This window comes from Myotis myotis, unplaced genomic scaffold (genome assembly GCF_014108235.1).
Source record: "Myotis myotis isolate mMyoMyo1 unplaced genomic scaffold, mMyoMyo1.p scaffold_m19_p_8, whole genome shotgun sequence".
Lineage (NCBI taxonomy): Eukaryota > Metazoa > Chordata > Mammalia > Chiroptera > Vespertilionidae > Myotis > Myotis myotis.
The window spans coordinates 63,909,623-63,981,711 of NW_023416390.1; the positions used below are offsets into that span (position 1 = coordinate 63,909,623).

Here is a 72,089-nt window from a genome sequence, read left to right on the forward strand (position 1 = left end):
ATATTACTAAGAATGCTATAAAATAATGAATAGAAGTAGTCTCTTACAGGAATTTCAAAAATACAACAGGGTAAATCTGGATTTCTCTCATAATTTATATTTAACTCAATACTTCTTAAGAAAAACTATTTGATTTTATCAACTGAATTTCTGAATCCATCAACAGGATCAATCATATATCTCTGAACTACCTCAAGGAAAGCTTCTAAGGATGATAGTAATGTAGTTAACAAAGTGAACTTTAGCAAAAGCAAGGCTTGGGTTTGAATTTGGATTTTGCCCCTTAGGGACTGACTGAATTACTTAACCCCACTTACCATAAATTCATCAGCAGCAAAAATACAATAATTATACCTGTTATATCTACGTCATAGACTTAGTATATGAATACATTTAACGTGTGTGTGCATAAGCCATATACATATATGGAAGCAAGAGACATTTGCATTCTGACAGAAGACCATGGAAGCAACTTGTTCATTGTTCCTGGTCAGTCCCTTCCCTTTTCCATCTTCTCTTTGTATTTCTATCTTAACTGACCTTCAGGTTCACATTAAATTAAGATTCCTAAACCCTGAAGAAGCCTGATAGAATGATTCAATTTGTTTTCTCTTTCTTTCTTTTTTTTTTTTTTTTTGGTTGAAAGTATATCAGGATATACATGGTTTAACATTACCAGCACATAAGTGTTTAACAAATGATCAGCTATTATCATTCCTTAAAAGTGTTGCTCCCCTTTGGCACCCCTTAAACTGCAACCATTCTACTCTCTTTTACACTATCCTAGTTTTCCCAAATTCTTTCTTTTAGCTTGGTGGAATGATGCAACTCATGGAATATCTAGCACAAGTATGAGTTATTTTCATATTTATACAACTTTATCTTTAAAAATCTCTGGATCATCGCCCATCTTTTTGTAGAAATAGAAAGTCTGTGGCTTGGCAAGAGGTTTTTAAAGGACATAAATGATATGAGAACAGAGATAGAGGTTCCAATGTTAGAGATATGCCTAAATTTGTATTCTCTGGGGTGGATACTCTGAGACACGGATTTGAGTGCAAATAGCTTTTTGGGAGAAATTCTGAGAGTAATGGTATGAAAACAAGGAAGGAATATAAAGAAGGTTGCCTTATCAATCTAACTACCACTGCAGGTGACTTGAGCTTAATTTCACTAAGGAAACTCTAGGAACCAGTGCTAAGCATACACTTTGAAATTATGACACCCAAGGGGCAAAAGAGTTGGGGTATCTAGTGGAGATCACTAGTGGAGGGCTGGTCCCAGGGGTTGTTAATTCCCTGGCATTTCTGGCCTATTGCTAATGGATCCCAGGCAGTGTTCTGTGGTGCTGGGGATGAAGAATCAGATACTGAGATGCAAATACTGGGAGGTGGAAGTGAGGATCACTGAGTGATCACAAGGATAGCAGGAAAGGAGCACTGATGGTGTGTGCTTCAGGGACCAACCACCATATCAAACCAAAACAGGAGCTAAAAACAAGTCATATCTTGTGACACGTTAAATCCCAGGAGTAAATATATTACACTGACAGAATCTGAAAAGAGGAAGCAAAAGGCTAAAATTTTTTGTGGGATGGAAATGCTGATGCCCCAAAACAGTGGTCGGCAAACTGCAGCTCGGCAAACCGCGGCTCACGAGCCACATGCGGCTCTTTGGCCCCTTGAGTGTGGCTCTTCCACAAAATACCGACTTCTGTGCATGGGCCACGAAGTTTCAATCGCACTGTACATGTGCGCCCGCACGTGGTATTTTGTGGAAGAGCCACACTCAAGGGGCCAAAGAGCCACATGTGGCTCACAAGCCGCAGTTTGCCGAGCACAGCCCCAAAAGATAGCTGTAAATTTCGGCTTTGTGAACGTGGTACACATCTTAGCCCAAATAATTTCATTTGGGTGTATCCTAGAAGAAACTCATTGTGCTGTAAGTTCTACTCCTGGCTACATCACACCTGGGTGTACCTTTTCTATCTGCATGGCTATTGCATAGAGCACATGCTACCTCTCAAACTTCACCCAGACATACTTTTCAGAGCTTTTGAAAGGGGAATCCATTTTGGAACTCCTTCTCAGGCCAAATCTTTCCTCTTTGCAGGAAATTCAGACATCTCTAGACTCTAGAAGTCCTTTGGTGTCTGAAACATAGCTCACCAGCATGGAATTTTCTGCATTTTCCAGGTCTGCTGCACAGAATTCATTAGGTGCTAAACTGATCTGCAGTGGAGATCCAGAGAGAAGCCCAGGCCTGTGTGCTGAGGCCCAGAGTCTAGGTCAGGGGTCGGCAAACTGCAGCCCCTTGAGTGTGGCTCTTCCACAAAATACCATGTGTGGGCGCGCACGTACAGTGCGATTGAAACTTCGTGGCCCATGCGCAGAAGTCGGTAGTTTGTGGAAGAGCCGGTATTTTGTGGAAGAGCCACACTCAAGGGACCAAAGAGCTGCATGTGGCTCTCGAGCCGCGGTTTGCCCACCACTGGTCTAGGTGGAAGTGGACCTAAAATTACAAGAATACCTGCAACCTCTGACCTCTCTTTCCCTGCAAACTTCTTCAGCAAACACTTATTAAGCACTTACTTTTCTTTCACTTATACCTCTGACAGAGCAAGCCAGGAGCTGACACCCCCTCTTATAAGGTCTATCAATTAGTCCATCTGTGATAAGGATGTATATCTTTTCCCCAGCAGGTCTGGCATGAGGATAAGAGAAACTCATTATACCATCTGTATTACTATGTCATGGTTTGTATAGTCATGTACCCAGTGTAGAAATGGCACAAGCAGAGACTTCTAGGCCTACTGTTTCTTGGGGCCCAAGACATCTTAAGTTGACAGAGTTAATAAAGATATATTCTAAGCATCATGAACATACCCATTATTTTTCTTGGAATAGCAGCCAAAACCAATAGAAAAAAAAATGACCCAGTGCTGCCAGGATAGCAGGCATTCTTTACTACATTTCGTGCCAATTATTTCTTTTTATATGACAAGCAGACATTAGTTTTCAACCCCTGACCTATATTTCAAATGTCTGGGTTGTAGACTAAAAGAAACACTAGCTATCATAAAAAACGCTACGACAGCCTGCCATGTGATGAGGAATCCCTTTAGGCTCCCAGCCAACAAGTTTGGCTTGAGTCTGCAAACTTTTATAGGGTAAAAATGCAAGGTAAGAGAAAAAGAGGACAATTGTCCTCCCTTCCTTAAGAGGTCTTATTTATCACAATATCTATCACATTCAGAGTGATAGAAAGAAATGGAAATCATAATCCAGTATTTACTTGTCTCCATAGTGTCTCCAGAGCCAGCAGACCATGCCCATGACTACATCCCCTCTTTCAAGCACATACTAGCTATTGTATGTAAAATATCAAAAATAAAACAAAAAAAAAAGATCTCCTGCCTTCCTGAAATATTTCAAAGATATGGGGCTGGAATACACAAAAACTTTATAATAGTGGGTGGCTTTTGTGAATGGATGTCATTACCAAAGGCACTTATAGTGGCTAATAGGTATTTGAGTGCGATGGTGGTATATGTCCATAAGAGCTTCCCCAGGGGCCCTAAAAAAGAAAAATCAATATCCAAAAGTGCCCAGTGTCTTCCCAAGAGGTGGCTTTTTCAGAGGGAGAATTTTAACTCTGTGAAGAATCACAATGTGTTAAAGGGAAAAAATGTCACAAAGATACACCCCCAGCCCTTTATAGCACACCCCAAATGTAGAGAAAGAACCAGATCACAAAACATTCTCAGAGTATATCAGAGTTCTTCATGACTATCAAGACCCAAAGAGATTAATTTAATTTTCTAGGGTAACAGTCAAGAGACAAGAGTTTTTAAAAAGCTTCCTTTTGCCTTACAGCCATACCAAGTACTTAAATAATAAGTCATTATCAAACTCCATTGTTTAAAAATATAATATTGTTTTTAGGCATAAGAAAGGGAACATGGGGAAAGGGAAGAGGAGGCATAATACATTGTTATTCAAAGTAGATCTTTAGTGTCTTTCTGTACTTCATTCATTTACTTCATTCAATAATTCATTCATTCACAAATATGTATTGAATAACTATTACATTCCAGGTACTGTGCAAATTGCTGGGGCTGAAATTGTGAACCAGATAGACAAAACTCCTGTCTTCATGAAGAAGCAGGAAAGAGAGGACAATTACAACTGCACTTGCAGCAACAGATATTGCCAAGCTGAGCCTAAGTCCAGGGCTCACACCTCCAACATACTTGGTCACAGAGGCCAACCTTTGTAGAAAGTAAGAATTCTAGTCTTGGTACTGGCACTAACTTAACACATCATCCCAAGCAAGTCATGGAAACTTTGGCCCCCAATTTGGCATCTGTGAAATGGAGAGTATGGTGCCTGTTTTAACACAATCCCTGGAGCAGAGACTCAAAGATGATATTAAAGTTTTACAAAGCACCCTATAAATAAGTATCAAATTACAAATATTAGAAAATACTGTTAAGAGTTACTGTTCTAGTTGTTACCTAATTCAAATCTAACAAGACTTACCTGGTGTCAAAGATGAGAGCCCAGAGAGAGAAGTACATGGTGGTTATAAATATTTACACAATGCATCCTGAAGAACATAAAATACAGAGTTCTGTACAAGGTCACAAACTAAAACATAAAACTATTTTGCACAGAATTGAATTAGAATTGTTCACAAACAATGTAAGAAAAAAATGCACATTTTTCTATTCAGTACCCTTCAGAATTAAAGAAAAATAAGAGAAAATGGTACAAACAGGCTTTTTATAGATGAGTAAAGTTTTCTTTAATAAACAAATAGGTTTAGTTCAATTAATATTCATTGAGTCTAGGGAAAGAAGTTAGAGGAATAGTCCATGGTGTTTTGGGGGGTTTTAGTGTGGGGGTTCCCCTTCTCTCACCCACCTCTCCACCAAAGGAAAGAAGCCAAGTATTGTGAGCTCAGTGTTTTGTTTTGTTTTTCATTCTCTCATAATTTAAACACTTTCTTCCAACTGAAGAAAATGGCAAGTAAGTCTTCAGCTATGATCCAGAATGATCACTTTCAGCTTCAGAGAGGATAATTGAAAGCAAATAAGCCCTGGTTGGTGTTCTCAGAAATTAGAGCATTTCTTCCTCCTCCTCCCCCAGCCCCAGAACCAAAGGGTCTCAGGTTCAATTCCCAGACAAGGCATGTACCTGGGTTGCAGATTTGATCCCCTGCCCTGGTTAGGGCTCATGTGGGAAGCAACCAATCAATGCATCTCTCTCACATTGACATTTCTCTCTCTCTCTCTCACCCCTCCACCTATCCCTTTTACTCTCTCTAAAAATCAATGGAAAAATATCCTGAGGTAAGGATTAAAAAAAAAAAAATTGGACATACAATTGTAGTCAAATAGAGAAATGTTTCCCTACGTCTAAAACAAAACAACAAAAAAATGAATCTAAGTTTTTTGAGTGGCTTTACCTCTAGGTAGAAAATATATATTTTTAATAGAGGTCATGTAAAATCCCTCATAGATGGGTCTGCTGGGTTCCTCGGGGACAATGGATTTAAATCGAAACCCACTGAGGATTCAGAAACTGCCATTGTGGGAGCTATCAGTCAGAAAGATGGTCACTGATTATTTTAGCACAAGAGGCATTGGGAATATTGCACAGCTCATCAGAACCAGTTTTCCAGCCTTCAGGTCCTGGCCCACATACAGGGTGGGACAAAAGTAGGTTAACAGTTGTTCCTATGGAAAAAGACACGCAGGTTATGGTTATAAAATACAAGAATAAACTCTGTTTTGCACACTCACAACTGTAAACTACTTTTGCCTACCCCTGTATATGGGACAGCTCTGAACCTTCTGCAAATGGACAACTTGACACCCATCCCCTCAACCTTGGTGTGATGGGGCCCACCTTGCCCAGTAGTAGTACACTAACCAGAGAGCAGAATATTAACCTGGCGGGAGATGATTTATCATCTAGTTATTGCAGGCATGGAGAGTAACTACAAGAAGTAAACATGCTATGTAGTCTCACTCCAGGAAAGCATAGACAAGGTAGAGAGGGCAAGTCTATTCTAAGTTTAAATACTTAATAACTTAGTGGAGTAAAGATTTAATACCAGCTCCTGGCCAGCAGAAGTAAGAGAGAGCAGAAAGAGTCCCAAAGAAGCGAAGGGAAAACCACACACAAATGGGAATTTTGTGAGCTAAAGAATGCAATTCTACACATTGGCAGAAAGCTGCAAAGGAATGTTTTCCATAAAGGTTGGCAAAAGTTCCAACTATCACTATAAAGATACTATAAAAACACAAGCAAGAGGAAGACACTAGGCCAGTGATGGCGAGCCTTTTGAGCTCGGCGTGTCAGCATTTTGAAAAACCCTAACTTAACTCTGATGCTGTGTCACATATAGAAATTTTTTGATATTTGCAACCATCATAAAACAAATACTTATATTTTTGATATTTATTTTATATATGTAAATGCCACTTAACAAAGAAAAACCAACCAAAAAAAATGAGTTCGCATGTCAGCTCTGACACACGTGTCATAGGCTTGCCATCACTGCACTAGGCAGTTAGATAGCCTCCAACTCACAGAAAATGTCTTATAGAAACATCAGCATGAAGAGAAACTGCATCTTAACCAAAACCATCTGATGGCTGAACTAAGACGCTTTGTAAACAGGATCGTTGCCTGTATTTTTCTCCCAGCAGCTGACTGCAATTTAGGTAGTTTAAATGAAAGCTAGAGTTTTTCTCTACAGATGAAGCCTATATATTTGGTGTTTACAATTCTGAAATCTTTCTTCACCCATATAAGGCTCTGGTGAATATGGATATAAGCAATACTACGCATACACACACAACATACTAGTATTTCAAGTCCCCATGTCTTAAGCTAACAAATAAAACCAGTGGGGTAAGAAGTAAATTCATTAATATTTAAAGAATACTTAAAAGATTGCCTAGCCCGATTAGGGTGGCTCAGTGGTTGAACATCGAACTATGACCCAAGAAATCACTGGTTCCATTCCCAGTCAGGGCACATGCCCAGGTTGCAGGCACAATCCCTAGTAACAGGTGTGCAGGAGGCAGCCAATCGATGTTTTTCTCTCATCGATGTTTCTCTCTATCACTCTCCCTTCCCTTCTTTCTAAAATCAACAAAAACATATTTAAAAAAAAAAAAGATTGCCTAAAAGTATTTTTCCTTCATCAATTTACCATTGGTGTGATCTGAAATCTCCACTACTGGTCTGCTTATTGGACTCAAAGAATTCAATGGCTCTGGTAAAAGGTAAATATGTTACAGGTAACATAACCTGAGTTTTCTTACGCCTTAACACAGGTGGATTAAAGTAAAGTTCTTTTTAAAAAGGAACAACTTAAATGTTTCCAGCTTGTATATCCATTTGTGTTAGGCCCCCAGGCCTTCAGTAACACCCATCTTACTGCTCCACCCCACCCCACCCCTTCTAAACTCTTTTCCAATGTTTCAAGGTCTTCAGAGGGTATCTCAGACCTGCTCCTAATAATCCTGCCCCTGCTGGCTCCTGCAGTGACCTTGGCTGGGCTTAGTCACCATTTCCACAAGTACCAAGTCCCTGGAAGAGCCTTCCAGAAATCAGATCTATGCAAGGGATTGTGTCACAGCACAGAGCATCTCACTCGCTTTTGATCAAGGACGAAGAGCCCTCTTTCAATCTGACCTCTCTCGCTAACTTCCCTTAAAATTTTAGTCTCTCTGCTTTCCACTTAGCTCAGATGTGTGTTGAGCAGTGCTGGGAGACAGCTCTAGGCGACCGAAGCCACGGTGCACACTGCCCCAGCCCAGCCCTTGACAGCTGAGGCTCTGTGTCCAGAGCTCAGCCAGCTTTTCCCAAGACATGTCTCTGAGCTTGTACAAGCATGCTCCTGGCAAACACAAGATAAAAGTTTGCCAGCTATGCCTGAATTTCATCTCAGCTGAGACCACATCCACATATGGAAAGATGAAGAGATAAATATTAACACAATATCATCCACAAACATCTTCATGAAAATTAGATTTGTTTATTCCAGCTTTATTGAGGTATGATTGACAATAAAAAATGTATGTATTCAAGGTGTACGACATGATGATTTAAAGTTCATATACAATGTGAACTCATTACCACAATCAAGTTAATTAGCACATCCATAACCTCACATACTATTTGTGTGTGTGATGAGAATACTTAAGATCTACTCTCAGCAAATTTCAAGTTCACAATACAATATTAACTCTAATCACCATGCTGTACATTAGATCTCCATAATTTATTCATCTTAAAACTGAAAGTTTGTAGCATTGGACCAACATCTCCCTGTTTCCCCCGCTCCCCATCCTCTGGCAACCACCATTCTATTATCCGCTTCTACTAGTTGGACTTTTGTATGGATTCCATATATAAGTAAGATAATACAGCATTTGTCTTTTTGTGTCTGGCTTACATCCTCCAAATTCTGGGACCACTTGGTCCCTCAACAGAGAGCAAATCTCTTAATGATACGACAAATGAGATTTGGTGGGGGAGGCGGGAGGGACATAAGCTGTAAGTTTGAAAAGCTGGAGGTCCTGCTCAGGGAGAAAAGTCCCAGAAGCCAGATGCCCTGGTGACAAATGAACACAGCAACCTGAGGATGCTAGATACATAGCAGGGGACATCTGAGTGCAAGGAGCTAAAATAGAAATAGAGAACCACCAGAGATAAACTAAATCCGGTCTTAGAAATAAATGATCTGTCCCAATCAAATTCCATGCAGAAGTTCATTTCATATATTTGTTACTGGTTTTTCCCTGTAACTGGCTCTGTTCCATCTTCAGCCAGTCATAACATCAGGGTACATGACAACCAGCATCCAGCCAATTCAGCCATAATCAAAACTCCAGTTAACCAGCCAGCTGTTTTCTGTACATAACGCCAAGCAATCAACTGGACTAACTTCATGCCTCAAATGATGGAAAAGAGCAGATGTTTGGGCATTATGTAAATGTTAAGTGCCAATTGAAAACAGGAGTGTTAGCTGTCACTTTACATACATTGTTTAAATGATCCGCCTTGTACTTTTCTCCTGGCTGGGAGAAACGCAACAAAGATACAAGATATGCATACACAAACATATGGACACACAGGCACTGAAAATGCTAGTGAGCGAGTGTGTGTGTTACAGAACATGTCAGGGGAGATATTATTTCACACAGTCTCCATTCTATAAACCTTACTAAATGTGCCCATTCCCTGCCTGCCTGTGCTTTTCCCTGCCTGCTCTGCTCTCCATCTTAGGGAACCACCCTTTCAGGCCTTTTGCCCTCTGGCATCAACCACTGGAAGATGAAGGGTGGGAAGAAGGGAATAACTAGGTAATTTTTTCCCTCCTTTCTGTCTCCAATGATGTCTCCAGAAGCTGCGGTCCTTGCCAGCTGGCTCTTCCTTCCATGGTTCTAGTTCCCACCGGAAAGCCCCATCTGGGGTCCCTCAAGCTCCCTCTGTATCATCTGTATAATCCGTGTTTTGGGGCTAAACTTTATCTACTGAGAGACCCAGAGTGACTTTTATTTTTCTGGCTAGACTTTGACTGATACATAGGGATTAAGTATCTTCTCATCCTGGGATTTCAAGCACAGCCTGAGGCCTATTAAATAGCAGCCCAGGTCCTGGCCTCTTCTCTTCCTTTTCCACTCCTCTGCCTGTCAAATGTTCCAAGTAGGAGAAAAAAATAAATAAATAAAAGTGATTTATCACAGGCCAGCCCCACTCAAAGCTTCCTCCAGTGATTGTTGCGAGACAGAACCCCCATATCAGATGTTTGCAATGCTTTCCAAAATCAACAAACAATGCTTTTTGCCAAACTTCACTCTCCATATGTCTGCAAATGGACTTCTTAACTATTTTATTGTCATAAGAACACTTATATGAGATTTACTTTGTTACGTTTTTAAGTGGACAATACGCAGTTATCAATTACAGGCACAATGTGGTACAGCAGGTCTCTAGAATGCATTCATCTTGCCCAATGATCAGCAGTTTGCAATTTCCCTTCCACCCAGCCCTGGTGCCCAATATTCCTCTCTTCTATTCTGTGATTTTGACTATTAGATGGATCACATAAGTCCTTGTCCTTCTATGACTGACTTATTTTACTTGGTGTCTTGTCCAACGCTCATCATGTTGTTGCCTATCGCAGAATTTCCTTCCTTTTAAAAGCTAATGTCCCATTGGATGTGTAGTCCATATTTGCTTTGCCCATTCTTGTATCATTGTTCTTTTAGGTTGTTTCTACAACATGACTACTGTGAATAGTGCTGCAATGAACATGGATGGGTGTGCTAATATCTCAATTTCCTGGTTTCAATTTGGATACATACACAGAAGTGAGATGGCTGGATTATGTGGTAATTCAGTTTTTAATTTTTTGAGGAACCTCTATACCAGTGATGGCGAACCTATGACATGCGTGTCAGAGGTGACACGAGAACTCATTTTTTGGTTGATTTTTCTTTGTTAAATGGCATTTAAATATATAAAATAAATATCAAAAATATGTCTTTGTTTTACTATGGTTGCAAACATCAAAAAATTTCTATATGTGACACAGCACCAGAGTTAAGTTAGGGTTTTTCAAAATGCTGACACGCCGAGCTCAAAAGCTTCGCCATCACTGCTCTATACTGTTTTGCATAGCAGCTGCACCATTTTGCATTCCCACACAGAGTGTATAAGGGTTTCAGTTTTTCCACATCTTCATCAACACTTGCTATATATATATATATATATATATATATATATATATATATATATTCCATCCTAACAGGTGTGAGGTGATATTGCATTGTGGTTTTTTGAGTTGCATTTCCTTGGTGATTAGTGACATGCAGCATCTTTCATATGCCTGCTGGCCATTTGTATATCTTCTTTGGAGAAATGTCTAGTTGAGTCTTTGGCTCATTTTTTAATCAGGTTATCAAAGGGGGTTTTGTTTGCTTTGCTTTTTGGCAATTGTAGAGCCTGAAGTGGCCCTGTGACTTGGTTCAGGCCCATCACAGCAGTGTGAGAGCAGTTCTGCCCACCTAGGGACCCAGCGGAAGAGAGACTCCTTGTGTCTCCAGAGGCAGGCCTGTTGATCTCAATCAGACTTCAGATACTGGAAGCAGTTTTGCTCCCAGACTGAGGTTGAGAGGGCCTGGAGCTGATCCTGTCTTAGGATTTGCTGACAGATCGAGATCAGGAGGCCTACCTCCACAGCTCTACCAGGTGTGACTCCTGGCAGGTCCCAGGGAGGGCAGGATGCTCCTGGACTGTGGCTGGACCCCAAAGTTCCCACAAAGGCATTTGTTTCCATGGATTGTTGTCAAATTATTGTTGCTGATGGGAGTTTGCCTATCCTACCATCTTACTGATGTCACTCTCAGAGGGAGATTTTTTAAATGAGGGAAAAGTCTAAAGAGACATGTTAAAAACAAACAACTAATATTAATACGCTCAAAAAAAAACAAAAAAAAATAAGAACAGGATATTGCAGAACATGTAATAGGAACATTCAGAAAATAAAACTAAGCTCTTGGAAATTAAAAGTGATAGTATATTTAAAACTTGATAGAGTAAGACAATTCAATAAGGAAAGAGTAGTTTTTTCAATAAATGATGCTGGCACAACTGTATATCTACATGAGAAATATTATGAAGTTGGACCCCTATACCCACCATATGCAAAAATGTACTCAAAATGAATCAGAAACATAAATGTAAGAGCTAAAACTATATACCTCTTAGAAGACATAGCAAATCTTTTGTGACCTTAGATTAGAAAATGGTTTCTTAGCTATGACATCAAAAGCAAAGTGACAAAAAATAGATATTAATTGTACAACATCAAATAAAAGCTTTTGTACATCAAAGGACACCATCAAAAAAGTGAAAAGACTGGCCAGTTTTTCTCAGTGGCTAGAGCATCAGCCTGTGGACTGTAGGATCCTGGGTTCTGTTCCCCAGCCCTGGTAGAAGCACATGCAGGAGGCAACCAGTAGATGTATCTCTTTCACATCACATTGATGTTTCACTGTCTCCCACTTCCCCTCTTCCCTCCCAACTACTCTTGTTAGAAAGCAATGGAGAAAATATCCTCAGGTGAGGATTAAAAAAAAAAAAAGTAAAAAGATAACCCAGAAGTAAATATATATATCTCATAAGGGGTTTATATCCAGAACATATGAAAAATCCTTACAACTCAACAATAAAAAGACAAATAACCCAATGGATAAAATTTAAATAAACATTTTTCCAAGGAAGATATACAAATGGTCAATAAGCACATAAAATGATGCTTAGCATTATTATTCATTAGAGAAATATATCAATACCACAATGAGATACCATTCACAGCCATTAAGATAACTATAAAAAAAGACAAATAATACCAAATGTTGTCGAGGGTGTGCAGAAATTAGAACCTTCATACATCACTGATGAGCACATAAAATTGTGCAGCCACTTTGGAAAAACAGTTTGGCAGCTCCTGAAAAAGTTAAGCATAGAGTAACCACATGACCAAGCAGTACCACTCATAGGTATACACCCAAGAGAAACAAAAATATATGCCCACACAAAAACATTCACATAAATATTTATAGCAGCACTATTCACAATAGCCAAAATGTGCAAACAGCACAAATGTCTATCAACTGTTAAACAGAAATACAAAATGTGGTGTATCCATACAATGGAATATTATTTGGCTATAAAAAACTAAATGTTAATACATGTTACAACATGAATGAATCTTGAAAATATTATGCTAAGTGAAAGAGGCAGATAACAAAAGGACCACATTATATGATCAATTTGTTTGAAGTGTCCAGGATAGGCAAATGCATAAAGATAAAAAGTAGATTAGTAGTTGCCATAAGTTATGGTGGAAGGAAAATAGGGTGTGCCAAGATGGCGGCCGGCAGCCAGGCAGCTTAAAGCGAACATGAGGCTTGCTTGCTTCAGTGATGGAGGACTCCAACGTTCCCCACCTGCTGCTGCCAGCCTCTGAGCTGCAACTCTAAGCAACTATGTTACAAATATAGACGCTAAACAAAACCCCAGAAACCTGCTTTAGTCCCAGGCTTCAGCCAGCAGGATCGCAACATTGTTTCAAATACAGAAGGTAAACAAAAGCCAGAAACCTGCTTTCAGCAGCGGAGGCCTAAGAGCTGGAGCCTCAGAGCTAAAGCTGGCCCAGGATAAAAAATAAAAAGAAAAAGAAAAAAAGGAGCGGTTGGGAGCTTCAGTCATCCTCCAGCCTGAAAACAGCCCTCAGCCCCTCACCCAGACTGGCCAGGCACCCCAGTGGGGACCCCCACCCTGAAGGGTGTGTGACCAGCTGCAAACAGCCATCATCCCCTCATCCAGGCTGGCCAGGCACCCCAGTGGGGACCCCCACCCTGATCCAGGACACCCTTCAGGGCAAACCAGCCGGCCCCCACTGGTGAACCAGGCCTCTAGCCTATATAGTAAAAGGGTAATATGCCTCCCGGCACCAGGATCAGCATGACAGGGGGCAGCGCCCAAACCCCCTGATCGCCATGCAGCTCTGTGTGTGACAGGGGGCGGGGCCACAACCTCCCTATCCGCCCTGCTCTATTCCTGACAGGGGAAGGCGCCCCAACCCCCTGATCAGCCTTGCTCTGTGCCTGATAGGGGTGAGCTCCCCAACCCCCTGATCGGCCCTGCTCTGTGTGTGACAGGGTGCAGTGCCCCAACCCCCACACCCCCACGGGCCCTGCTCTGTGTGTGACGGGGTAGAGCCATAACCTCCCCATCGGCCCTGCCCTGAGTGTGACAGGGTATGGCGCCCCAACCCCCTGGTCCGCCCTGCTCTGTGTGTAACAGGGGGTGGCGCCCCAACTCCCCTATTGGCCCTACTCTGTGAGTGACAGGGGGGAGCTCTCCAACCCCCTGATCGACCCTGCTCTGTGCGTGACAGGGTATGGAGCCCCAACCCCCCTGATGGGCCCTGCTCTGTGCGTGGCAGAGGGTGGCGCCACAACCTGCCCATCGACCCTGACTTGAGTGTCACAGGGGGTGGTGCCCCAACCCCCCAATTGGCCCTATCCTGAATGTGACTGAGGGTGGCATCGCAACCTCCCAATCCGCCCTGCTCTGTGCATGACAGGGGCGGCGCCCCAACTCCCCAATCAGCCCTACTCTGAGCCCAACCAGGGGCTGCACCTAGGGATTGGGCCTGCCCTCTGCCACCCAGGAGCAGGCCTAAGCCAGCAGGTCGTTATCTCCCCAGGGGTCCCAGACTGTGAGAGGGCACAGGCTGGGCTGAGGGACCCCCCTTCCCCCCGAGTGCATAAATTTTTGTGCACCGGGCCTCTAGTTTATGAATATTTGTTTTTGTTAAAACACACCAACATCTTCTCCTTTACCTATATTTAAGCCTAGAATCCAACAATTAATCACCAAGACCAGCTCAGGTCTGATGATTAGTGACTTTGAGCATTTTTTCATACATCTGTTGGCCATTTTTATGTCCTCTTGGAGAAGTGTCTATTTAGGTCTTTTGCCCATTTTTTTAATTGGATTGTTTGTCTTCCTTTTGTTAGGTTTTAAGAGCATACAATGGAGTAATCATGTTCTCTTCAATAAATGGTGTTAGGAAAACATTGCATGCAGGTACATGCAAAAAATGAAACTAAATCATCAACTTACATCATGCACAAAAATAAATTCAAAATGGATAAAAGACTTAAATGTCAGTCATGAAACCATAAAAATCCTAGAAGAAACCATAGGCAGCAAAATCTCAGACATCTCTTGTAGCAAATTGTTTGCAGATACATCTCCTAGGGCAAGGGAAACGAAGGAGAAAATAAACAAATGGCACAACATCAAAATAAAAAGCTTTTGCACAGCAGAAGAAAGCATCAACAAAATGAAAAGGGATCCCACTGTATGGGAGAAGATATTTGGCAATGATACATCTGATAAGGGATTAATTTCCAAAATATATAAAGAATTCTTATTCATTCATTTTTAAAACAAACCTGTAATTGGATCATTTGGTTTTAATAGCTCCTTTGATTTAGAGAGGCAGATTCATTATAATTGATATTTATAAATTCATGTCAAAGAGAAACTTATTAAGAATTATGGTTAAAATTTGCAATTAGCCAATATAAAATAATTTCTATTAATCCTGAGATTCTTTTGCAGAATGTTTTTTAAATTACTTAACAGTAAGATATTAAAGCTGGGGATTTGAACCATTTTTAAAAGATGGTTAAATTTGCCACAAAATAGGAAAATTTTCCCAATATATTATTCCATGTAACATTGAAACCATAACAGATTCAGAAGAAGCAAATAATTTACATATTATTCATGGAAAATATCTCTAAGTATACAATGATAGAGAGTAATTTTATTTGAAAATCCATAACAGTTTAAAAGAAACTAATTTTAAAAATATTAAAATTATATCACCCTCTATAGAGTTTGAAGCTATATTCATCTCCACACATTTATATCATTTCTGAATGGTATAACTATGCTCAGTAAAATGCATTACTATTTTTAATGGAGATTTAGATACTAAATTTTTCACTGAATTTTGGGGGAGTTAGGCCAAAGCTAAATCAACATACCAAAGCAAAATTATAAGAGGAGCTGTTTTTATACAAAATGAATGGGAAGGCAATAAAGTATCCAGTAGAAAGTTAAACATATAATCTTCTAATTTGAAGTCAGAACATTAAAGTTGCTTTTCTTTTACCTATACCAGTACATATACTTTTTAAGCATTTGGCATACTAGTGCACTTTGGTGCTCCCTGCCAACTGTCTGCCAGAAAGGAAGGTAATGACCTCTTTGGATTTCAGTTACTCCATTTAAAAGAATTCTATGACTGCAGAGATTGTAGAAGGAAAGGACTACATTTCATTGTATTTCCCACTATACCTGATGCACAGTTAAAATAACTTTCTAATTCAGAGGATCATTGTGATCCTTTTATTTTTCATTGCTTGGGAATCACTGGGTACTCATATATGCTCTGGTCTTATCATTAATTTACTGGCTATTCCTTTTATCATAAACTCTGAGATATTCATTTGGTCTTTAATAGCAGTAGGTTTGGAAGTAAAAACCACCTTCAAACTCCACCATTATATCCACAATTTTGCTTCAAGCCAAATGGAGTAAAAAAAGAGATGGAGTTAGCACCACCACCATCATTACCACTCCTGTTATAAACAGCTAGAAAATGAGACAAAATATAGAAAACAATGGCTTGGAAAAGAGGCATTAAAAGGTTGAGACCTCTGAGAGAAGAAAAACAGACAATGGGACCTCAAGTTCATCAGATTACTTCGTGGAGGCAGTTTTGGGGCAACAACACAGAGCCACGCAGTCTCCCTAAGTTGAAAAAGCAGAGATCATAATTCAGGTGACCCAAGAAAGATAGAATTTTTGTGGAGCCTAGTACCGCGAAGGAAGGAACTGTACAAAGAGAGAACTACTGAGATCTGCACTAGAGTGTGCTTGAGACTTTGGCTAGCTACTTACCTGTTCAAGCATGAAAGAAAGTGGCCCAAGGCTGTGGAAAGAACCGTCAGAAAGAACTAGTCAGAAAACACCTCTGGCTCACAAAAGGCTAGGAATAGTCTGTCTTCCCACCAGCCAAACTGGAGGGAAAATTCAGAGAACAAAATAGAATCCTCAGAAGCGTACTGTATGTCAAGGCACAACAAAATCAAATTGCTGAAAACTAACGATAAAAAGTTCACAGCCAAGGGTGAACCTTGATGACTACCAAGCTTTTTACATCAAATTCACCCCTGAGGAGGGGTGGTGAAGGATTGAAGAAAAGACAGACAAGAGAATACGGCTGGGGCTCAGTGGATCTCCCATGCCTGGATGAGGACACAAAAGACCCAGCCGGCAAAATGATGCTTTATTTTATAGTCTGATTAAAACAAGGGTAGGTTAACATGTATACAAATGTTCTTGTTTTGGCAACACTTGATGCACCTCCCACAGCCCATTAGCTACTTAGGGAGGGCTACAAGGTCAGGCTTAATTATGCTCAGAGAGCTCTGCCTTCCAGGCTGGGACTTGTTTGTGGCCCTGCCACAGGTCAGCCCAAGGCTTGACCCTAGAGCTTCTCCCTACAAAAAAAAAAAAAAAAAAAAAATCTTAAAATCATCCAGGAACATAAAACACATTGTGACATACATACAGAGCAACAAAGAAACGGGTGACAGCAGACTCTTCATAAGAAACTATGCAAACCAAATATATTGAAATATGAATTAAAAACTGTCTACCTACAGCTTTTTAACAAGGGAAAATATCTTTCAAAAATGATAAATACGCATTTTCAGGTGAACAAAACTAAATGAATCCATTGCACCCCAAAAATGTTAAAGGAAGTTTCTCAGAAATAGTTAAAATAGCAAGTTAAACCTTCACAGAGGATTGACGAAAGCCAGAAAAGATTAACATGTGGGGGAATGCTAAAGACAATTTTCTCACTTTTAAAAATTATTTTCAAAAGTATAACTGACCTTAAAGCAAAAATAATAACACTGTAGTTTGGGATTTACACCATGTGTGTAAGTAAAATACAGACAACAATAACACAAAGGATAAAGAGATGGAAGAAAACTGTTATAAGGTTTTTATACTACATATAAAAAAGTATAATATTATTTGAAGGCAGACTGTGATAAGTTAATGGTACATATCATCAATCCAATAGAAATTAAGAAAAAACAAAACAATATAAATAAAATGTAATTGTAAAAAATAGTCAATCTCAATCAAAGAAAAGGGAATAGGAAAAAGAAACAAAGAACAGTAGGTAGGACAGGCTCTATACATAGAAAACAACGAACAACTTATATTCACATCAGTAATAATAATAATTAACACTAACCAACCACTTATTATATGCCAATAAAAGTTTTAAGTACTTTATAGATATATCTAACGACATTTAATCACTAGTCAACCCCATTCTACAGATATAAACCTTAGGCACTTACTAGTACTCAATGGTAAGGGTAGATATGATAAGATAGTTTAGTAACTCTGTCTTACTAAATGAGGAGGAGAAATCAGGATTGTGGCTAGCCTAGGGAATTTGTCATGAAAGAGATAAGGCTTGAGCTAGCTCTTGCAAGGTCTATGCTTGATGACTACCAAGCTTTTTACATCAAATGTTACAATTTAATATAGGAGACCTAGTACTTCATCAGAGTAGTTTAAATAAATTCTTCAGCATTTTCAACAAGCGTTTATTGAACACCTACTATGTTTTAGACTCTGGGATCACAGAGCTGGACAATAAATGGATGTCTATTGAGTATGTATAAACAATGCACACCATACAGCTCGGTGACATTGAGGTGCAGTACTCATCCTCAAAAAGCTTATCTAGTCAGTTGTGCGTGTGTGTGTTTATGTGTGTGCGCACATGTGCATGTGTATAAACCTGAGTAATATTATGTAATGAGTTCAGGAAACAGGAGGTTAGTGTGAATTACCCAGAGATACCTTTATGAAGGACATGCCTTGCCGCTGAATTTTGAAAAAAACAGTAGCATGTCTACATAAGTAAAGAAGGGAGAAGAGGCACACCAGTTGGTGAGAACAGGATGAGAAGGACTCAGGTGGAAATAACCATAATCAGCTTAGCTAAAGGTAAGTAATGTTAGAAAAGAGCTGAAGATAAGGGGAAGGAGGAATACAAATTGGAGCGTGAAAATTAACTTGAATCCTAGATTTTTATTGAGAAAAAAGAATTGATGTTTCATCCCAAAATTCTAACTAAATCATTCTGTTTTACTTAGGCAGGAGAAAGGGCATAATTACAAAAACGAGTGCAGAAAATTCCCAAAACAATAGAGAAAAAGGTTTCAATGCTCATTTAACACGCAGGTAATTTCCTCAGAACTCAGTAATATCGATAAAAATTAAAATAGAGAAAAAATTTACTTCAGCTAAGAGTCTGTTGATTTTTCTAAGGACAAAAGCTTCTTTGAGCAATTAATAAGCATGCATGACTGATGCCAACCGAACATCACCAAACCATAGAGAAAACAGGAACCCAAACCAAAGGGTAAGCAGAATAATCACTGATACTCCCGGGGCTGGTGGAGTGCCTGCTCTGTTCGAATGACAGAACACCGGCCTCCAGCGTGTCCAGGCGATATTCCCACTGCATTTTGTCAGCAGATTAGCAAATGTTCCTAGTGGCAGGAGCACGGCCCAGGAATATAGCCTTACCTTCATTCACGGCTCAAATCACCTCAGGACAATGTCGCTTTCCTCTCCTGGCTCCTTCTAATGGCCTCAAATGCCAATTAAACAGCTTTTCCATCTCTGTATCTAAATTTGGACCTAGGTATCAAGTTTGGGTGCCTGATGAGACTAATTAAGTACTTTGAAGAAGTGTGGAGTCATCAGTCCTAGAATGGAAGAAAAAAAGGAATCCCCAGAGATGGATTTAACACGGTTCACGTCCCCATGGAAATTTCACAAGATCACAACTGAAAGAACCTTCTACCATAAATTGAAGGACTCTTAACAGCAGGAAACAAAAACTCATCTCACAACTCTCCCCCCACAAATTTAGTATCCATCACAAACTCTGAAATCGTTATATTACCTTATATCGCCACCTAGTGTCCACAGGCAGGTGTATGTTAACATTAGCTGAGCCCAAAGGTGACATTTTTTTTTGCAGTCACCCTTCAAGGGCTTCCTGTTAGATTTAGCTGTTCATTACATCAGGATTCCTAGCGCGATTCCTCCTTCCACTTCAGGGCATACCCAAGAAAGTGTAATTATGCACTTATTTCACTGTAGTTAAAACTCCCATTTTGCGGATTATCCTCAAGTACTTTAAAACTGCAAACTGTTTCCCAGGATAACTCTTTCTCAACATTTAGCACACATCTGGTGCCCACCTTCCCTTCTCGCTTCTCTTCACGCTTATTGGGTGTGAACTATCTCTATACATTTTAATAGCATTATTTGCTGCATGAAATATAAGTGGGAAGAGAGGGCTGTACCAGAAATGCATCAACATTGTTCATAACGCTAACATTTGAGTGGCTGTAGAGTTGCTTCCTTTTGTAGATTCACCCTTTTCTTCCTTCTAGTCTGGCAACCACACAGTGGGAGAAAGAGATGTTAATGAATAATAAAAATGAGCCGAATTACAAGAAATAACAGAAATAAAAAATAACTCCCAGGATTAGTTACCCAAGAGCCCCTATTTTTTTCCCAAGCAATCTTTAGAATATAAGTCCAAGCAAGCCTCTTCTAGACGGGAAGTATGAAATTTTTGAAGATGCAAGCTTTCAGATAGAAGCAATTCTATCAAAACATTTTTAGACCTACATTGCTGTCTTGGAGCCAAACTTTTTCCATACCAGGAAACACAGAAAATTTGAGCAGTCAGATGAGATTGGGATTTACAGACAGAAACATGGGACAGCTTTCTCAGTTTGCCTTGGAGTTGGCCAGATTGCCATGCAATATTTAGTACATCCTAGAAAACTACTCATTGTTTATGCAAAACTCAAATTTAACTGAGTGCCCTGTATTTTTCAGGGCAACTCTACTTGGAGTGGAATGAAAGACCTAGTTGGGGAAAATAACTAGGCTCCTAACAGAAAGGGAGTCATTTTTTATGGAAATGGTGCTTTGGTGGGGCTTGCAAAGACCAATATCAAAGCAAAGCCCAACACTATAAGCATTCAAATGCTACTTTGCATATATTTAATACTTTAAATTTTATAAATATTTTCACATATGTTATACAGGTCTGGGTTTACAGTTGTTTGTATGGAAACTAATACAATAATCAATAAATAATAATACAAGAATAAACTCTGTGTTTTTCGTACTCACAACTTTAAATCTACTTTTGCCCCACCCTGTATTAACTGGATCCTCCTCATTGCAACCCTTATCTGGGTATTTTTATGCCTGTTTCAAGGCTGACAGATGTTAAGAAAGTGTTGTGGGATAGGGAAGCCAGAACATGAATCCTTGTCTCAGCATGGTGCAGTGTTTACAAATAAAGAAAATGTCCATGTAGACATTGCACAAGACTTTCAATCCCGAACTACAAATGAAAAGTAAATATCTGGCAAACCCAGTATAAAACTAATATTGTTACATAAGGCCGGGAAAAATGAAAAAAAAAGATATTCTCAGAAAGAGCCGCTGAGCTGCCTCACATATTTTCAGACTGTAGAGTCCAGTTTGGTATTTTAAACAACAAAACAAGCAAACACAGTGAGGTATTATTCTTCTGATGTGAGTTCATTCACATATACCCAACATTTCTAAATCTCCATCCTCTACTCTTTGTAAGCCATTTATATGTCTTAGAGATCTTTAATAAAATCACAGGATAATTCACATCTGTTTAACTGTTCATTTCCCCTAGATCTTTACATTTCAATTTTAGAAAATGTTCTTGTAGTAATTCTTTTAGCTGCTAACTACCAGGGTCTTTTTAAATTGTAGAGTTGTGACACCTGACGTTCATACTGTGTATTGCACTTCTCCCCAGCACAATATACATACAGTTTACCTATAGTCCTCAAATTCAAGTATTCATAAAAATTCCCTGAAGAGTTTCTTAAAATGCAGCTTCTTAAGCCCCTCATAGATTCCAATCCTATATATCTGGGTTATTACATTATGCAAGCCCCAAAGCTACCATTTCTTTTCCACCTCCTGGTCAATCTCATTCAAGATAACTTTATTGTGCATATGAACTATAGGCATCTTGTTAAAATACAGATTCTGGGGGCAGTAGTTTGGTGATGGAGCCAGAGATTATGCATTTCTTCCAAGCTCTTGATAGCTTTAAACCCCCATTTAAAACCTAAACATTTTCACTTCTTTTTTAAAAAATATATTTTCATTGATTTGAGAGAGGAAGGGGGAGAGAGATAGAAACATCAATGATGAGAGAGAATCATTGATTGGCTTCCTCCTGCACGCCCCCCACTGGGGACCGAGCCCGCAACCCGGGCATGTGCCCTTGACTGGAATCGAAACTGGGACCCTTCAGTCCCCAGGCCAACGCTCTATCCACTGAGCAAACCAGCTAGGGCTTCACTTCTTTATGTAGCCAGATCATCACAGCTTGAATCCTGAGTTTGCAAAATGTGACTTATAGATGTTTCTCACTCAGTGTTTATACTGATTTTGTTTAAATCTTCTCCACACCCCTGCTCTTTGCTCTGTCTACAAGAGTTCTTCATCTCAAGTGAAGTTGCTGGGGACAAAGCAGGTGGACTTCTTGATGAAAGACCCACCTTAACCCATTTCTGTTCCTTTCTAAACCAAACCATTTCCTGGTGCCAAACAGGAAGGCCCAGGGCAGTATCACTCCCATAAGCACTGTGCATGCATATGGGAACCAAAGCTCCTTTACAGCATCATCACCTCCCTATAAGAATGGTGTTCAGCCCCAATGGTATGGCTTTCAGTAATGATTATGTTCATGATGATAATGAAGATGATGGCTAACATTTACTTTGTACTTGCTAAGTGCTGTGCATTGTGCTAAATTCTTTACATGGATTATTGTATACAATGAAGTAGATAATATCATTGTCTCCATTGCAATGATAAGGAGAGGGACACAGAGAAGAGCAGTGTCATATCTAATATCACAATTAAAGTCCAGTGGTAGACTTATGAGTCACAAACTGAAAACCAAAATATTACATTGAGGGCTCCTCTTTATGTTCCCTATATAATCTATACTTTTTAATAACATTAGTTGCTGTATAAAATACAGCTGGGAAGAGAGGGCTGTGTCAGAAATGCATTAAATTGTTTAGAACACCAACAATTGAGTGGCTTCAGAATTGTTTTACTTTAGAGATTCACCCTTGCCCTCCTTTTAGTCCCAAAACCACACAATGAGAGAGAGGAAAAGAGAGACATATAACCATTCACTCTCTATAACTTTCACAGGTTGTCATCTCGCAATGCATGGCTAGAACTTCAAAGGGCTTTCCAGAAACCCTTGAATTTTCTAGAAATGGCCAAAACATATGCCTATCTTAACATATAGAGCTATTGCAGCACTGATACAGGCAACTTAAAAAGATGTGTTCTCAATAGTTGAGTTCTGTGACCTAATCAAAGAACAAAAAACAAGTATTCACATACTTTTTCTTTTATCCATACTCTTTTAAAATGTCTATTATTACCTTTTTGTTAAATGCTATTTCTTGCAACCAGGTAATACTTCTATTCAATCTTTCTTATAATAACATAGAATATTCTCTCCAAACTTTTAATGTGCTTCAGATATGCTTGGTTGAGCAGAAAATATTCCCTCTTGTCTCTTTTGGTATTACAATCCTATTGTCTTTATTGAAAGAGCTAGTAGCAAGACAATAGTCATTGTGAGCACTGTGTGATGACTGTATATTCCATCTTTTGCTTAAATATTCATCCTTTGTTATTGAGAATTAGTGTTTTCTAGAATAAAAAGGAAGCCATATGTTTATCAAAAAGCATTAATGCAGACAGCTGTGAGAGTGAGATGAGAAAGAAAACCCCAAGGATTACATATTGGCCTCTGAATAATCTCATAATCTGGTACTTTGATCAATCTTTATAGTTCAGCACAGGCCCTGCTTTGTCTCTGAAAAATAAGAACAATCCAAGAGAGAGCGAAAGAAAGCAAATAGATAAGGAGACATTGGAATAACAGTTGAGACAGATATTCACCTCTCTCTCTTCTTCTTAGTTTTATTGTTGCGGAAGGAGTAGATATTTTGGAGCCAGATAAATCCAAGTTTGAATCTCAGTCATCACTACATGTAGTCATACGGCATCAGGCAGCTTACTTAGCATCTGTGAGTCTCAATGTAGACACTGCTACTTTCCCAGGCAAGCTATTGGGTTGACACACGTTAACCGACAGATGTTAACGTAAGTTTGGAGCCTGGCAGTAGAACAGCAAAAAGCAGCTTTTATTAATGGTAGCTTATTATGAACCATCACCACTTCTCCATCTGTTCAAACATTGATTTGCTGTTCCATTTATTTATGCATTTATTGGTTGATTCTTGATGTGCCCTGACCGGGGATCGAACCCACAACCTTGGGTATCAAGACGATGCTCTAACCAACTGAGCTACCCAGCCAGAGCCATCTGTTCAACTTTCAACAAATATTTATGGGTCACCTCTTTGTGGAAGGAATATAGTGAAGTCATAGGAATACAGTGAACAAACAGATAAAGTCTCTATCCTTAGGAGGTTTATGTTTCAGCCTTTAAATACCCACAGTAAAAAAAAAAAATCTGCCCTACCCCATTCCACTCCACTGAAACTCCTGTGGCAAAGACACCATTACCTTATTAATAAAATACACTTGGACTGTTTGGTGGTTCTCAATAAGACCTCTTTGTAGCATCTAATAACATTGAGCAATTATCATCTTGATGTCTAGAATACTTCTCTCTTTTCTGATTCCCTAAAATCCTTGGATTGGAATTTCTCAGTTTCCATTGTTAGTTTTTCTTCTAACAATGATGAGACCTCGGTTCATGTCTTCTTGAAAGAAAGATTTCAATCAAGAGACAAAGTGTAGAAGCAAGCAAGAATGTATTGACCACAACAAAAACATACTAAGGGCGGTGAAATAAGGAAGGGCATAGAAGAAGCAATAGGAGAGCCTAGGCTGGTTGCCTTGGCTCACTGGGAAGTCACAGAACAGAAGGCCTTGGAGACAGTCCCAGGGGTTTAGCCTGGGAAGAGCTGCTGCTGCCCATTGCCCCCCTGGTTGCAAGTCTCATGGGCTCCCTTAAAGGTTGGGGGATATGGAAGGGGGGAGTAAGGGGATTGAGAGGGAGGAGGGAATGTCTTGGGCATGCTCCCAGGAGGGAGAATCCCTTGGGACCTTCATTTTCAGGGGTTTTAAGGCTGGGCATTTAGGGGAGGTCTTAGGGGCAGATCAATAAAGTATTCATCAGCTTTATGCTGATGTACCAAAATGAGATTTATTCTCTTAATTTGTCTGAACTTGAGTGGGTTTGGCAAGTGGCACTTAACTGGATTTCTGTTATCTATCTCCCTAAGTAGGATAATTTAAACTATTTACCAGCTGTTTGGGGGAGAGAAGTGCAAACCATTTTTTCTTAAGCGTCTTTGGTTTAGGGAAGATAAGATTTAATAAGTGGCTGCAAACTGCTGTTTAATTATCTGTCTGTTTCCCCATTCTGCTTATCCTGGAATTTTCCTAAATTCTTATTATTCTACTAGGAGCCCAGTGCCCGATTTGAAATTGTGCGGCGTCACTGTGCCTTGACACCCAAACCTCTCAACGCAGAGCTCCAGTGCACCTGGTCCAGCCCCCAAACCCTCTGGCCTTTTCTGGCCACTTCAAGACCTGCCCTCAGTCCCTCAATCGCCTAGGGCTGGTCCCGCCTTCTCTGGGTGCCTCCCCACTTCCGCCTATCTCTGGAGCAACGCAGCAGCACCGCCTGGTCATGGTGCCAGAGGAGAGCATGGAAGCCTCCCACCTGCTGTGCTGTGCTCCTTCCCCTGGCAGGTGGGTCGCTGGGCACTCAGAGTGCAAGCAGTGGGTGGCAAAGGACTGGTGATGGGGGCGCTATGCCCTCTCACCACTGCCGTCCCCAGCAGGGGATGGTCCTGCCTCCTCTGGGTGCCTCCCCACTTTTGCCCCATCTCCGGAGCAACACCCCAGCTAATATGCTAATGATCTGGTCGTTATCGTTACAGCATGTTGACCATTAGCATATTAGCTCTTTATTAGTATAGGTAACACTTCTGTTATCCCTTTAACTAATATTCCCTAGTGCTCTGACTTTTACCCTTTCTCTTTTATACTCTACAGTAGTGTTTCTTGATCATTTTAGAGTCAAGAACTCCTTTAAGAATCGGAAGAAGCCCTGGCCAGGTGGCTCAGTTGGTTGGGGCATTGTCCATGCACCAAAAGGTTATGGGATAGATTTCTGGTCAGGGCCCATACCTAGGTTGCAGGTTCAATCCCTGGTCAGGGCGTAATTGGGAGGCAACTGATCGATGTCTCTCTCTCCCTCTATCTCCCCCCCCCCCCCGCCATTTCTCTCTCAAATCAATAAAAACATATTCTTGGGTGAGGATTAAAAAAAAAAATCTGAAGAAATCATGCACCCTCTCCCTAATAGGGAAAAATGGGTCTACTTTCAAATATACAAAAATTTGCATATATTTTAAGAAATTTCATGGGCCTTCTTCCCTTCCCACAAAGCCCATTGTTGAATTCCAGGTTAAGGTGTTCCTTGGTTTTAACTATTAGCTATATGTCAATGACCCTCAGATATGTCTGCCATATAAAGCACTTTCCTGAGCAATAGGGCTACTTTTGAATGACTTATTGACAACTCCACATCAATGCCCCTCAGGCACCTTAAAAATTAAGATATCTGAAACCAAACTCATTATCTTTATCCTAAAACATGTTCTCCTCCTAAGAGAGAGAACCTATGGGAAAAAGAACACTATTTTTAAAACTAATAGACCTAGATTTAAATCCAGCCCTGGAAACTTCAATAATATACTTAATTTCTTATATTTAACATGAGTATAATAATACTTCCATTTTCTGAATTATGATGAGAATTAAAATAGATAATGGGAAAATCCCTAGCCAAGTGTCACCATATAACATGCATTTCATAAATATTAATATTACTGGATTCCAAATTTCAGCCAAAGCAACTCCATTCACCAGTTATCTTAGGTCAAAAATATAGGGTCATCTTAAATTTGTCCCCTTTTCCTCATCAGCAGCCAATGGATAGCTATGCTGTGTTGATTCCTCAATGATCTTGTGCACTTAGTTCAGGCTCTCATGTTCTTTCTCATGGACACGGCAGTAGTTTCCTGTCCTGTTGATCTAATTCCTATCCCACACCCTCCCAACCTACCCTCTACACCTTGAGTGGGGAACCTTTTTTTCTGCCAAGGGCCATTTGAATATTTATAACATCATTCTCCAGCCATACAAAATTATCAACTTAAAAATTAGTCTGCTATATTTGGTCAGACATTTAATTAACTCACTCCTAATGCCTTGGTAGGACCAGACTAAATGATTTCAAGAGCCTTATACAACCCGCTGGCCAGATGTTCTCCACCCCTGCTCTACACTGAAGCCAGAGGATCTCCTGAAGACACGCATCTGATAATGCCATGACTCTGCTTAAGTCTGCCCAGTTGCTTCCTGTTGCTTTGGGGATTACATCTACCTTAGTATTGCACAGAAGGCTGACTATGATTGGCCCCTGTCAAACTCCAACTTAATCTCTTGATTACTTGTGGGTCTCCTCAACTGCCCATAGTGTTTTGGAGTCCATATCTCTATTCACACTGCTTCCTTTGCCTGGAATATCCTCACCCCTCTACATCTTTTCCTGGCATTCAGGCAAATACCTACTCACTCATCTTTCAAAACAGTCCAAGCATCACCTCTGCCATGAAGTTATTCCTAACAGCCTCCAGTCATACTGCTGCTCACTGACTCCTTTCATCTCCATGATGATTTTCTATCATGGCAAATATGAATGCACATAATTTCCGATTTCAAAAAGCTTACAATCATCATTGAACCAGAAATCTTGTTATATAATCTGGACCAGTAAGCCAAATTGAAAGAGAAATCATGAGGCATGAGAAAATAATGAGTTGTAAGCAACTTCAATACTGAGATCAATGGTTCTTCTCAGAGGCTCTGTGTGACTCCCCAGCACTAGGTTGTGTGTGTGTGTATACACACTAATACACAAGTAGTAGCTATATATTAACTGATTTAATATTCACAAACAGTCTATGAGGTGGGCACTATTATTCTACCTGCTTTAGAAGTAATGAGCCCAGCTGGCAAGGCTCAGAGGTTGAGCATCAACCTATGAACCAGGAGGTCATGGCTTGATTCCCCGTCAGAGCATATGCCCAGGTTTAGGGCTCCATCCCCAGAAGGGGGTGTGCAGGAAGCAGCTGATCAATGATTCTCTCTCATCATTCCTGTGTCTATCTCCCTCTTTCTTCCTCTCTGAAATCAATTAAAAAAAAATATTTTTTTTTTTATAAAAGTAAGGCAGCCCTGGCTGGTTTGGCTCAGTGGATGGAGCGTCTGCCTGCAGACTGAGGAGTCCCAGATTCGATTCTGGTCAAGGGCATATGCCTGGTTGAGGACTCCATGGGGGGGGGGGGGGGGGGGGGAGTTGCGTGCAGGAGGCAGCCAATCAATGACTCCCTCTCATCATTGATGATTCTATCTCTCTCTCCCTCTCCATTCCTCTCTGAATCAATAAAAATACATATTTTTTTTAAAAAGTAAGGAAACAAAAAGCATAGAGACTAACTTGTCCAATATGACCCAACAGAAATATCAGTATGAATAAAGTATGGATTTCGGGTAATTAAAAAATAACATAGATAAACAAAAATTAAATTGATAAATAAAAGTTCATCTTAATTGTAATTAACTAAAATATATTTTGAGCCTATTAAAAGCTGATAGGCAAAGAAAAACCTAAATGCCCTATGCTCAAAAACAGTGAGTCGTGAATAATAAAGTAGATACAAAGAACAGAAGACTGTATTTACCGGGGGCAGTAAGAAAATCCTGGGGTGAGGGCAATCTATGAACTGGATCAGTAAATTGATGAACAAAATGAAATGAACGCCTAACCCAGGTCGGGAGGGGGGGGGGGCGGGGCACTCCTGACCATTCCTCCACGTCACTCTCCCACCTTTCCCCTCCCACATTGTTGGCCCGGACTAGCCAATGGAAGGCCGGCTCTGCGTAAGCTTCCTGTGCGCGTGCGCAGTGTCGCGTCGACAAGCCTCTCCATCGATACACTCGGAAGCAACTTCCTCAGCCTAGGCACTGTCCGCGCAGGCGCAACCCAGCTGCCGTGGCCGCCGCCATCTTCGCGGCGGGAAGAGTCGGGGTCTGGGACAGCTGGAGGCGGCGGTGGTGACAGGTATGGGTGGTTTCCGCCCGCGGTAGCCCCTCCAAGTGCGCCCGTCTTCGGCCACAGCTCTGGGTATTGCTCCTATTCCCACCGGGCCACGTCTCTGTCCCCATTTTGTCTTGTCACTCTGGCTTCAGACTTTTTCGCCTCCTCACTCTTCCCGTTCAGCTCGAACCTTTGTTTGGAGCTGTTGGGTGGCCGCCCTGACCTGTGTTAAATGCCTGCTTCGACCCTCGGGACCAGTCCTGGGCGCAGGCTCCCCACTGCGGCCCGGGTCTGGCCCGAGTTGTTTACTGCGGGCGCACCCCGAGGGCCCCGAGCCGCGGGCCTCCCGGGCGGGGGGCGGGGGCGGGGGCTGGCGGGGGTCTGGGCCGGGCGGGCCGTGCCGAACCAATAGGTAGATAAAGTTACTCGGCCTCCTTGGATGGACCGAACCCTGACGTTGGCCCTGCGGTGATCCAGGGACACCCGGGAGGAGAGAGCGCCGTTTCGGAGTCTCTGTTAAAGCCGAATCCGTCACCGCCTGCCGTTCTGTCCTTTCCCAGGAGTAGCTGCACGGAAGGGAGGATCCTCTGCGTCTGCTCTCTCCGCCGGAAATGGCCAATGTGAGTAAACGAGCCTCGCAAGGGGCAGCTTCGTCCCGTGCTAGTGTGGGAGCCCGTTAGAAGGTGGAGGCCGGTTTGGGAGGGTGTCGGCGACATCCTGTGTTCCAGCCGGTAAATCCCTCCGGTGCCGCAGGGATTTTCAAGCGGGCGATCCCTGGCTAGCCGGGCACTGACCGCCTTCCCTTCAGCGGTTCTCAACCTGTGGGTCGCGACCCCTTTGGCGGTCGAACGACCCTTTCACAGGGGTCGTCTAAGACCAGCCTGCATATCAGATATTTACATTACGATCCATAATAGTAGCAACATTACAGTTATGAAGTAGCAACGAAAATGATTTTATGGTTGGGTCACAACATGAGGAACTGTATTGAAAGGGCCAGAAGGTTGAGAACGACTGCGAGATTGTCAGATCAAACATGACGGCAGCCAGCACGGCAGCCATTCGGTGGGAGGGAGTCAAACTTATATCTGTGTTTGTGGTCAGATCGGCAAAATACTGTGCGTGCGCGCTTCAGTATTTTGATTAGCTTTGTGTGTCGCCAGACAGAAACGGTAGGAAGTCGCCGATTCGTGTGTGGACAGTGCCCGGGAAGCCGGGGCGGGAAGCGCACGTTCTGCGCCGCCGCGGCAGCTGGAGCGCATCCTTTTCATCCTCGGGCACTAGTTCTTGCTCCTGCACACTCAGGTTTAGAAATACATGCAGGGCCAGCATCCTTTCACTATATATTTTTTAAATATATTATTTCAGTCAAACACTTCGAATCTGTTTTTAAGCTGTTTTTAAATTCTTTGTGAGCCAAACGGGATGTTTTGTTAGCAGTTTTCGTACAACAAGTAACCTTCCAAATTCAACAAAATGAAAGCAAGAGATAGTATTCACAGAGACCAGAGGTATTTATTGGCTGTCACCGCCCAGTTATAAATCGGACACGCCCTAGGTAAGGAGCTCATACAGTGGGGGGCGTGACATAGAAAGGAAAACAGCAGCAATAAAAGTGGGAAGTGATTTTTTTAAAGCTACACACAGGTCGGTGCAGTGTGGATTCAGCTTTGCGGAGTAGAGAAAGTGGGGACCTGGGATCACTTAGTCTGAGAAGCGTTTGAGTTTTGTGGAAGAATGGGACCCAGAGAATCTAAGGTTTAAGTGGGAAGAACAGGAGTACGTACATTCAAAGGCATTCCGCCTTTCAAAAATCAACAAGTTAGTTTTGCCTTCCTGAGTATAAGATAGGTAGATAAAGTTACTGGGAAATAAGTAGATTGTAGACTTCTGATCAAATAATAGAGAGCCTTGAATGCCAAACAGTAATTTAGACATCATATTTTAAATCATGCTGATTTAGAGTGGTGTGTGAGGGAGATTAGTATGGCAGCAGTTACCCAGGGTAGTGTTTCTGTAATCGAACCTGATGTATTAAGCGAGAGTCTAATGATGTGACTATAGGGACAGGTTATAGTCTTGGCCACGTAAGATGAATTTTTACCTCGCCATAACCACAGAAGGGGAACATTGTAAAGCAGCATGTGGTGGGCATTAATTAGAGTACAGTGGGGCCTTGACTGACCAGTTTAATTCATTCTGAGACCGAGCTCGTTAAGGCGCTCGTTAACTCAAATTACTCTGTCAACTCAATGCAAAAAATCGGCCAAGAGACAGCTGGTATCTCAAAAAACTCCTTAGTTGGGACACTTGTAAGTCAAGGCCCCACTGTAGAATGCTAGTATTTGACCTGGCTTTATAAATTAGTTCACTAGGGTAAATAATTTGAAAGCTACTTTGTAAATCCTCTTATTGCTAGAAAGAAGGTCATATAAAGTTAATTTTAATATTCATGTACTTTTTTTTAAATATTTTTTTGATTTTCCACAGAGAAGAAGGGAGAGGGACAGAGAGCTAGAAACATAGATGAGAGAGATCGATCAGCTGCCTCCTGCACGCCTCCCACTGGGGATGTGCCCGCAACCAAGGTACATGCCCTTGACTGGAATCGAACCTGGGACCCTTCAGTCCGCAGGCCGACGTTCTATCCACTGAGCCACACCGGTTCGGCTCAAATGTACTTTTTAAATTTGGTGTTTATATGCATTGTAAACACTGAATGGATGTTACTAATAAAATATGCAGATATGTGTGTCTTCAACCATGTCTTAGCATACATAGCAAGGATCAAAAATGCCCATGCTTCAGTAGGAAGACAGGTAAATTAAGAGGCATTGGTGGGGATTTTGACAAACTGAAATGTCTACTTCTGATATAAAGAGAGCAGCCTTCCTTAGCCACAGCATTTGTTGCTAACTATTGCCTTCTGGGAATCTGAATCCAGTGCTGCCAGATCTTCAAGAACAGCCAAAAATCTGCACCTTTTGTATGAAATCTCACAGTTTCTCAATGTTGATACTCAATTCAAATTTCTTGTGTAACACTGTGGACCACACAAAAATGTCTGTGGATGCATATGGGTATGTTTCATAGATGACCAGTTTTCAGTCTTTGGTATAGACCATTTTTCTCCTCACAGAACTTAGGCCTAAGAAGTGCCTAAAACAGGGGTCCTCAAACTACGGCCCGCGGGCCACATGCAAATACAAATATTGTATTTGTTCCCGTTTTGTTTTTTTACTTCAAAATAAGATACGTGCAGTGTGCATAGGAATTTGTTCATAGTTTTTTTTTAAACTATAGTCTGGCCCTCCAACGGTCTGAGGGACAGTGAACTGGCCCCCTGTTTAAAAAGTTTGAGGGAAAAAAAAAAAAAAGTTTGAGGACCCCTGGCCTAAAAGACTGTTTCTATTTATATGCTAAAAGGGTTTTAAACTTGAATCTTAATAGCTTGTCATCTTCCCAAGTTTAGAGTCCTGGGTTTGTTTGAATTTAGTCATGTATAAAATATATACTTATCCTCAAACTAAAATAAGCTGGCTATTCTAATTTGGGGGCTATTTTATTGGCTGCTACTTGTAATCATGTTCATTAGTTGACCCAATGTCATAAAATCTGTCAAATTCCCACAAAATATTTCACTTCAACAATAAAAGATTTGAAAGCCATATAGGTTAAAGGGAAAAATTTGAAACTAACTTAGTACTATCATCAGCTATCTGTTTCAGTGGACAAATTAAATGCTGGTTTATTTTGCAAATAAAATGAAACTTGGTGATTAGATTTTCTTAGAATAGGAACAAAACTCACATTTCATTATATAACTTTTGTTAAAAGTTTTACCATGAAGAAAAATCAAAATAGAGTCTAGTTGCCTTGGTACTAAGAGGCTAAAATAATTGTTAATAATATTAGGCAACTTCAGAAATAAGCTTCCTGAAATGAAATTGTTTGAAGCACTTAGCACAAGGACCTGGCCCAAAGTAACTAACACTATTTTTTTTTAATATATTTTATTGATTTTTTACAGAGAGGAAGGGAGAGGGATAGAGAGTTAGAAACATCAATGAGAGAGAAACATTGATCAGCTGCCTCCTGCACACTCCCCACTGGGGATGTGCCCACAACCAAGGTACATGCCCTTGACCGGAATCGAACCCGGGACCCTTGAGTCCGAAGGCCGATGCTCTATCCACTGAGCCAAACCGGTTAGGGCAACTAACACTATTGATTGCTATTTAATATTGCCTCTTTCAACTAATCTCTTATTAAGCTTCTTATTTTGAGTCTTTGCTCAAATATTTTTGATGTTTACATTTTTTAATTGCATTTTGGATTCTGAGGCATATTCAATCTGTTAAATGTCCTCAATTGTAAAGGTAAATTTAGAGTATTATAGAAGCACCCAGAAGTCTCTAGTTTTTCTAGTAGGTAAAAAAAACTTAATAATTACCACTTTTGCCTCTTTGGACAGATTGGATACAGGCACAAGGGAGTGCTTAAATTTTCAGGTGGACTGAATGTTTTGGAGACATGCCTTGCACTTAGGAGACTCAGAGAGAAGGTTGTATTCCAGGTCTTTAAGAGTTGGAATATTTAAGGCTTAGAATGTGAGGGAAAAGGACATTTTAGCATAAAAACTCTTTTGACAGTCTAAAAGAAGGCAGAGAAATACGGAAAATGTGAGGTAGATATTTTTATGTGACTAAAGAGTGAAGTAAGGGAAGAGAGGGTAAAATTAGTAATAAATGCTGTCAGAATAAGATCAGTTCTGATGTCTTGTACTTATGGTAAGAAATAAAGTCAGAAAGAACACATGGGTTGGATTTCAGAATACTAGGTGAAAGGGAAAAAGAACGAGTAAAGTGTCAAATGGCTAGACTATTTCATACCACCTCTCTAACCCCATCCAGTCCATTTTCTGTGCTGCCCTTAATGGTGCATACCTTAAGATATCCATATTTTTATCAGTTTACTCCATTCCCTGCCTACAGGATAAAATTCTGATTTATTATCTTGATATAACCGGCCCTTTACTGTCTGTGCCAAATACAGAGTCTTTTATAGTTGCCCACAAGTCAACTTTCAAGACTGTTTCTTACTGCACTCCCCTATATCCTCCCTCACTGAACTTGTCACTCTTTGAATATATCTTTTACAGCTTCATACCTTTGTTCCTGAAAGTCGCTCATTGAAATTCCACTTTCCCTAGCAAATTTCTACAAAACCTAATATACCCTCCCTGAAACTTTTTCTTCTCCTTCAAGGATTTCTTAATTATTCAAATATTTAAATAGAATTTTACAGATGACATATTTGTTTTTATTCTTTTCCACTAAACTAAGAGTTGGCAATTTTTTACTGTAAAGGGCTAGATAGTAAATATTTTAGGCTTTGTGGGCTATAAAGTGTCTGTGCAACTGTATTTAATTCTGCTATCGCGAAAGTAGCCGTATAAGTGGGTGTTACTGTTACAATAAAACTTGCTTTATCAAAACAAACAGCAGACTGTATTTGGCTATAGTTTCCCAACCCCTGCATTAAATTATTCTGAGTCAAGTATTTTACTAAAAGTTTATGCATTTACACAGTCATTCATTGTAACACCTCAGAGTCAAGGAAATGAACTTAGGATCAAAAAATGTACCACAAAAGTAAGTGCTAAAATGGGAGAAAGTGGACATTGCCATAAAACCAAGAGGAAAGATGGCATGGGAGATAATTGGCACAATTTATAGCAGTAAAAGAAGACAAAGGTTAGAAAATAAACAGGTTTTGATCTAAGGAAAGGTATTGAAAGTTCCATGTTTTGAGAATAGAAGACTCTTACTACTTGGAACTACTTGGGCTACCTTTTTAGTGCAATTTTTAGAGGTTCCATTCTCTCTAGTGTAGCACTCTTAACACATTTCGTACCGCTCAGGAGTTTTCTCGTGTTTCGCGCGCCATCTGTTAAGGACCGCTCACGAGTGTTCTCGTTTTTCACGCCCATGGAAAAAGGAGCGAATCTAGATACTTATGTAAATTTTGTTTGGTCCCTCTTCATAGAGGAAAATGTTTTACGCAGTACCATACGTTAAAAAAGTACTAGGAACTTTAATTGTTTTTGTAAATAAAAATGTTATAATTATTGAAAAACAACACCTAAAGTGCATTATGATGATTTAAATAACGTGCAGTTTGCCCAAAAACGTGAGGTCCCTGGCGTATGTCTTAGAGATTTCTATGCGGTACGCAATGTGTTAATTCTGGTCTTTATTGGAAAAGTAACTTACTACTTGTTTTAATATTTGTGTTTATTTTTAAAATTATAAATATACATAATGCTTTTCATATGAAAAGAATAAATGTAGGTTTTAAAAGATATATTGCAGTGTGATTTGCCAGAGGTTGTCAAAGTATAACATTTATATCCAGAAAAAAATAATTTAAAATTTTGTGTCATTTTTAGGTGCTCTGTAACAGAGCCAGACTGGTTTCCTATCTCCCAGGATTTTACTCTTTAATTAAAAGGGTTGTCAATCCCAAAGCCTTTTCAACTGCAGGATCCTCAGGTTCTGATGAGTCTCATGTGGCCACTGCACCTCCCGATATATGTAAGTAAACATTATTATTGTTTTCCTTATAATTGTTTCAAAACATTTTTAGTTGTGTTTCCTATAATATTTCTTCTTGAGGTTTTACAGATTTTCTAAAGTTAGCTTATACCACTGAATATAGACCCAAAGTTCTGCCTAAATATTTATATCCAAAAGCTACAACATTTAAAAAAAAAAAAAAGAATATTGGTTTCTAAAACTTCCTTTCTTAAACACTAGAGGCCTGGTGCATGAAATTTGTGCATGGGGGGTGGGGGGGGGGTCCCCCCCCCAGCCTGCACCCTCTCACAACCCGGGACCACTGTCTTCTAACTGCTCGTCTGCCTGCCTGGTCACCCTAACTGGTCACCCCGCCAGCTTGGTTGCCCCACGCAGCTCGCTGCTCAGTTGTTTGGTCATCCCTCACTAACCCCCCTGCCGGCCTGGTCACCCCACACAGCCTGTTCAGTCGTCCGTTCAGTTGTTTCTGTTGCGACGGTCGCTTAGGCTTTTATATATATAGATTAGTTTTTTGTTTGTTTGTTGTTGTTTTTTTTATAGATTAGTTTTTTTTCTCTCTTCAAAAACATACAGTCCTCTCTGAAACAAATCTTTTAATGCTATTACACTTACCACTTTTTACCATTCTTTGCTGAATTTTTTAAATAGCTGGGACTTTTTATATATGTGTTTATTGAATCAGTAACTTATCCTCTACAAATTCTGCTTCATCTAATCCATCTTGCACATTATTAATCATTCTAAAACATTTTAATTCTGTCAATTCCTTAATAAACCTTGGTTACCTGCCACTACTTTCAGTAGCAGTTCCAGTCCCCAACCTATGAAAACTTTTCTGGTTCTAAAAAAAATTTTTTTTTAATTTATGTGATTAGGTAAATTTCAGAAGTGTTCTATGCTACAGTCCTATATTGGAGACTTATAATGCACACTAAAATATTAAGGGAGGGCTCTTAGGAACTTAATGTAATGTATCCTAAAGGAATTGGGCATGGAATCCTTTTTCTCTTGCAACACATTACTTACTGTGTAATTTAAGTTTACTTGAGCATGCCCCAGGTTTTCTTGCCCCAGTTTTATACTCCATCTCTAATTACTCCAACTTATATCTTTGGAAGGCTAAACATGTATATGTCATAAATGAAAGATTTGACATTCAGGGGTTTGTATCCTGAATATATAAAAAAATATATTTCATAGACTAATAGGAAAAAGACAGTAGGAAACCAGACAATTTTTTTTCGCATGTTATGATATAAATTTTGTTTTTATTTTTACAGATTATAATCCAAATTCAGTGAAAATCCTATTATAATTTATTTATTTTAAATTTATCTTTATTATTTTTAATATACTTTTTATTGTTACTAGTATTACAGATAGCTCCCATTTTCCCTCTTTCCCCCCTTCTCCCAGCCCCTACCTACCCCTTCTCCGCCCCCCCCACCCCCCCGTGACTTCACTACCCTCTTGCCCGTGTCCATGGGCTATTCATTTAAGTAAATAAGTTCTTTGGTTGGTGGAATAAGAAGAGAGAAGCCAAACAATTTTTTAAAATGTATATGAACAGACTATTCCTGGAAGAAAAAACTAAATGACCAGTCAACATGAAATTATGCTCAAATCCACTATTAACATGGGATTTTTTTTTTTCAAGAGACTGTTAGATCTGAATAATCTTTAAAACCCATCTTATTAAAAAATAGCTGATAGGTTTTTGCTTTTGAACTGAATTCAGTTAATTATTAGTGTGTGTCAGCCTTATTACTCACGATGGTCTTCAGACTAATAGCATCAATATCATCTAGAAACTTGATAGAAATAAAGAATCTCGAGCCCCACTCCAGACTTAATAAATCAGAATCTACAGTTTTATAAGATCTCCGATGATTTTTTTGACATTTTTACCTTCTTTTTCCTTCACCTGAGGATATATTTTTATTGATTTTTAGAGAGAGAAACATCAATCAGCTGCCTCTTGTAAGCTCCCCAACCTGGGACTGAACCCACAACCTAGGTATGTGCCTTATTGAATGGATCCTAAAACCCTTTGGTGTATGGGACAATGCTCCAACCAACTGAGCCACCTGGCCAAGACTCTGATAATTCTTTTTTTTTTTTTTTTTTTAATATATTTGATTTTTTACAGAGAGAAAGGGAGAGGGATAGAGAGTCAGAAACATCAATGAGAGAGAAACATCGATCTGCTGCCTCCTGCACACTCCCCACTGGATATGTGCCCGCAACCAAGGTACATGCCCTTGACCGGAATCGAACCTGGGACCTTTGAGTCCGCAGGCCGACGCTCTATCCACTGAGCCAAACCGGTTAGGGCTCTGATAATTCTTAAATACTTCTTAAAAGTTTAAGGAATATTAGGCTAGAGTGTTTGGGGTTAAGAATTATGAGACATTGTCTAGATTCAAGAGGGAAGAGTTTTATGATTGATGGATGTTTGTCATAGTTCTAGAAGATGAATATGATGACACAATCTAATGATGCAGCAGTCATATTTCTTTGGCCATTTTAGTCACTCAGTTTGGACAGAGTATTAAAAAATGTTTTTATTGCCACCTGTTGTCTTTGGCAATCATCCCTTTCTGTAAACAAAACTCCTACTTGAGAATTTCTTTGTTTAGTTTTCTACTTTATTCTTTCCTGGATCTTTTTGAAATTTTCACAAGTTAGGATATTTTTAAAAAGTGAATGAAGCACTGTTTCTCTCCTTCTGTAAGTATTTAATCCATGTTAACTCATTCGGCTGGGTAAACAGCATTATGTCACATGGTTCATAAAAGATTTTTCCAGCTCATCATTAACAAAGCTTCATGCCCCTCCCCTAGGGTAACTCCTGTTATGTTCAGTACTAGAGGCCTGGTGCACGAAATTCATGCACTGGGGGGCAGGGGGGAGGGGAGGCTGTCTCTCAGCCCAGCCTGCACCCTCTCCAATCTGGGACCTCTCGGGGATGTCCAACTGCTGGTTTAGGCCCGATCCCTGCGGGAATGGGCCTAAACCAGCAGTCGGACATCCCTCTCACAATCTGGGACTGCTGGCTCCTAACCACTCGCCTGCCTGATTGCCCCTAACCGCTTCTGCCTACCAACCTAATCGCCCCCTAACCGTTCCCCTGCCAGCCTGATTGACGCCTAACTGCTCCCCTGCCAGCCCGATCGCCCCCCCATCTGCCCTCCTCTGCAGGCCTGGTCCCCCCAACTGCCCTCCCCTGCCAGCCATCTTGTGACAATGTGGGGGCAGCCATCTTGTGATGCAAGGGTGTGAGGGTCAATTTGCATATTACCTCTTTATAGGATAGGATGTTTCATTTTAGATCACCCCTCCCCCCCTTTTTAAAAACATAAAAGATTTTAAAATACTATTCTTTCACTTAGCTTTTTCTCTTAAAGGTAATGTATCTTGGACTTCGGTATCAGTAAAGATTTACTATATTTTTCATAATTATCAAGCATTAAATAATATGGATTACAGTACTTTTATTAAATTTCCTAATAATGGACTTGCTTGGGAGCTGACAACTGGTTGCTTTGATTAGCAATTTGGAAATAACACGAAACTATATTCACATAGGAAAGCAAATTTCAAAAGTCTTATCATTTAGGTAAAAAATACCCAATTCTAAAAAGAATTCATTCTTTCAGTCTCCTAGTATACTTCATCATTAAGGAGAAAATGAATCATTATGTTGTTTCTTTTCAGGCTCTCGAACAATATGGCCGGATGAAATAATGGGACCATTTGGGCCTCAGGACCAGAGATTTCAGCTTCCTGGGAACATAGGTTTTGATTGTCATCTCAATGGGACCGTGTTACAGAAGAAAAGCCAGGTTCATAAAACTTTGCCTGATGTTTTAGCAGAACCTTTATCAAGTGAAAGACATGAGTTTGTGATGGCACAATATGTGAATGAATTTCAGGTAAATTGTTAATATCATATATTCTGTTTTTATAATGCTATATTAATTTCCATAAACAGTACTTTTATTTGAAAAAGTAAAAGAAAAATACTTAATTCCAATATATACAAAAACAACATATATAGATTTTTGAAAGTTGGCATTGTCCTATGTATTTTACTTTAGATAATAGTCTTTTTAGGTAATTAAATCTTCAGAACTGTCTTTTGATAACTGCTTATTTCATCAAATAAAGATAATTTGATTATTTCTATATTACTGAAAATTTAGATTTCTGTTTTTCACTTTTATAAATTGTAATTATTTGTATATGGACTAAATTCCTGCTATAATCCTTTAGCTATTTAAAAACTTAAGAAAATTTTGAGATCTCTGAAATTCTTCAGATGCAGTAATCTAAAAAGGAAAACTTATAATGGGCTTGTGTTATTTTAAATACAAATTCTGAGCGTTCTTTTTAATGAATGTTTAAATTGCTATTGCATAAATGAATGTTTTTAAGTGAGTTTTTTTAAAAATATATTTTATTGATTTTTTACAGAGAGGAGGGAGAGGGATAGAGAGCTAGAAACATGGATGAGAGAGAAACATCGATCAGCTGCCTCCTGCACACTCCCCACTGGGGATGTGCCCACAACCAAGGTACATGCCTTTGACCAGAATCAAACCTGGGACCCTTCGGTCCGCAGGCCGACGCTCTATCCACTGAGCCAAACCAGTTAGGGCTTTAAGTGAGTTTTTAAACTAATATTGCTTCATTGCCAATCAAGTGGAAAGCTATGTGCTATTCAGAGTTTCTGTCAAACCCCTGATTCTTGTCATTTTTCACATTTCTACATAGTTTCAGGCTAGGTTCTTATTAATACCATGTTGTTAAAAGCAACAACCCCTTACAGTTATTATGGGTTATTGTGGGGGAGGGGTTTGTCCCTCAGCCCAGACTGCACCCTCTCCAATCTGGGACCCCTCAGGGGATGCCTGACTGCCTGTTTAGGCCTGATCCCTGTGGGACATCCCTCTCACAATCCGGGACTGCTGGCTCCTAACCGCTCACCGGCCTGCCTGCCTGCCTGATTTCCCCTAACAGCTTTTGCCTGCCAGCCTGATCACCCCTAACCACTCCCCTGCCGGCCCAATCGCCCAAACTGCCCTCTCCTGCAGGCCTGGTCGCCCCCAAGTGCCTTCCCCTGCAGGCCTGGTCGCCCACAACTGCCCTCCCCTGTTGGCCATCTTGTGACCACATGGGGGTGGCCGTCTTGTGTGAGGGCATGATGGTCTATTTGCATATTACCTCTTTATTATATAGGATAACCTAATATTGGGATACAGTTGAACTCCCCTGATTTTTTATCTCAAATAATTCCTTCTCAGTCCTCTTGGCTCCTCCTCTATCTACCAATCACATGATATTTCCCAGACATTTCTGTTCTTCATCTTTTCTTTTAAATTAATTCCTGGTCACTTATTCCCTTGGCTTCCTTTCTCAGGCGGTGTTTTTATAAATTCTAACTTAGTATTTCTACCATTTCTGAGTCTATATTTCTATCTGCCCATCAAACATCTTTGGATATCTCACAAGTCCCAGACTTTGCATGTCTAGTACTGAATTAGTTCTATTTTCTGTCAAAACCTGTTCTTTCATATTTCTGGAGTATAAATGACTTAGCTATCCTCATACTGTCCCAAGATAAAAATTATACTGCCAACCTTGACTCCTCTCTCCATCATACCTCCATAAATAGTAATGAAATCTCATTGCTTTTATCTCTTCAAGTAGCTTTTATATTATTTGTGCCCTTTGACTTTTTATTAATATTGCCAGAGTTCCAGGCTACCTTATCTTACCTAGATTCTTAGAGGCATATAATATGATGGACTATGGAGAAAGGATAAATCTAGGTTCAAAGGTTAGCTCTGTCATTTACTTAATGAGAAAATGACTTACCTTTCATAGCCTCTGTCTCTATTAAAATGGGGATAATAATCTCAGGCCAGGGCGGGGATGGGCTAGAAGAGGTCAAGGGTGGGGGGGAAAGGGACTTATGTAATATTTTCAACAATAAAGATTTTTAAGGTAATGATAATAATAATAATAATCTCAGGCCCAGAAAGTTATGAGGATTATATGTGAAAGTGTATGTAAAGCAGTAAGTGATTAATACGTTGGCTTTTACTAGGCTATACCTGCTTCTCAATACCATACATCTTCCAAAGTAATACTACCATTAGCTTTTTATCTTATCTGGTTATTCCTCATTTCTTACAAAGTCAGAATTTCGTAATGTGGTATAAATATGGCCTTCCACAATTTTGACCCTTATCATTCCCACCTTACCTCCCTCTACTTCCTACTTTCTCTGTACCTCAGTTACAGCGTGCTTTTAATTTTTTTAAATACACCATTCTTTTTGACCATTGAATGCCTTTAACACTATTATTACCTCTTGCTGGACTCTTTTCCTCCTGAATTTCTAACCTATATTGGCACCTATTTTTTTTAGCTATCAAACATGCACATCAATTAAAATTTAGCTCAAATATGATTTCATTTTTTTTCTAATTTCTCTCAGCAAAGCAAGTTTCTTCCCTATCTATAATGCTAGAAAACTTTCTTCATAACTGTAGCATTTTTCTTATTGGATTGCATTTATTTATTCATGCCATTTTTCTTCTACTACTTCTGATACACCTAATAGTAAAGACTGGACTTTTTACCTTTGTAGTGCCTGTGCTTGTCAGTGTCTTAATGTATAGTAGATGCCCAGTAAATTTCAGTTGAATAAAAGTCTCTAAGCTCTTTCTATAGGAGAGGCTGCATACTTAGTCATCTTATTTTGTAAGTTAGTGTTGTTATCCCCATTTTAAAGATAACAGAATGAAAGAAAAGATAATTAGATATCACTAAAATATAATGAGCACAATTACGGTATTTTAGTTAACTTCTTAGCCAACTTCTATTCATATCAAGTCTCATTATATCAGTATATTTATACATTCTTGGTTTTTTATTTCAGTTTTTTGTTTGTTTGTTTTAGATTTTTCAGATCCTGTATTCATCACAGAGAAAAGTTTGAGTGTATCAGAAAAAAACTACTACCCCACCAATAGTTAGATTAGGATTATAAAAAACTTTCTAGGGAAGACAGGTTCATAACAGGCAAGATATTTTATTTGAATTCTAGATTTTGTTTACTTATATTTCTTTTCCCCCTAGGGTAATGATGCACCTGTTGAACAAGAAGTTAACAATGCAGAAACATACTTTGAAAGTGCCAAAGTGGAGTGTGCAATCCAAACATGCCCAGAATTGCTACGAAGAGGTATGTTGTGCTTCTATGCATTTTTCACTAATGTATATTTGATAATGGTACTACTTTTTTAATGTATTGAATAATGTGCTCTGTAGGAATTGTAATATTTTGTTTTACTTAATATTTTACCATGTCTGGAAGAAAATGATTACATGTCCAAGATAGAGGCTTTCAGATGTACCCTGCCATCTGACCTCATGCCATTGGATAAGCATAGTAGAATCTTTAATAACTTTTCCCCTGTAGCTTTTCCCTAAAGTCATTTCACTCCTCTGTGATTATTACAGCTAGAGTTACATGAGCTGATACATAATCATAAGAAAAATCTTAATAACTTTTAAAAAAATTATAAGACCATAATATGTAACCCTTCAGAATTGTTGTCATTAATATTTCAGTTCATCCAACCAGAGCAGAAGTGAAACAAAATCAAGTTTGTCATCCTTTTAAAAGATAATATGCATTTATAAACCTGAGTTGGTACCACAATAATTTTAACTTAATCATATTTCTAAAGAAGTGTTTTTATTTACTGATTCTCTTTTTTAAAACCAAATTACTTTCTTCTTGGAATTTTTTTCTTATTTTATTTATAGATTTTCAATCACTGTTTCCAGAAATGGCCACCAACAAACTAATGATTCTGACTGTAACACAGAAAACTAAAAATGATATGACTGTGTGGAGTGAGGAGGTAGAAAATGAAAGAGAAATGCTCTTAGCAAAGGTAATTTCTTTCAGTTGGTGACAATTTAATTTTATGATTTTATTTAAGTAGGATTGAACCAATGTTTTAAAATGCTGGGTGTCTTTTCTAACCTTTATTAATTCTCTGCTAACTCATTTCATTACTAAAGAGCTTACATTTTTTCTAAGAATATCAATGCCACAATTTTGAACAACTAAGATTCTAATACTTTCCTTAATTCTTTTGAATTTAGTTTTGTTTTAGGACATTTGGAAAATAGGGTAAAAAAATAAAATAAGCTCTTCATACCCATCTCTCCCTCTGTCTGACCTTCCTTTCTCCTTCCATCTCTCTCTCTCTCTCTCTCTCTCTCTCTCTCTCTCTCTCTCTCTCTCTCTCTCTCTCTCTTCCTCTCTTTCTTTCTCTCTCAAGCAGCAGTTCTCAACCTGTGGGTCCCGAACAATGAAAATACATCCTGCATATCAGATACTTACATTATGATTCATAACAGTAGCAAAATTAGTTATGAAGTAGCAACAAAAATAACTTTATGGTTGGGGGTCACCACAACATGAGGAACTGTATTAAAGGGTCGCGGCATTAGGAAGGTTGAGAACCACTGCTCTAAAGCATGTAAAATAAACAATGAAAATTACCCCAGCCTTCTTCAAGGAGTAAACGGTAACTGTGTCCAGTGCAATAATCATAAAAAACGATATAGTCACATTTTTTTCTGTCTTTTGCTTTTAGTCTGAAGATATGTTTTAACTTTCTATAACATTACACAAAGATAGATTTCAGTTTTTGTAAAATCTACATTTACATCCTATGGGCAAACCATACTTTTTTTTTTTAAGTTACTTAAAATTTTCCTTTAGTAACTTACAAGTTGAAAACCAAACTTTTTCTTTTACAGGCGGTGAATATATTTGTACATATATTCTTTATGTACACACTTGTGTCTCTAGATTTCTAAATAGGGAAGTGCTAAATTAAGGGGTATGTTCATTTTAAATTTTGATAGGTGCTGCCAATTTGCCCACGAAAAAGATTGTCTTAGTGTATAAGCTCTCACCCTGTCTTACCTTGGATATAAGCATTTCTTTTCATTTTTACCAACCCAAGAAATGATAAGTGACTTAAAGTCTTCAATTTTAAAATTATGTAATTACTTCTCTGAGGGTTTTTTGTTGAGTTGTATCAATTTATTTGTCTGAAAGATAGAAAGAAATATTCCTGTGCCTGTATGAATGGTTAGGAATAACTCACTTGGGTGATCTTAGCTAACTATAGTTTAAAAAGTTAGCTTTACTAATTTCCTTGCAGGATTATGTTAGGAATTACTGTACATTTTCTTTATATATTGGATGTGTGATTCTCTTCATCTGTAAAAATATAATTTACACAATTAATAGTGTTTTATAATGATGACTTCATAGTACTTAAAAGTCCCTCGTTGAGCTTTGTTAATAAATTTCATGCAGTAGGCAACAGTCTGAGCAAGTTATATGCTAGTTAACAAGGAAATTACAGAGAGGCATTAAGACATTGTTTCTGACTTGTAGAGATCTGAATTTAGAGAGTTGAAATTTAAATAGGCATTAACTCAATAAACATTTTTATTTACATTTCAAGATAATGTTTACTAAATTTATACTTATTACTCTCACTAGAGAGCTCTTATGTGTATAGCATTTTTTGACCAATTAAAGATTCTGAACCTCTTTTGATACTAATGCCATTATAGTTGTAAGTCAGTTTTTTATAACCAACTAGTGGCCCGGTGCACGGATTCATGCACACTGAAAGGAAATTAATTAGAAGAAATATTTTAATATTGCTCTTTGCCCTCTCTATAATAGAAGTGCCAACCAAATTCACGATCGACAATGACAGATCAAAACACACGTGTACGATTGGCACCAGCGAGAGCTTTTATCTGTATCACACATGTGCAAGTCAACTTAGCCTTTTGTATATATACAATAAACTTGCTTAATTAGTCCTGCTTTCTGATTTAGCTGAACTTTTTCTAGCCCAGTGAAGCACCCCAACTTCTCTTTCAGGTAATTGTCAGCAACACAGCAGTAAATATCAACATGAATCAGATTATTATTGTAGATCATCCAGGGGGAACAAAGGGTAAAATATTTAACTGCAGCAGTATTTGACTCTATTCTGTGCACTGAGAAAACCTGAAGTCATTTTCAAGGTCCACCATTTCTTCTTTTCAGTTGGGTCAAGTTTCTAAACTTTCTAAATCCCCGTTTTCCAGCTAATGAAAATAAAATAGGTTTCTACCGAGTCTCCTATCTACCTACTCCAGGACTTCTGTGAGGATCAAATAAGATGAGGCACGGGAAAAACACTTCACATTTGGTTAAAGTGTGAAATGTTTGCACCTGGCTATAAAGCAATTCGTGTTCCTGGCTGAAGGAACTCCAAGGAAGCTAGTCACTAGGGAGAGGAAGCGGGGCGTTGCTACGTGATGCCATTACCCAGCGCCCACAGCGACCATTTCCAGGCTGGGCTGGGCTGTGGGCCGCATGGGGTCTTGGCAGCATTGGCTACGATTTGGTGGGCTGTCACTTTGGGATGGTGGCAAGGCCTGTGTCCCACTTGGGGGAAGCCAGGTGCTGCTTTGTTGGTGCCAGGTCCGCGCTGCCTTGCACATCATGGCAGCTCCTTCATTGAGCGTCTGCCCTCTGGTGGTCAGTGCGTGTCATAGCGACTGGTTGGACGGTCAGAGGGACACAGCATATTAGCCTTTTACTAGTATATATAAATTTCAGGGCTTTGAAATGGTATATGCTTCACCTTGTGATTTTTAGTTTATGGGGGAAGAAAAAAACCCAGATTTTTCTATTTAGATACGTTAGTGATTATTTTAGAACCACACGTATTTTCCTGACCAAATAGGTATTTTATGTTTTATGGTTTAAATGTATTTTTCCAGCAGATGTCAGTATTCAATATTGACGAATAGAAATCTTAAGAGAAATACTTAAACTGGATCTTTTTGTGATAATAATGGGATTCTTTTAGTTAAACATTACAAGCATTTGATTGTATTGTTTTTTCTTTCCTTACAGTTTGTGTATAACACCTCTCTGCATGATAGTGATATATATTCTAGTGACTTTTCTACATCATTCAGTAGTTTTTCTATTTTTAAGAATTATGAGGATTAATTAAATACAGCAATAAATAGAAATATTAAGTGTGAAAGTAATCTAAAGAACAGTACAGTGGGGCCTTGACTTACGAGTTTAATTCGTTCCGAGACTGAGCTCGTTAAGGAGCTCCTTAACTCAAATTACCCTACCAACTCAATGCAAAAAATCGGCAGAGAGACAGCTGGTATCTCAAAAAACTGGTTAGTCGGGGGGGACACTCGTAAGTCAAGGCCCCACTGTATTAATGTTTCTCATTAGTTTACAAGAAAGTATTGGGAGAAAATAGGTTAGCTTAAGTTGTATACTAGTACATCTATAGCAGGGGTCAGCAAGCTTTTTCCGTAAAGAGCCAGGTAGTAAATATGTTAGGCTTTGTGAGCCAAAGGCTCCAACTATTCAACTTGACTCTTGTATTGCGAAATCAACCGTAGACAGTATATAAATAAATGGGCCTGGCCATGTTCCGGTAAAACTATATACAAACAGGCAGCCATCCGGGTTGGGCCCTCAGATTATAGCTTGCTAACCCCTTATTTAGGATATAGCCCATATTCCTAATGTTTTTATTTTTGAGGATATCAACTGAAGTCAGTGAAGTCTGTTTGCTCTGAGTGGGCCAGGAATCCATATTACGTAGCACTGCACACACCCTGATATCACCATTCAGCTCTCAGTTGGTTCTTTCTGCTTGGCCTCCCAGAATCTCACCATGTTCGTGCACAGCTCAGCTCTTGACTATTAGAACCAGTCAATTGCGCTGCAAACTACCTGGAGCCTTGTTTGCTTATCTCCCTCTTCAGTACCTATTCCACAAATTCCATATGCTTCAGCAGTCCGTAATTCTTGTTTTCTACTACCTTCTCAGTGCAGTGACACCATTATTTGCTTGGAATCCACTTTGCCTGATGACTAGAGGGTATACCCAGACAAAACTGAAAAATATGGGGAATCACCTCATCTTTTCTCCATCTGTCAAAGATAACAGTCTTGTCTGACTGTTATTCAGGACCTAAAAATAGTTGCCTCACATATTTTTGTCACTTTTATAGTTTTCAGCAGATGACAAGTTTGGTACCTATTACTGTTATTGCTGAAAGTGGAACTATACCCTATTTTTTAAAAATAGGTATAAATTAATCTTTTTTATTGATTTCAAGGATAGGAAGGGAGAGGGAGAGAGATAGAAACATCAATGATGAGAGAGAATGCAACCCTGAGCATGTGCCCTGACTGGGAATTGAACCATGACCTACTGGTTCATGAGTCTACATTCAACCACCGGGCCACACTGGCCTGGCGTATCCCCTTGTTTTTAAACATTTATGGTCTCTTATTTTTTGTGCTTTTTTTTTTTTTTTAACATTTTAATCTGGGTCCTAATATTTGTTACTTCTCCACTGGTTAGACTTCTGATAAAACTAATAAAGTAATCATAAGAATTAGGATGGCGAGGCCAAGATTTTGACTAGGTGATACGTGCACATGGTATATAATAATGATACACTATACAAAAGAAATGGTTTTATAATGAAAAGTAAGCATCCTATCCCATGTATCCATTTATCCTGTTATTTCTATGTACCTTTTCAGAAGTATTTCACGACTGAGAGGAGATAGATGTGTTTTTGAAGGGCACATAAACAAGTATATGATTTTAATGTTTATTCAAATTAATGGTTCAGATCTTTTTATTTTGAACATTTTGTTTTTCCTTTCTTACCTTATTTCTAATATTTCCATATATATATGGAAATATTATAGCTTATAGTTCATGATAAATTGAGGAATCAATAGCACAGAACTGATTAGAATTAGTTTCTAAAATAAATAGTTTAGAAAAAAATACACAATTTAGACTTCTTGAAAAAAATCAAAACGTTATATGAACCATTAATCTTTTAGACTGGTGAAAATAATCTTATGACTTTATTAGTTTCAAGTTGTTACTAATCTTACTGAATTCTCTGAAGCAAAACATTTATTTTAAAAATTTATTATAAATAAAAATCAGTAGCCCTGCTATCTTGAGCATATTATTTGTCTTTTTCTATGCAGTTTATCAATGGTGCTAAGGAAATATGCTATGCTCTTCGAGCTGAAGGTTATTGGGCTGACTTTATTGACCCATCATCTGGTTTGGCGGTGAGTAATTAAAAGTTTGAAAGCCAGGTTATGTAACTTGAAGTAGAAATGGTTTTTATTATTGCGAAATTCTTTATAACTATAACCTTGGTAAAAATAGATCATTTAAGACTTTTTTCAAACCTCACAATTTTACCCAAAAAAGTACAACTATGAGTCAGTTGCATTCACAACTTGAAGGGACCCCTATCACTCATACTTAGGTTTCTCCATCACTTTAAGGATTTTAAAATTAAAAATAATAAAAAGTTATTTCCATCCTCATTATTTAATGTATATTGAATTGATGTGTTTATTGTTTGTTAGTTGAAAATTACTTACCTGTAGTTTCTTTAAGGAAGAAAAAATATTTTTAGAATTAAGGAAATATGGATGATAAAAGAAATATTTGGAAAAGTAACAATTTTAAAAATTAACACAAAGTTATATTTTGAAAATAACTGAATTACATTGTAACATTTTAAATTCTGGGTATTTTTTTTTTGGTTAAAATAGTAATTTTTTTTAAAATCTCATGAATATATACTGTTTCTTCTCTAAGTCAAGTAAGATAGAGTATAGACTAAAAATGAAGAACTTACTCTGGACTTTAGCTTCCTTTTCTTGTAAATGATAAAGATGAACCACAGATGATTATCTAAAATTTATTCCATCTTTAAAGGTGGTGCAATGTTATGTGTTTGGTCCTAGATAACATGAAATTTGCTATATCATTCATTTCACATTTCCAGAATGCACAGGTATTGGGGGGAGAGGAGGTGTTAGGGCAGTTTATTTGTTTCATTGGACCTTTTTATTTGTTTTTTAAAAATATTTGGAGTATTAAAATAGATACATGTTAATGTTTGCATAAAAATTATTGCTACATTGTCTTTCTTGCTAATGAAAATACTTCGTTTTTTAAATTTCCTCCAGTTTTTTGGACCATATACAAACACCACTCTTTTTGAAACAGATGAACGCTATCGTCATTTAGGATTCTCTATTGATGACCTTGGCTGCTGTAAAGTGATTCGTCATAATCTCTGGGGTACCCACGTGGTTGTAGGAAGTATCTTCACGAATGCAACACCAGATAGCCATATTATGAAGAAATTAAGTGGAAACTAGTAGTAATGTCAATTTATTTACTGTACTATTTCTACTTAGCATTTGGGTTGATCTATAAACACTGTCAAAGGCTTCAGATTTTAAAATTTACTTATTTCTAGGTATTTATTTCAACATTTGTAAATTTACAGCATTGACAAGGATTTGTGATTTTTAAATCTCAAAAGTTCATATTGTCTGTGATACATGTTAAGCACATCCACATTGTACAGAATGTGGTAAATAACATGTAACTATGGTATGATATATTGTTACTGCTCCCCTTTATTGGAAAAACCTTAATTTTAATTATTTTCTCCAAAAATAAATTATACATTTGCTTATGGTATTTTTTTTTCCATTGCAATATTTTTTAAATGTGGTGCTTAAGACTCCTAAGAAATTGTATTAATCTTTATAAAGTAGTTTTTTAATGGATGTGATTGAAAATTCTAGATTTAACTTTTCCTAATTTTCTTTTTTCTTATACCAGTCTTGAGTATTACTTTGAAATAATGTACATATAGGAAAAGAATAAGAATAATGCTACATGTATAAAGGCATATGAATCTCATCCTTATATATACTAAAGGAATAATTCTTTAACTTCTTGGTTGTAATAAATAAATGTGGATTATTTTGAGACAAAACTATGCCTCAAGCTGTTAAATCATATCTCTCCAGTTTGAACAAAAGATGCAAACTGTGAGACATTACAGCAATACCTCATTTGTGACAGAGCTAGTTTTTACAGCATTGTGAACTTTTTAAAAAAATCACACCTTTTCATTGGTGAGGCTTTGCCAGTAAGAATAAAGACAAATCTCAGGAGAACAAGTAACTTCTACCAAATGAATTATTTCATTTTTGTCACATTTGCAATTTTACTTCAGTGTACTTACATGAAATGCCATACTCATTAAATACGCTTCCTTAAAATGAAAACAGGCTAGAAAGATGAGGTTGCGATGTTATAATCTGCTTTGATCTTGTCGTATATAAAAATAGATGCTCTCCTAGCTGGTTTAGCTCAGTGGATAGAGTGTCAGCCTGTGGACTGAAGGGTCCCGGATTCGATTCCCATCAAGGGCACATGCCTAGGTTGTGGGTGTGATCCCTGGTAGAGGGCATGCAGGAGGCAGCTAATCAATGATTCTCTCTCATCATTGATGTTTGTATCTCTCTCTCTCTCTCTCTCTCTCTCTCTCTCTCTCTCTCTCTCTCTCTCTCTTCCTCCCTCCCTCCCTCCTCCCTTCCTCTCTGCAATCAATAAAAATATATTTTCTAAAATTAATAAAATAAATATTTCAGTGGCATCTTAACCTCAACCCATTCAAATGAATACAGGCTCCTTTAAAAAAAAAATAGATGCTCTAATTGCTTTTATTTTATATAAGATTATATTTAACTTATGACTTCTTACATATTCTGGCATAAAGAGCAATATTCCTATATTTTAAAGGAGTGGCAATTTAGTGATACAAAAAGGCATTTTTTTTATAAATTATAGTACAATTAATCAAAAATTTCCCCTTGTATGGTTAATGTTCTGTCCTATTTTTAAAAAGGCATTAAACTTTTGAAATACTAGGCTGTATTCGTAGCCTAGTTGTTTTGCTGTAAATTGAATTTTTAGTAGTTGTTAGAGTAAAAAGCCTATCTTGTCACAAACTTCATGAAGTATCTGCCAAAGGTCCAGTTTTGTTACTGGAAGATGCTCCAGCTCACTGTCCATCACATGGATGTCCAATAACAGATTTTGACTAATTTAATTATGGTTCAGAACAGGAATCCAGATTTGATGGGGTCAAACTGGAACTTTGTGTCCACTTTAATCCAAAAACCTTGTGTAGAGAGATCCCCAATTAGTTTCAAATTAGTTCAGTCTGTTTTACAATTGCAGCACAATTCAAACTGTATTTAGTGACATATACTGCCTAGCTCCCAAATGTTGCATGGTACCTACTAATACTAAAAAGTTACCTGCTTTTTATCTGAAATTTAGGTTTATCTTATGGTCCTCGATTTTCATTTTTTAAATCTGATGACTGAACAGCAGCATTGTTATCAAACAATAACTTTTTTTAATGGTGAGATTATAGAGGAACTTGAAAGAAACCAAACTTAAATTTTTTAAGCATACAAACACCTACTGAGATTGAAAAGGGTACAATAGCCTGGACCACATGGCTCAGTGGTTGAGCGTCGACCTATGAACCAGGAGGTCAGAGCACATGCCTGGGTTGTGGGCTTGATCCGCAGTAGGGGGTGTGGAGGCAGCTGATCAGTGATTCTCATCATTGATATTGCTGTCTCTCCCTCTCCCTTCCTCTCTGAAATCAATTAAAAATATTTTTTTTAAAAAAATGAAAGAACGGGTACAATCTGTGAGCACCCTGAAAAGTTAGCACTTTCAGAATTAAACGAATGCTTAGATGACTCATTTTTATTTCAGGCTTTTGCCTTTGCTTTTTTATGGTTACTGTTCATTGATTGCTATATTTTTATTCAGTTTGTTTTAAAACGGTAAGTTAGATCCTTAGCATTGGAATAAGCAGTATTTTTTAGAACTTAATTACAGAGGAACATGAGATTCATTTGTCATTTGCTTACGAGCATGTGACTCTATATACCCTTAAATAAAAAGTTATTTTAAATAATACAAATTTTATCTCCAATGTTATTCAATCTTAATTGTAAAATACCAGATTTGGAGCGCCTTGAACTGAATTAAATCACTAGCAGGGTCAAAGAAGACTTCTTCTGGCACTGAGTAAACTGGCTGGGAAAGAGCAAGGCAAATTGTTTACTGCATTGTAACTAAGTTATGGTAATAAGATTTGTTCTATATTAAGCCTGGGTGAGTTAAAATACCTTTGCAGAGTCAAGTGGTCACTCATGGGAGATAAATTAACTTTCCTGGGACAGGGGTATGAATTAGTGACCTGAAAGAGGCAATTAATCTCAAATGGATGAGCATTTGGCTATTAGATTGCTCTCCATTTATGGTTCCTTTAGAACCTATGTAGATCAACACAGCGTGGTTTTATGTAGATAAGCCCAAAGACCTACATTGATTCAAGACAATAACGTCTCCAGGTGGCAAAAAAATCATTTTACTTAATTGGAAAAAACAAAGATGGTCAAGAAATCTACAGTGGAGATAAAACTAATATTAACACTGAGACTATTGAATGTTTTATGGATTTTGTCATGGAACTTTTGTATATAGCAGTTAAGTTTCTCCAAGCAAATTTGAAGTGTGGCAATAAAAACAAAAATGTTATATATACCATTTAGGTCTATCAGAATTCCTAGCCTGCTTTTCAAATTAATCCTGCTTTCTATTTTAAATTAAGTTCTTTTTCACTAGTGACTTAAAGACTAAAAGCTTAAATAGCCACTTTTCCAACATTGTGATTATTTTGAAGGGTAGCTAAAAAGCACTGAGATTAATTTCATATGTAATGTGTAAAAATCAATGTCATTATTTTATAATCATTTCCAATAGTAGATCTCTACTATTGTGGGTACTGGACGGTTTGGCCCCAACTGTCTAGAATTACTTTTAGCTGTTGACCTTTCCACTTCATAGTGCTGCCCCTTCTTTTCAAAGTGAAGAATAACCTAATGCTAATAAGTATCCTTTCACATAATATACATACATACATACACAGGCACATACCTTGTGAACAAGACAACTTCTAAGAGCAAGGTAGCTATATAGGTGAGGTATGTTTGTTTTATTTAGATCCACAATGTGAATGTCTCAAATGGATAAAACCTCTAGTTTTGTACTTGGGACTTTGCCAGCATTATTCAACCCTCTGCTCTTAGGTATATAAAAATATGAGCTGCAATAATACATTTGGACAATAGGTGTCACCGTCTAATTACCTAGAAATACCTCAAATTTGGGTCTTTTATTTTGCAAAGAATCTGGGGCTTCTGACTTTGTAAAAATGTATTCAATTATGTGCTTGAAATTTAAACTATTTAGAAAGAGGTTCCTGTACATTGCTAATGACTTAATTTCTTCACTTTTTTCCTTAAAGCTGTTACCCAGATGCCATTAATTAGTCTATGAAACTAATCATATTATCTTTAAAACAGAAAATGAATCTCTAGTGCAGTAAGTCAAATTGTTCAATAGTCACACACGTCATTGTTTTTATTTATAAAAAATTATGAGCTCCTGTAAAGGTATCAATTTGTTACAGTGAATCAAATGGCTTTAATTCATAGCTTGGTAAGTAAAAACAGAAAAAGGCATAGAAATACTGATGTGTTTTGGGTATTCAAAACATACCTTTTATTTGTTGGGTGAGAAAACTCAAAACCTTTAGTCATAAGTGATTTGCCCCAGGTCGCATTAGAATCTATAGATTTCCTGAATCTTAACTAATGTTGAATTGGTGATTTCTGATAATTCAGCCAAGTTGTTTTAAAATTAATACTCTTTATTTTAAAAAATTTCAAGTACATTATGGGCTTTTGAAATAGCAATTTATATTACCTGATCATCTGGTTTTAATGCAATCTTATTAAGATTCTTCCCCATTTTCAGAGAGGAAATGTAAGTTGTTCACAGCACTCTCTTTGTTTGGCAGCTCTGCATCTTTTATCATATCAGTGATGACAGGAATGGTAAGAAGTCCTGTCGAACAGTGGTGCTAGAAGTAATGAAGAAAGAAAGGCCAATACCTGTGATATAATAAATTACTGGATTTCTCAGTAACATTTGTGTTTTATAATTATACTTGTCTGGCTATAAGAATGCACCTTTATTGTTGAAATCCCTTACTCAATAATATTATGAATCTAAAACTCCTATTTTTGCCATTGACTTTCTTTTTTGAGCATGCAAGATTTCTTAGGTATGCAACTGTATTACAGTAGTACAGACAAACGGACAAGTGAGATAATGAGGGCTACTGATTTATCTTGAGCAGTGAATCCAAGCATTCTGTTATACATATTGACGATTATTTATTAAAACAGGTTACAGCAAGGCCTTTGCTAGTTACTTCAGTTATTGCTTGCTATCACTATAACAATAGGAAAATAACAAATGGAATAATTTAAAATTTTGTAATTCATTGAATATTTCTCAAACATCATATCTTTTGTACTTAATCATCCCTAATATATGCGTATTCCGACTGATTTATTAAAGTTTGACTTTATTCTGATTCCCCTTGGGTCTGCTCCAAGTTAGAGCTGATAGAATGTCTGGAGCCTTCAGAGGAGACGAAATTTGAGCTGCCCCTAGAGCAGCAAGTAGTATTTAATAGTGATAATTTGAATAGTAAAAGGATGCCGGGTTCTAGGAGTGTTGTATGGAGAAGAGCACAGCAGTATGTGCACTGATTTGCCTAGAGATTCCTTCACATGCAAGGGAGAAAGAGGAAACTGGGAAAACAGGTTGGAGCTGGATTGAAGGGATTTTCTGTCCCAGAATGAGGAATTTTCACTATATGCTGTAGCATTAGACATTGAAAGTTTTTGAGTTAGAGAAGAATTCTATTAAAACAACATTTACAAAGAGAACTTCTGGTGGTACAGAGCATGAATTGCAGGAGAGAAGGAACTGGCAACAAGAGTGCTATTGTAATGGAGAAGTTCAAAGGTAATAGAAACCTAAATTAGGGTGGTGGCTGTAGAAAATGAGTTAAATATTCCAAAAGAAGAATTGAAAGGAGTTGGTTGACTACTTCTTTGCCTTGTTCCCACAGCCTCTCCACATCTAGTCATTCAAACAAAACACTGCAGTGTTCAGCCTGAATGAGAATAATAATAATTGTATAATAGCAGCCAACATTCCCATGTTGCTCACTACATTCCCAGCACTTGTGTAAGTGCTTTATGTGTACTAATTCATTTAATTTTCATAACAAACTCATGAAATAATTATTGTTTCCATTGCACAGATGGGAAACCTGAAACAGGTTAGATGATGTATTCAGTCACACAGGTAATGAGTGACAGCCACGGGGGAACAGCAGCAATTGGGACCTAGGGTCTGACGCCTCTCCAGATGATCTTATTAACAGGTATTAGTTTGTGGGTTATAGCCCTCTTAAATTTACATGTGTTCAAGCTAAAATGGTGGTGAATATCCATTTGGGAATATCTAGGAGGTACTTGGAGATGGGAACCTAGAATTCAGAGACTAGTCAGTATTGAAGATTGAATGCTGTGGCCCTGCTGGTGTGGCTCAGTAGTAGGGCATCAACCCATGAACCAAGATGCCACTGGTTTGATTCCCTGCACTGTTGTGGGCTCCATCCCAAGAAGGGGGCCTGCCGGAGGCAGCTGATTGATGTTTCTCTCTCTCTATCCTCTCCCTATCTCCCTCTCTAAAATCAATAAAAACTTTTTTTAAAAGATTGAATGTTGGGTACCTCAACTAACTCAAATATTCAAAACGCTTAATTACCGAATTGAGATTAGATTTTAGCCCACTGATTTTCCACAGTGCAAGGGAGGGGGCATAGCAAGGGCACACTTAAGACAATTAAGATTTTCAGCCCCATTGGAAATCATGCTGACAGAGTTCTCCGAAGTTATGTTCTGCTTATCTTTTGTTCTCTCATATCCTATCTAATAAAAGAGTAATATCCGCGCCAAATATGGTGGCGCCCATAGAGGCCGGGGCAGGATGCTGGCGCCATCACCCCAGCAACGTGAGCCCAGCAGGCATTGCTGCGGGGACCCACGAGCAGGCAAGCGCAGCCTGCAGGCAGCACCCAGCAGGGACTGCTTGCCCATAGCCGCAGTGACCCATGAGCAGGCAAGCTTGGCCTGCAGGCAGCACTCAGCAGGTCCTGCTTGCCCATAGCCGTGGTGTGGAGCAGGCAGGCCCCACAGAGAGCAGAGAACCACAGGGAGTGGGCCCAAGCCATCAGTAGGACCTCCCCTGAAGGCTCCAGGATTGGAGAGGGTGCAGGTCAGGCTGAGGGACTCCCCTCCCCTCCCCTGCACGAATTTCATGCACTGGGCCTCTAGTAGTCTAATAATTTGCTATTTCAGTTTGTAATATATTCATTTCCATTTGGTTATAGGAAATCATGTAGCTTATATTTTCATGCTTAGTTTTAAAGTTCCAACTTGTTTTAGGCTTTTGAAATTTTTTCATTACAACATGCCATGAAATATCACTGAGTTCAGCTATCCAGACATTCATTAGGAAATCAAGGAGCTATGTAACATCACCACAAAAAAAGGAGGGAGAGAGGCTTTGGAAAACATCTGGATGGACTTGAGTCTTAGTTCACCATCTACAAGTTTTCCAACCTTGGACAAGTTACTTTGTTTTTTGATAACTCCCATTTGATGGGAAGATTGTAAGTTTTAGGAGGGAATGACATATGCAAGTCATTTGTTACCATTTCCTATTGAAAAGGTCAGTAAATTTTAGCTGCTGTTATCTGATCTCTGTGCACAAATTTTGAGGACATAGAAACAGGAAAAATTACCCCCAAAATGAATTTCCCTAAAAATATAGTACAAGCCTCTTCAAGAGGAAATCTGTTTGGCAGAACATTTTAGTACTTAATCTAACCACAACTTTGGAGTAAACCCACCAAAACAGACAATGCCGTCGCAAACAATAACATCCCAAACAAAAGGAATGCTCCCGTAGCTGTTAATGCATAGATAGTGTGTTAACTTAGTAATCATGGGATTCACTGGTTTAGATGTAACCAGCTATTCCATGCCCAGAGACTTGTCAGAAACTTGTATTAGCACTTAAACATTTCCTTTAGTTAGGTGTGTGGTACCTCAAAACCCAGCACGCAAACACTAAATCCAACAGAATTCCACCTCAAAAATTTGGAAAGATATATACATACACTGTGAGAAAAATAGAGATCTTAAAAGTATCAATATTTATATGACAGATCTGTGTATGTTTTTGTATAGTCAAGTCTTAACAAGGCCTACCCTGGTGCAAAGTAGTTCCCTATGTAAGATTTTGCTATTTGCTCACAGCTATTGTGATGGCTCTGTTTATAAATCAGTAAGGGCTTAGAATTAACTATTTTTTGCAAAAACATTATCTGTTGAAATTTACATAAGTATCCCATTTAATTTTCACATAAATAGTATGGGGTACCCTAGATGTTTTGGCTCAATGGATAGAGCATCAGCCTGCGGACTGAAGGGTCTCGGGTTCAATTCCAGTCAAGGGCACATGCCTGGTTGTGGGCTCGATCCCCAGTGGGGGGCGTGCAGGAGGCAGCCCATCAATGATTCTCATTGATGTTTCTATCTCTCTCTCCTTCTCCCTTCCTCTCTGAAATCAATAAAAATATATTTTTTAAGAAGAATGGGAAACATATATAAAAAGAAAAGAAAACAAGCAGTATCGGGTAAGTGATGGCATCTTAAATTCATGAGGAGAAAATTGAAAATGAAAAAAATAAATAATTGAAGGCAACGTTTTTAAGTAATGGACCAGGAACCCAAACCCAGGTCTTTTTCATATGAAAGTCCCAATTTTTCATACTGTATGGACTTGTGAAAATCACTGGCCAAGCTTCTCACTTTTGGAAATAGCTTTTGGATATTTTACTTGAAGGAAGGGCCATTGATTATGGGGAAGCGGGCCCTGCTGGGTTTTGAAGTGCTTTTGAGAAATGATTACTTTCAGGCACCCAGAAGTCTGACTTGATGGTCAATTACATGGCAGTGGCTCAGAGCATGTTCTGATGCCTTTGGAAACTAAAAGTTTCACAAGCCTGTGAGTTGTAGTTTTAGAAAAAGAGCACTGTTTTCAGACTGACCAATAAAATATAGATGAGATTATAATTCTTAATATTGCAATCTCCAGCATGATAAATGAATAAAGTGGAATTTCTTCATTCGTCTATAATTTCTATACTTATTTAACATAAGCACCTGCGTATATAGCTTAGTGAAGATCAAGAAAATTGTAAATGCCATAACCAGAGTTTTACTACAATGGTTTGACTTACAATTTTCAACTTTATGGCAGTTTGAAAACAATAGGCATTCAATAGAAACCACACTTCAAATTTTGAATTTTGATGTTTTCCCAGGCTAGTGTTATGTGGTAGAATACTCTCTCTGGATGCTGGGCGGAGCTGCAGCCCATAATCAGCCACATGATGACAAGGGTAAACAACCAATACCCTACAGTGTACTGTGTTGCCAGCCTCTTTATTTTTTGACATTTTGTTCTGAGTATGTCTAAGGTAGGCAAGGTTTAGATATGGTGTTCAGCAGGTTAGGTGAATTAAAAGCATTTTCGACTTATGCTATTTTCAACTATGATGGGTTTATCTGAAGGTAACCCCCTTGCACCTCAAGGAGCATCTGTAATTATAAAATGACAATATAAATGAATTAGAAAGCAGTCTTAATAGGTCTAAATGGTTGTGGTTGCCCTCAATAAAGATTACAGACATTATGTGCATGTGTCCAAATATATGCAAACAGGCACAGGTTTGTTTTATCCCTGATATTTTATTACATTATTTATTCTGATGTTTAAGATTACTGTGAGTTTTCTTAACTTACAATTCTATGTTTCTTTATCATATCATAACTAGAAATATAAAGTTTGGAAGCGGCAGCCCTGTTGTTTAAATAGTCATTGCTACATTGAGGATATATATTTCAGGGACTCTTAACCTTTTTTTTCTTCATACCATGGGCCCCTTTTCCAGAATTATGTTTTGAGTGCATAAAAAACATGTATCGTTAAAAAATTGATGATTTTGAAATATAATTATCAAAATTTTTTTTTGCATTTGTGATAGAACATTTGTGCTTTTTATCACAAGATATAGCAACAGGTCTAATAACTACTGTAATTTTGAATTTGTGATAACTATAAATGGTATTAGAAGATATCTGCAACAACTATAATGTCATAGAAAAAGATGTACTTTCTATTAGTGACACGTCACAGGAACTGCTAATAACACTTGACTTGTTGCTCGTATTTGAAATGAAAAGAAATGCTAAATTTCAGTTAAATGGTAGTGAAAATAAGAATGTAATTTTTCCCCAACCAAATGTATTCTACACATAGACCCCACGTTAAAACACACACACACACGCACACACAAAAACAAAACAAAACAAAACAAAAAAAAACTGTAACTGTAATCTGTTTTCTGAAATATTGTATCAGTGAAGATTATTTACTGTTTGTGTATGCTTTGGGACTTCTGCTGTAATAATCCTTGTAATATTTAAAGTAGACTCAACTGCTGTAACAAATTGAGATGGTCTACATGTTGGTGTCTAGCACAATGGAAGTCCTATTTCTCAGTCACTAACACCAAGTCAGATGGCTCTCCTTCAAAAGGTAATTCAGGGACTTGGATTCCTTCCATCTTGCAGCTGCATGGGAATCTGGGGCCTACCTGTTGTCTAAATTCCTCTAATGCAGTGGTCGGCAAACTGCGGCCCCTTGAGTGTGGCTCCTCCACAAAATACCACGTGCGAGCGCGCACGTACAGTGCGATTGAAACTTCGTGGCCACACTCAAGGGGCCAAAGAGCCGCATCTGGCTCGTGAGCTGCGGTTTGCCGACCACGGCTCTAATGGAAGGGGGAGAGAGTTGAGGGGAGCACCCCAGCTTCTTAAAAAGCGTTGGGCCAGAGGTGACACACATCACCACCACCCACATTCCTTTGGCAAGAACTAGTCACATGGACCCACCTGGGCACCACGTCCTCGTAACGACGCCACACAGTGGATGGGAAACACAAGATTTGGGTGGCAGTTAGCTGTATCTACCACAATCATGTTTTATAACTTTTATACAACAGATTTGGAGGACAATTTTCCTAATACTGTATCATCTTTCACATTCTTGACACAAATCCTACTTGGTTTTGGTGTATAGTTGTTTTTCTAAATTGTTAACCAGGTGAGAGGGAAAAATGAACAAAAAAGCAATCAAACAATCAGCAGCTCTTGCTCCCTGAGTGGAGACCCCTAAGCTACAAACCTAGGTATCATCATTGAAGTGTCTTCTTTCCTACTCAAAGTGATCCATCTACTATTTTACATCCTAAATATCAGGATGTAAAATACACTTAAATCAGGCCTGCTCCTGCCACTGCCTCCCTTTCGATACTCATAAATTCTCTCTTGGACTACTTCTATAATCGCTTCTGATTGAGCCTTCTGCCTTCAGTTTTGTCCCTCTCCCAAAGCCGGTCTTCTCAAGCTTTTAAAACTTCACATCCCCATGAGTGAAAAACAGAGCACACTCCTTAATGTATGCACATTGATTTATTTATGTTATGTATACTTCCTCTTTCACCATTATGTATATCATAAAATGATACAGAGAGATTAAAACTTAAATATCAATAGGAGTTCTAAAATGATCTTCTCCATCCAGTGGATTATTTGAAACACATGATTCAGTGTGAGTTCTGTCAGCACAAGGGACAGCAGAAGTATCACAGGACTAAGGGGTTTAATAAGAATTAGGGCTTATCTGAATGAGGGGGGAGCTAGGAAGTGAAAGTCTGTCTGCAAAGGGGTAGTCAAAGGATTTGAGAAATAGTCACTGCTTCTATTTGAAGTTGGAAAAGCTGGAATTTGTAGAAGTCTTAGAAGCAACAGGTCTGACCACAAGAGGACAGTGAAATGTGAGTGCCTACAGAGATCTCAGGAAACTGCTGTAACTCCCCACAGCCTTCTGAATATAATGGGTTTTACTTCACCTCTGCCTGCTAGACCTCCACGAGTTTTTCTCATCAGAAAATTAATGCATTCTGAAGTCAAAGAAAAAAATCTGTGAGCCTTAAAAAAGACGGCATGTTCATGCCAGTTGACAACAACTAATTTAACACAGCTGACTTGGAACACAGCCAATTTTGGTTGGAGATTAATACTCTATTCTGGATTCAGAGTGATTTTTCTAAAATGTACCTGATTTTGTGTTACTCGAAATTCTTTTGTAGCTTCCTCTTGAGATCAGACAAGAGCGAGAGCATTCAAGATGGTATGGTCTAGACCAGTGGATGGTGAACCTTTTGAGCTCAGCGTGTCAGTATTTTGAAAAACCCTAACTTAACTCTGGTGCCCTGTCACATATAGAAATTTTTTGATATTTTCAACCATAGTAAAAAAAAGATATATTTTTGATATTTATTTTATATATTTAAATGCCATTTAATAAAGAAAAATCAACCAAAAAAATGAGTTCGCGTGTCACCTCTGACACATGTGTCATAGGTTTGCCATCACTGGTCTAGACAGTAGTTTTCTTTGCCTCAAATACTTCGTAATCGTTTTAGCCTTGCAAATATTTGTTTGAATACTTAAATAGGACATAAACAAATACAATATAATTATCATATTAAGCCTTAGTGGACAATGGGAGAGTGTTAGAAGCCTCCTCCATTCCCTCAGAACCCTGCACAGTGCCCCCTTAGTAGGAGAACTTTGGAGCTCCATAGACTCTGTTTAGAAACAACTGCCCTAAATGGTGACATCCAAAGTAATCAGCATAGTGTATAAGGACTTTCATCATCTGCATCCTGTGTACCTTTTCAATTAAATCTTCTAATATTCTTCAGCTCTCGCCCCCAACACACACCTTTGTATACTGGCTTTTCCAATTTAATTATTCATATCTCAAAGCTTTTCCTTGGCATATTTGCTCCCACTTAATTTAAGTGCTTCTCCTACCTTGCTCATCAGGCATGTTTATATTCACAAATCATCACTACCTCCAGGGAATTTTTCCTGACTCAAAAAATCTCCTTTCTATGAAATAATACTCAATGCAAAGGAGGACTCCAGAGTTGTTGATTCCATGAATTGAGGGGACATGGATTGAGCTATTTCAAAATAGATTTCCTAAAATATATAATATTTACTTTCCCCAATTCTCATTTCTCAGTTCTGTAGGCACTTAAAAATATATAGTACCCACTTTTATTTTTGGTGTTTTTTTAATAGTGTAGTTGTGTATCTATGTGTGATAGTTTGTCAAAACCAAGAGCTTTTTGAAATCCCTGAAAGTGAGATATTTTGCTTCTGCCGGAGAAAAAAAATGCAAATCATTATAAAAATAACAAAATCAAGCATTCCTTGACTTTAGTATTCATATTTTCAAACTATAGCCCTCAGAGTTCACAAACTGTCCAATGCTCTCTATCCAACTTTGTCATCAACCATTTCCTATATTAAACATTAACTTCAGGCTGGGCAGTCTTCTTACTGTATCCCCAAACATATTAGCTTCAATTTCCAAGCCTTTATTCATACTATTTCCTCTATTACAGCATCCTGTTCTCCACTTCCCCATTTCCTATCTGCATTCTTTCTAATAAGACAAATCCAGCTCATAAACCACCTCCTCTAAATCATCCATAGTGTTCTCTTCTGCTGAACTTCAGTAACAACATTTGACCCAATCCTTTCATTTAACAACTAATCCCACATTACTTTGCCTTGTGATCTAACTTTTTAAAGTATTATTGTCTTATCTCCCCAACAAAAAATTATGAGTCCTGAACTATCACAGACGTTGCATTTTATATTTATTCACATCCTCTTCCTTAACTAACTCCTTGTTTTATACATAAGAGTTGCTCTACAAATACTTAATTGAAAGATGCTAAATTCCAGAGCATGTCCAAGAATCAGGGAATAAAGCAATTTTGTGTTCATTGGTTGATTCAGTCATTTATTCAACAACAAAGTTTTTAAATGTATTTCCATGAATAATTAAATATTACTTTAAATAATGGGATATAACACACACAGAACCAAGATTTGTGTGTCAAACATAAAAATAGAATTGCAGTAATGCCAAACAGAATAGTAGCTGCCATCATGGCCACTGTGTTGGCAAAAACACTGAGTTAAAAGAAAACATAGATTTCAGTCCTGGATACCTCACAGGTGTCTTTTGCAAAATAGTGTAATCTCTCTGGGCTCACTTTATACGTTTCTGAAAGAAGAGTGTTGAACTTAATCATTTTTTACCATTCCAGCCAAAATAAAATCATGCCATTTGTCTTTGGAGGAGATGGCAATAAAAACAAAATAAACAAACAAACAAAAAAAAACTCACAAGAACTACCAGAGGCATTAATGGAAATCTTTTCCCTGCCTCATAGTAGGTAGAATAATTGTTGCCTTCCTAATCCCTAGAATCTGTGAAATGTGTTACATGGCAAGGGGGAATTATGGTTGTAGATGGAATTAAGGTTACTAAAACTCCTTATGTTTATTCAGGTGTGCCAAAGTAATTATAAGGGACCTCAATGTGGAAGAAGGAAGTGGAAGAGTTGACATAGGGTCAGACTTAACTTCCCATTGCTAGCTTTTAGCATGAAAGGAGGCCACAAGCCAACGAATGCAGCCAGCCTCTAGAAACTGGAAAAGGCAAGGAAACATTGTCTCCCATAGGCTCCAGAAGGAACCAGCCCTGCCAACACCTTGATTTTAGTCCAGTAAAATCCATTTTGGACTTCTGACCTCCAGAACTATCCTATATAATAAAGAGCTAGTATGCTAATTAGACTGAACAGCCAAATGGCCTCTGGATGTCCTTCTGGACAAAGCCGGGGCTGCAAGGGCAGGGCGGAGCTGCGAGGGCTGGCAGGGAGGCAGCCAGGGCTGAGGGGGCCAAGCCGCTTGCACGAATTTCATGCATCAGGCTTCTAGTAAGATAATAAACAGGTTGTTTTAAGCTACCAGGTTTGTAGTCATTTGTTACAGCAGCAATAATAAACCTTCTTCCCAACCAAAACAGATATTTACTAAAAGAAAAAAGCCTATAAACATTTTCTGATAAAGTAATATGTCAACAAAATAAATCAACATGACATGTCTGAACTAGCAGCAGTCTCTTTAGGGATGAGCTGAAATACTCATTTATTAAAAAGAAAGCAGAATAATTCAGCCACATATATACTTTATGAAGCACTGGTCTCAGAAGATGTATTTGCTTGAACAAAATAAATTGTTACAGATAGGATTGCCAACATGTATTTTGTTATTGTCTAGCAGTTTTTAAAACGATTTCTACTAATAACCCATCCTAGCTGTAAGACAAGTGACTTAGGGAACTTTGAAGATAATTAAAGAGACCATTTACAACCATATAGTCTAGTCCCTTCATTTTAAAGTTAAGTGATTGAGTCCCAGAGCTAAATAAACTCCTCCAAAGTTGAACAGTTTTTAGCAGAATGGGAAGTAAAATCCGACTTCCACACTTCTTCAGGCCAGTGTCAATGTCAGACATTGAGCAGCAGGGAGAATGGGAGGAGATGGGAACATCAAGAATGGGAGGCAAAGACAACCTTCAAGAGGATGGGTTCCAGTCATATGTAGAACTTTGGATTTAATCAAAGTGCATCAAAAAGCCATAAAGCTGATGTATGTTTTTTTAATGTATACATTTAACATAAATTTAATAATAAGAATATACAAATTTAGAAATACATAGAATTACAAGAGTAAAAGTAGAGACCAGTTGCAAGGTTGTTGCAAGAGTTGTGGAACAACTCTCAATCTACTTTGAAGTTAAAATCAATACAACTTGCTGATAGATTGGATGTGTGCACAGTGAAAGGAGAGGAATCAAAGGTTATTTCTGAGTGTGGTTTAATGGTATATGCTGAAATAGGAAAACGCAAGGTGAAGAAAAATATGAGTTCTACTGTATTCTCTTAAGTTCAACCAATCAATTAAAAATCAAGTACAGTGGGGCCTTGACTTACAAGTGTCCCGACTAACGAGTTTTTTGAGATACCAACTGTCTCTCAGTCGATTTTTTGCATTGAGTTGTTAGAATAATTTGACTTAACGAGCTCGGTCTCAGAACTAATTAAACTCGTAAGTCAAGGCCCCACTGTAAATTGTTTTCTGATTGAGTCCTTAAATATCTACATATATGTAAAGCATTTAGCTAGCAATAATACATATTTCATCCTCTTATGTAGCTTATAATTGAGGGATGGATAGTTAGGGATGCTATTAGGTGAGTTAAAACATGTCTATAAGGGAATGAAGAATAGGACTGTCTATGTGAGAGTTACTAATAAAGTGCCTCAAGAGTGTATGTGAGACTATTTCTTAAAGAACTAAGGGAGGAAAAAGGAGAGAGGACGTGTTATTTGACATGGGTCATTTAGGATGGATGGATGGCATTCCAGCCCGAAAGAACTGTGTTTTCTAAGTCAAAGCAGTGGGGAGGTTCAAAGCATGCCTAAAGACTAGGGAATAGTACAGTTTAGTTTTGATTGATGGATGATGCAGTCATTCAACAAGTATTTATTGAAAACTTAGTATATGCCAAGTATTGTTACCAGCTGAGACCTGAAAGATGTCTGAGATACAGCCCTTTCCCTCAGGTGGTTTATTGCCTGAGAAGTGGTGATGAATGAATTCAATAAACTCATGGTGAAGAGATATGAAAACAAATATTTTTTTTACTCATACATTTTTCATTCATTCAATACATATTTGAATACCTACTATGTGCATTGTTCTAGAACTTGCCCATTGTTTTAGGCCTTGTACCCGACTATAAGTGGATGCACTATGGAAGTACCAGGAAAGGATTAGTCAAGTCCATCTGCTTTTAATTTGAGGTATGGCTGGGCTTGTTCAGGAAAAACTTAACAAATAAGTCAACTTTTACACTACAGAAGTTCAGACCAAAATATTAGCCAAGGCTCATATTATGGAGGAGGTTTCTAATGTCCATTTAAGGATGTGGCTTCTTCAGTTGGCATTGGGAAGTCATTGAGGTTTTGTTGACCATTTGAGTGACAGAATTAGAGCTTTAATTTGAGACAGGTAGAGCTAAAAAACATGGAAAGGAAGAGAATTATTTTAAAGCCCCAGGAATTTCACTTTTAAGAATACTCAAAAGAACTGAATAAAATATATTCACACAAAAATATGAACAAGAATGTTTATAGCAGCATCATTTAAAATAGCCCCAAAGTGTTAACAACTTAAATATTCATAAACTAATGAATGGATAAATAAATTTGGTATATCAATAATGGAATATTAATCAGCTATAAAAATGAATTAAGTACTAATTCATGCTACAACATGGATGAACCTTGAAAACATGCTAAGTGAAAGAAGCCAGACACAAAAAGCTGTGTATGATTCTATTTATTTGAAGTGTCTAGAATAAGCAAATGCATAAAGACAGAAAGTACATGAATTATTTGCAGGGGCTAGGAGGAGGGATGGGGGTGACTATTAATGGCTTTAGGATTATTTGGGGGAGGAGGGGGATAAAAGTCAGTGGCTTTAAGACTGGTGGTACCATTACCAGGAAATAAAGATATGAGAAGGAGCGGATTTGGGGGAAGTTCAATTTAGGACATATTGAAGTTAAGACATTTATAAAACATTTAGTTTTAATATTATTGTAAATGTTCATTTGCAGGTTTAAAAGGGTGTATTTGGATACTGTCTGCACAGAAATGATTCCTGGAACCCTAGGAGTGGATAGATACTCCGAGTGAGAAAGTGAAAAGAGAAATGAAGTCTGAGATAAAATCTTGAGAAGTGATAATAAGAAAGAGGCAAAAAAGAGACAGGAACCCAGAAATAAAAACTAGTGGGTAAAAGGCCTGAGTAAAGAAGGAGCCTGGGACATGTGAGGAACTGAAATACAAGGCCCGTGTGGCAGAGCCCAGAGGTAAACCAGGGGAAAAGATGAGACCAGCTGAGTCATCGGAGGTATGTTTGTATAATCCTTGCAGGCGCAGTTAAGGATGCTTGGTCCTTAGCCCAAGAGCAATATGAAGCTATTAAACTTGGAGAGTCATGATTAGATTTGCATTTTTAAAACATCACTAGCTATAGTGTAGAAAACGATTTGGAGGAGGTCCAATCAAAATAATCCTGGTGGAACATAAAACTTGTACTAGGAGGGTGATAGTGTAGTTGGAGAGATTTGAGAGAGATTTCAAAGTTAAAATGATGACTTGGTGATGATTGAATATAGATGGTGAGGGAGAGGCAGATGTCAAGGGATATATATGCCTTATTTTATAGCTTACTTTCATTGAGCTGAGGTGTCTTTGAATGGGAAATAAGAGGAACCCATTGTGAGGGGGTAAATGATGTTTGTCAAAATCCAAGCAGAGCTATTGAGAAGAAAGCTGTTACATAACACTGCTACCTGGCAAATAGCTCTGAGCTGAAGATATTAACTAAGGAGTCATTATTATGTAATAATCATTGAAGTCATGGAATGAATGAGATTGATTAGGGTGAGAGAATAGAGTAAGAAGCCACTAGAAGCAGTCTGAGACTCTGAGACCGATGACCACAGTGAACATGTAGAACACCAATGCCTAAAATTCAGACTGAGGAGCAAGAGCCACTCAAAGAGAAAGAAAGAGAGAATGATTGGTCAGAGACACAGAAGGAGCACCAGGCTAATCCCGTGTCATGGGAACTAGGAAAGAGAATGTTTCAAAGAGAAAGCGGTGATTGGCAGGGATGTTGCTGAGAGGTCAGAAATGTTTGTTGTGAAAATATGACATAATTCCATGGTGAAAATAGATTAAATTACAACGCCCATAACCGGATGCAAACTTTGGATGAGGAGGTGTGACCAATATTGATTGTTATTGTACATGGTTTGTGAATGTTAAAAGGAGTTCCTGATGATAAGTAGGGAACTGAGACTTGGTGGCCTTCCAAGTAGCTTCAGTAATAAGGCATGACTCAGCCACCTGAAGGGTGTTCCAGAGCTGTAGTCTCCCTAGTCCCTGGGTACTCCCTCTCCACCACCTCCACCCAAGGAAGTCCAGGTATGTGGAAACAGGTTGGAATTCCCCATGATTTCTGGGAGTCCCTAAAATCAGAGAGGCAAAATAGCCAAATCTAACTCACCAAATCTTTTGGTAACACACACAAAAAAATATGTATTTCTTAAATAATAAATCTATCTTTCCCTCTCTCATACACCCCACTTCTGCCCCCAGCAAACCCAAAGTGCATGTTCTAATCCTTTTTTTACTGAAGATAGAATGGTCAGTTTGGAAGGGTTTATCCAATGAGAGGGGCAACAATACTGGCAATGTAATCACAGATGGGTCCAACCATTTTTTTTTCAGTTTTCATAATCTAATGAGGACTGAAGTGTTGATGGTAATCAGTGAGGGGGGATGGTGATTTTCTGTTATTTAAGGCAATTCAATTCAAACAGAATGTAAACACTATACAAGTTTATGCTTTTAGTTGGATACTTTTTACATGCATTTTGAAAGCTAGCTGTATTTAATCACTTTTTATTGCATAAGCTAATGATGTGGATAATGTTGTTGACTTTTTATTCATCACTTAATGGGTAGTTTTGCAGCTAAACCACATAAGTGCCCTCCTACAGTGCTGCGAAATGATATGATCAAAATCATATAGGAAGATGACAAATCATTCATCAAGAACCACAACCCTAAGTTACAGGGAAGATAAAATGGAGCTGAAAGATATTTATAGGCTCTCTTACAATTGCTCAGAAATATTAAAGTCTGTTTGGGCGCATGCAATTTAAAAATATACTGTGGGTAAAAATTAGCCTGCATCACTAAACTTTTATTAATTAACAAAGTTTGATTATAAGGGGGCTGCGGGGGTGCGCTTTCAAATTAATATGTCATCAGCCCTTCTTTTCTCAGAGGCCATAGCTTGGTTATCATGGTTTTGATTAGTACTTTAGCTTCTCTTTCCCCTTTTCTCTTCTCCTTTTTTTCTGTTACCTATTTTCTAGATCTGTCATCCCTTGTTAGTAATTCCACATGGCAAAAGAGTGGAGAAAGGAGCCGAAACTTAAATTCCATTCACTTTACCTCTTGCTAGTAGCAATGGTAGAAGATTTATTATAAGAAGAGGTTAAAATGAGTAATTGCTGAAATGAAGTTCAGGAAATGTAGTCTATTTCAATTACTTGTGCTCTGACTCTGTTCTTTAGCCAAATACGCAGCCTGGGTGTGCAGTTAGCTATTCAAATCTAATCACCTCATGCTCTGCTTCCCCCTTCTTTCCCTGCTGTGTCTACTCAGCTTTGTCACTACTAACTCTGCCTGAAGAAAGAGAAGTCTAGCTGCCCACTGGGTTCCCAGTGCTCTAAGAAGGATAGGAAAGCACAGCGTCAAAGACACCGTCCTTTGAGGTGGCATACAATCACCCAGGGATCTTGCTGAAATGCAGATTTTTTTAATTTTTATTTTTATTGATTTCAGAGAGGGAGCGGGAGAGAGAGAGATGGAAACATCAATGATGAGATAGAATCATTGATCAGCTGCCTCCTGCACACCCCTTACCGGGGATCGAGTCTGCAACCTGGGCATATGCCCTTGACCGGAATCAAACCTGGGACCTTTCAGTCTGCAGGCCGATGCTCTATCCACTGAGCCAAACCAGCTAGGGCAGAAATGCAGATTTTTGACTCACTAGGTCTGGTTTGGGTTCGCTCCCATGAAATCTGCAATTGCTGTTTATGTACCCACAGAGTTTGAGTAGACAAACTGTGGTAGACCCTGATGAGCAATAAATAAGAACTTATTCTGCTTTTGCATATGGTTCAGGATATAGGTGATAAAGACCCTCCACCTGTGTATTTATATTTAGTTACAGAACAATATATATTTTGCTATAAATCCATGGGTTACAAACATGTTTCTGTGTTTTAAAAGTTTCTTTTATTTTAGCTCTGGTCAGGGAGCTCAGCTGGTTAAAGCATCATCCTGACATACCAAGGTTGGTGGGTTTGATCCCTGGTCAGGGCACATACAAGAATTAAGCAATGAATGCATACATAAGTGAAACAACAAATCAATGTTTCTTTCTCTCAAATCAATTGAAAATACTGTTCACCATTTTTATTTTATTTTACTGTGATGGGAACAGAAATGAGATCTATCTCCTTAAGAAATGTTTACATGTACTATACATTATTGTTGCCTCAGCTACAATGTTGTACGATTAATTTCTAGAAAATTTTCATCTTTCAAATCTGAAACTCTATGCCTATTAAGCAACAATTTCCTTTCCCCATTCTCCCAGCCCCCGGTAATCACCTTTCCACTCTGATTCTATGAATTTGACTATTTCAGATCCCTCCTGCAAGTGGTACCACGCGGTATTTGTCTTTCTGTGGCTGGCTTATTTCACGTAGCATAATGTCCTCAGGCTTCATCCATGTTTCCACATATTGCAGAGTTTCCTTCTTTTTTAAGGCTGAAGAGTGTTCCACTGTATGTAGATATTACTCCTGGCTTTACATAGGGAAAGAAGGTGTTGGGTCATGCATCCAGCACCCTAACTTTCCTGAGGGGGCTTCCCAGAGGATTGGCTTCTGTCTTGACAGTATTGGAGCTCCAACAGGTCCAACCTAGACTAATCCATTGGAGGGAAAATGGAGAGAGCACGTGGGGCTGGTTGACTCCTTAGCCCAGGGGTGGGCAAACTTTTTGACTCCAGGGCCACAATGGTTTCTTAAACTGGATCGGAGGGCCGGAACAAAAGCATGGATGGAGTGTTTGTGTGAACTAATATAAATTCAAAGTAAACATCATTACATAAAAGGGTACGGTCTTTTTTTTTTTAGTTTTATTCATTTCAAACAGGCCGGATCTGCCCCGCGGGCCGTAGTTTGCCCACGGCTGCCTTAGACTCTCATCCTGCTCAACACAAAGCAATCAGACAAAATAATAAAATAAAATAAAATAAAATAAAATAAATAAAATAAAATAGCAGCTCTTAACTTCCTCCTGGGAAGGGAAGGAGTTGAGTCAAACATATTTTCTTAAAAGCAGCAGGACTCCTTTCTCAAAAGAAATATTTCATACAACTCCAAGTATATGAAACAGGAGAAAAGTGATTGTATGGAGGGTCCCCATATCTCAGTGGAACTCTAATTTCCCAAGGACATGGACAAAGAAAACATTGGCTGAAGCTGCAGTGTCTATCTCCTGGCCAGTGTCACAAGGAAGGATTCCTTCATTCAGCACACATTTATTGAGTGCCTTCTAGGTACCAGGCACATAGTAGGGGCTTTCATTTTGTGGAAGGTTACCTGACCTAAAGAATGAGCAAACCTTCAGTGATGGCAGCCCTCCTTC

General features: G+C 38.5%; 1 protein-coding gene across 4 annotated transcripts; it reads left to right on the plus strand.

Moving 5' to 3' along the window:
* Positions 1 to 28,904: 28,904 nt before the first annotated feature.
* MMADHC (metabolism of cobalamin associated D) lies at positions 28,905 to 54,805 on the plus strand. Of its 4 annotated transcripts, none has more exons than XM_036318982.1 (8): positions 28,905 to 29,058; positions 29,595 to 29,654; positions 35,486 to 35,630; positions 39,351 to 39,568; positions 42,783 to 42,888; positions 43,476 to 43,606; positions 48,799 to 48,885; positions 54,585 to 54,805. In XM_036318982.1, exons 2-8 carry the CDS (start codon positions 29,646 to 29,648, stop codon positions 54,687 to 54,689), a joined length of 801 nt encoding a protein of 266 aa, XP_036174875.1. In that variant the 5' UTR covers positions 28,905 to 29,058; positions 29,595 to 29,645; the 3' UTR covers positions 54,690 to 54,805. The 4 variants fall into 4 exon arrangements, with proteins under 4 accessions (XP_036174875.1, XP_036174874.1, XP_036174872.1 ...); XM_036318979.1 differs by lacking the exon at positions 54,585 to 54,805 and adding an exon at positions 49,801 to 50,323 and having other exon boundaries at positions 28,906 to 29,058; XM_036318980.1 differs by lacking the exon at positions 54,585 to 54,805 and adding an exon at positions 49,801 to 50,323 and having other exon boundaries at positions 28,926 to 29,058; positions 29,512 to 29,654.
* Positions 54,806 to 72,089: the final 17,284 nt, after the last annotated feature.

Excerpts from the sequence above, each read along its gene's own strand:
- MMADHC (XM_036318979.1), top strand. Across the intron at positions 35,631-39,350 it reads CACTGCACCTCCCGATATAT|GCTCTCGAACAATATGGCCG; the intron begins GTAAGTAAACAT and ends GTTTCTTTTCAG. Across the intron at positions 43,607-48,798 it reads GAGAAATGCTCTTAGCAAAG|TTTATCAATGGTGCTAAGGA; the intron begins GTAATTTCTTTC and ends TTTTCTATGCAG.